The sequence below is a fragment of the Calliopsis andreniformis genome, unplaced genomic scaffold (assembly GCF_051401765.1).
Source record: "Calliopsis andreniformis isolate RMS-2024a unplaced genomic scaffold, iyCalAndr_principal scaffold0025, whole genome shotgun sequence".
Lineage (NCBI taxonomy): Eukaryota > Metazoa > Arthropoda > Insecta > Hymenoptera > Andrenidae > Calliopsis > Calliopsis andreniformis.
Window position 1 is genome coordinate 4,135,232 of NW_027480434.1, and position 72,089 is coordinate 4,207,320.

Genomic DNA, 72,089 nt, shown 5'->3' on the forward strand with positions numbered 1-72,089 from the left:
GCCCTAGAGTGAAGCCTAGGTTGCCTGGAACGTAGAAATGACCACAACTTTTACACTGGTAGCAATTATTCGTTTTATACGATGGAAAAGCTGTTGTATTTATATCGTATTTTATGCTTCTGTCGTTGACTTCTTAGGCCCTATCTATTCGATCTGGTGGAACAACGCCTTAGAGTGTAGCCTAGGTTGCCTGGAACGTAGAAATGACCATCACTTTCACACGGGTTGCAATTATTCCGGTTATAGGATGGAAAGACTGTTGTATTTTTGTTGTATTTTATACTTCAGGCGTTGACTTCTGAGGCCGTAGCTATTCGATGTGGTGGAAGAACGCCATAGAGTGAAGCCTAGGTTGCCCGGAACGTAGAAATGACCACAACTTTTAAACTGGCAGCAATTATTCGTTTTATACAATGGAAAAACTGTTCTATTTATTTTGTATTTTATGCTTCGGGCGTTGACTTCTAAGGCCCTAACTGTTTGATCTGGTGGAGCAACGCCCTGGAGTGAAACCTAGGTTGCCCGGAACGTAGAATTGGCCATCACTTTCAAACTGGTTGCAATTATTCCTGATAGATGATAGAAACACTGTTGTATTTTTTTTGCATTTTATGGTTCGGGCGTTGACTTCTAAGGCCCTAGCTATTCAGTCTGTTGGAGCAACGCCCTAGGGTGAAGCCTAGGTTGCTCGGAAAGTAGAAATGACCATAAGTTTCATACTAGTTGCAATTATTCGTTTTATACTATGGAAAATCTGTTGTATTTATATTATATTTTATGCTTCTGGCGTTGTCTTCGAAGGCACTAACTATTCGATCTGGTGGAGCAACGCCCTGGAGTGAAACCTAGGTTCCCCGGAACGTAGAATTGGACATCACTTTCAAACTGGTTGCAATTATTGCTGTTATATGATGGAAAAACTGTTGTATTTATATTGTATTTTATGCATCTGGCGCTGACTTCTAAGGCCCTAACTATTCAATCTGTTAGAGCAACGCCCTAGAGTGAAGCCTAGGTTGCCCGCAAGGTAGAAATGACCATAACTTTCACACTGGTTGCAATTATTCGTTTTATACGATGGAAACGCTGTTGTATTTATATTGTATTTTATGCGTCTGGCGTTGACTTCTAAGGCACTATCTATTCGATCTGGTGGAGCAACGCCCTAGACAGAAGCCTAGGTTGCCCGGAACGTAGAATTGACCATCACTTTCAAACTGGTTGCAATTATTCCTGTTATATGATGGAAACACTGTTGTATTTTTTTTGCATTTTATGGTTCGGGCGTTCAGTTCTAAGGTCCTAACTATTCAATCTGGTGGAGCAACGCCCTAGAGTGAAGCCTAGGTTACACGGAATGTGGAAATGACCATAACTTTCACACTGGTTGCAATTATTCGTTTTATACGACGGAAACGCTGTTGTATTTATATTGTATTTTATGCGTCTGGCGTTGACTTCTAAGGCCCTAACTATTCAATCCGTTGGAGCAACGCCCTAGGGTGATGCCTAGGTTGCTCGGAAAGTAGAAATGACCATAAGTTTCATACTGGTTGGAATTATTCGTTTTATACGATGGAAAAGCTGTTGTATTTATATTGTATTTTATGCCTCTGGCGTTGACTTCTAAGGCCGTAGCAATTAGATGAGGTGGAGCAACGCCCTAGAGAGACGCCTAGGGTGCTCGGAGCGTAGAAATGACCATTACTTTCACACTGGTTGCAATTATTCGTTATATACGATGGAAAAGCTGTTGTATTTATATCGTATTTTATGCTTCTGGCGTTGACTTCTTAGGCCGTAACTATTCGGTCTGGTGGAGCAACGCCCTGGAGTGAAACCTAGGTTCCCCGGTACGTAGAATTGGACATCACTTTCAAACTGGTTGCAATTATTGCTGTTATATGATGGAAAAACTGTTGTATTTATATTGTATTTTATGCATCTGGCACTGACTTCTAAGGCCCTAACTATTCAATCTGTTGGAGCAACGCCCTAGGGTGAAGCCTAGGTTGCTCGGAAAGTAGAAATGACCATCAGTTTCATACTGGTTACAATTATTCGTTTTATACGATGGAAAGGCTGTTGTATTTATATCGTATTTTATGCTTCTGGCGTTGACTTCTACGGCACTAACTATTCAATCTGTTGGAGCAACGCCCTAGGGTGAAGCCTAGGTTGCTCGGAAAGTAGAAATGACCATCAGTTTCATACTGGTTACAATTATTCGTTTTATACGATGGAAAAGCTGTTGTATTTATATCGTATTTTATGCTTCTGGCGTTGACTTCTACGGCACTAACTATTCGATCTGGTGGAGCAACGCCCTAGAGTGAAGCCTAGGTTGCCCGGAAGGTAGAATTGGCCATCACTTTCACACTGGTTGCAATTATTCGTTTTATACGATGGAATAGCTGTTGTATTTATATCGTATTTTATGCTTCTGGCGTTCACTTCTTAGGCCCTAACTATTCGATCTGGTGTAACAACGGCCTAGGGTGAAGCCCACGTTGCACGGAACGTAGAAATGACCATTACTTTCACACTGGTTACAATTATTCGTTTTATGCGATGGAAAAACTGTTGTATTTATATTGTATTTTATGCTTCTGGCGTTGACTTCTAAGGCCCTAGCTGTTCGATCTAGTGGAGCAACGCCCTAGAGTGAAGCCTAGGTTGCGCGGAAGGGAGAAATGACCATCACGTTCAAACTGGTTGCAATTATTCGTTTTATACTATGGCAAAACTGTTGTATTTATATTGTATTTTATGCTTCTGGCGTTGACTTCTAAGGCCCTAGCTGTTCGATCTAGTGGAGCAACGCCCTAGAGTGATGCCTAGGTTGCACGGAAGGGAGAATTGACCATCACGTTCAAACTGGTTGCAATTAATCCTTTTATACGATGGAAAAGCTGATGTATCTATATTGTATTTTATGCTTCTGGCGTTTACTTCTAAGGACCTAACTATTCGATCTGGTGGAGCAACGCCCTAGAGTGAAGCCTAGGTTACACGGAATGTGGAAATGACCATAACTTTCACACTGGTTGCAATTATTCGTTTTATACGATGGAAACGCTGTTGTATTTATATTGTATTTTATGCGTCTGGCGTTGACTTCTAAGACACTATCTATTCGATCTGGTGGAGCAACGCCCTAGAGAGAAGCCTAGGTTGCCCGGAACGTAGAATTGACCATCACTTTCAAACTGGTTGCAATTATTCCTGTTATATGATGGAAACACTGTTGTATTTTTTTTGCATTTTATGGTTCGGGCGTTCACTTCTAAGGTCCTAACTATTCAATCTGGTGGAGCAACGCCCTAGAGTGAAGCCTAGGTTACACGGAATGTGGAAATGACCATAACTTTCACACTGGTTGCAATTATTCGTTTTATACGATGGAAACGCTGTTGTATTTATATTGTATTTTATGCGTCTGGCGTTGACTTCGAAGGCACTATCTATTCGATCTGGTGGAGCAACGCCCTAGAGAGAAGCCTAGGTTGCCCGGAACGTAGAATTGACCATCACTTTCAAACTGGTTGCAATTATTCCTGTTATATGATGGAAACCCTGTTGTATTTTTTTTGCATTTTATGGTTCGGGCGTTGACTTCTAAGGCCCTAGCAATTCGGTCTAGTGGAGCAACGCCCTAGAGTGAAGCCTAGATTGCCCGGAAAGGAGAAATGACCATCACTTTCCAACTGGTTGCAATTAATCCTGTTATACGATGGAAAAACTGTTGTATTTTTATTGCATTTTATGCTTCTGGCGTTCACTTCTTAGGCCCTAACTATTCGATCTGGTGGAACAACGGCCTAGGGTGAAGCCTAGCTTGCCCGGAACGTAGAAATGACCATTACTTTCACACTGGTTACAATTATTCGTTTTATACGATGGAATAGCTGTTGTATTTATATCATATTTTATGCTTCTGGCGTTCACTTCTTAGGCCGTAACTATTCGGTCTGGTGGAGCAACGCCCTGGAGTGAAACCTAGGTTGCCCGGAACGTAGAATTGGCCATCACTTTCAAACTGGTTGCAATTATTCTTGTTATATGATGGAAACACTGTTGTATTTTTTTTGCATTTTATGGATCGGGCGTTGACTTCTAAGGCCCTAACTATTCAATCCGTTGGAGCAACGCCCTAGGGTGAAGCCTAGGTTGCTCGGAAAGTAGAAATGACCATAAGTTTCATACTGGTTGGAATTATTCGTTTTATACGATGGAAAAGCTGTTGTATTTATATTGTATTTTACGCCTCTGGCGTTGACTTCTAAGGCCGTAGCTATTAGATGTGGTGGATCAACGCCCTAGAGAGACGCCTAGAGTGCTCGGAACGTAGAAATGACCATTACCTTCACACTGGTTGCAATTATTCGTTATATACGATGGAAAAGCTGTTGTATTTATATCGTATTTTATGCTTCTGGCGTTGACTTCTTAGGCCGTAGCTATTCGGTCTGGTGGAGCAACGCCCTGGAGTGAAACCTAGGTTGCCCAGAACGTAGAATTGGCCATCACTTTCAAACTGGTTGAAATTATTGCTGCTATATGATGGAAACACTGTTGTATTTTTTTCGCATTTTATGGTTGGGGCGTTGACTTCTAAGGCCCTAACTATGCAATCCGTTGGAGCAACGCCCTAGGGTGATGCCCAGGTTGCTCGGAAAGTAGAAATGACCATAAGTTTCATACTGGTTACAATTATTCGTTTTATACGATGGAAAAGCTGTTGTATTTATATCGTATTTTATGCTTCTGGCGTTGACTTCTACGGCACTAACTATTCGATCTGGTGGAGCAACGCCCTGGAGTGAAACCTAGGTTGCCCGGAACGTAGAATTGGCCATCACTTTCAAACTGGTTGCAATTATTCCTGTTATATGATGGAAACACTGTTGTATTTTTTTTGCATTTTATGGTTCGGGCGTTCACTTCTAAGGTCCTAACTATTCAATCTGGTGGAGCAACGCCCTAGAGTGAAGCCTAGGTTACACGGAATGTGGAAATGACCATAACTTTCACACTGGTTGCAATTATTCGTTTTATACGATGGAAACGCTGTTGTATTTATATTGTATTTTATGCGTCTGGCGTTGACTTCTTAGGCCGTAACTATTAGATGTGGTGGAGCAACGCCCTAGAGAGACGCCTAGGGTGTACGGAACGTAGAAATGACCATTACTTTCACACTGGTTGCAATTATTCGTTATATACGATGGAAAAGCTGTTGTATTAATATCGTATTTTATGCTTCTGGCGTTGACTTCTTAGGCCGTAACTATTCGGTCGGGTGGAGCAACGCCCTGGAGTGTAACCTAGGTTGCCCGGAACGTAGAATTGGCCATCACTTTCAAACTGGTTGCAATTATTGCTGCTATATGATGGAAACACTGTTCTATTTTTTTTGCATTTTATGGATCTGGCGTTGACTTCTAAGGCGCTAACTATTCAATCTGTTGGAGCAACGCCCTAGGGTGAAGCCTAGTTTGCTCGGAAAGTAGAAATGACCATAAGTTTCATACTGGTTGCAATTATTCGCTTTATACGATGGAAAAACTGTTGTATCTATATTGTATTTTATGCTTCTGGCGTTGACTTCTAAGGCACTAACTATTCGACCTGGTGGAGCAACGCCCTAGAGTGAAGCCTAGGTTGCCCGGAAGGTAGAATTGGCCATCACTTTCACACTGGTTGCAATTATTCGTTTTATACGATGGAATAGCTGTTGTATTTATATCGTATTTTATGCTTCTGGCGTTCACTTCTTAGGCCCTAACTATTCGATCTGGTGGAACAACGGCCTAGGGTGAAGCCCACGTTGCACGGAACGTAGAAATGACCATTACTTTCACACTGGTTACAATTATTCGTTTTATGCGATGGAAAAACTGTTGTATTTATATTGTATTTTATGCTTGTGGCGTTGACTTCTAAGGCCCTAGCTGTTCGATCTAGTGGAGCAACGCCCTAGAGTGAAGCCTAGGTTGCCCGGAAGGGAGAAATGACCATCACGTTCAAACTGGTTGCAATTATTCGTTTTATACGATGGAAAAACTGTTGTATTTATATTGTATTTTATGCTTCTGGCGTTGACTTCTAAGGCCCTAGCTGTTCGATCTAGTGGAGCAACGCCCTAGAGTGATGCCTAGGTTGCACGGAAGGGAGAAATGACCATCACGTTCAAACTGGTTGCAATTAATCCTTTTACACGATGGAAAAGCTGTTGTATCTATATTGTATTTTATGCTTCTGGCGTTTACTTCTAAGGACCTAACTATTCGATCTGGTGGAGCAACGCCCTAGAGTGAAGCCTAGGTTACACGGAATGTGGAAATGACCATAACTTTCACACTGGTTGCAATTATTCGTTTTATACGATGGAAACGCTGTTGTATTTATATTGTATTTTATGCGTCTGGCGTTGACTTCTAAGGCACTATCTATTCGATCTGGTGGAGCAACGCCCTAGAGAGAAGCCTAGGTTGCCCGGAACGTAGACTTGACCATCACTTTCAAACTGGTTGCAATTATTCCTGTTATATGATGGAAACACTGTTGTATTTTTTTTGCATTTTATGGTTCGGGCGTTGACTTCTAAGGCCCTAACTATTCAATCCGTTGGAGCAACGCCCTAGGGTGAAGCCTAGGTTGCTCGGAAAGTAGAAATGACCATAAGTTTCATACTGGTTGGAATTATTCGTTTTATACGATGGAAAAGCTGTTGTATTTATATTGTATTTTATGCCTCTGGCGTTGACTTCTAAGGCCGTAGCTATTAGATATGGTGGAGCAACGCCCTAGAGAGATGCCTAGGGTGCTCGGAACGTTGAAATGACCATTACTTTCACACTGGTTGCAATTATTCGTTATATACGATGGAAAAGCTGTTGTATTTATATCGTATTTTATGCTTCTGGCGTTGACTTCTTAGGCCGTAACTTTTCGGTCTGGTGGAGCAACGCCCTGGAGCGAAACCTAGGTTGCCCAGAACGTAGAATTGGCCATCACTTTCAAACTGGTTGCAATTATTCCTGTTATATGATGGAAACACTGTTGTATTATTTTTGCATTTTATGGTTCGGGCGGTCACTTCTAAGGTCCTAACTATTCAATCTGTTGGAGCAACGCCCTAGGGTGAAGCCTAGCTTGCTCGGAAAGTAGAAATGACCATAAGTTTCATACTGGTTGCAATTATTCGTTTTATACGATGGAAACACTAATGTATTTTTATTGCATTTTATGCTTCGGGCGTTGGCTTCTAAGGCCCTAACTATTCAATCTGTTGGAGCAACGCCCTAGGGTGAAGCCTAGGTTGCTCGGAAAGTAGAAATGACCATCAGTTTCATACTGGTTGCAATTATTCGTTTTATACGATAGAAAAACTGTTGAATTTATATTGTATTTTATGCTTCTGGCGTTGACTTCTAAGGCCCTAGCAATTCGGTCTAGTGGAGCAACGCCCTAGAGTGAAGCCTAGGTTGCCCGGAAAGGAGAAATGACCATCACTTTCAAACTGGTTGCAATTAATCCTGTTATACGATGGAAAAACTGTTGTATTTTTATTGCATTTTATGCTTCTGGCGTTCACTTCTTAGGCCCTAACTATTCGATCTGGTGGAACAACGGCCTAGGGTGAAGCCTAGCTTGCCCGGAACGTAGAAATGACCATTACTTTCACACTGGTTACAAATATTCGTTTTATACGATGGAATAGCTGTTGCATTTATATCGTATTTTATGCTTCTGGCGTTGACTTCTTAAGCCGTAACTATTCGGTCTGGTGGAGCAACGCCCTGGAGTGAAACCTAGGTTGCCCGGAACGTAGAATTGGCCATCACTTTCAAACTGGTTGCAATTATTCCTGTTATATGATGGAAACACTGTTGTATTTTTTTTGCATTTTATGGTTCGGGCGTTGACTTCTAAGGCCCTAACTATTCAATCCGTTGGAGCAACGCCCTATGGTGAAGCCTAGGTTGCTCGGAAAGTAGAAATGACCATAAGTTTCATACTGGTTGGAATTATTCGTTTTATACGATGGAAAAGCTGTTGTATTTATATTGTATTTTATGCCTCTGGCGTTGACTTCTAAGGCCGTAGCTATTAGATATGGTGGAGCAACGCCCTAGAGAGATGCCTAGGGTGCTCGGAACGTTGAAATGACCATTACTTTCACACTGGTTGCAATTATTCGTTATATACGATGGAAAAGCTGTTGTATTTATATCGTATTTTATGCTTCTGGCGTTGACTTCTTAGGCCGTAACTTTTCGGTCTGGTGGAGCAACGCCCTGGAGCGAAACCTAGGTTGCCCGGAACGTAGAATTGGCCATCACTTTCAAACTGGTTGAAATTATTGCTGCTATATGATGGAAACACTGTTGTATTTTTTTTGCATTTTATGGGTGGGGCGTTGACTTCTAAGGCCCTAACTACTCAATCCGTTGGAGCAACGCCCTAGGGTGAGGCCTGGGTTGTTCGGAAAGTAGAAATGACCATAAGCTTCATACTGGTTGCAATTATTCGTTTTATACGATGGAAAAACTGTTGTATTTATATTGTATTTTATGCTTCTGGCGTTGACTTCTAAGGCACTAACTATTCGATCTGGTGGAGCAACGCCCTAGAGTGAAACCTAGGTTGCCCGGAACGTAGAATTGGCCATCACTTTCAAACTGGCTGCAATTATTGCTGTTATATGATGGAAACACTGTTGTATTTTTTTTGCATTTTATGGTTCGGGCGTTGACTTCTAACGCCCTAACTATTCAATCCGTTGGAGCAACGCCCTAGGGTGAAGCCTAGGTTGTTCGGAAAGTAGAAATGACCATAAGTTTCATACTGGTTGCAATTATTCGTTTTATACGATGGAAAAACTGTTGTATTTATGTTGTATTTTATGCTTGTGGCGTTCACTTCTAAGGTCCTAACTATTCAATCTGTCGGAGCAACGCCCTAGGGTGAAGCCTAGCTTGCTCGGAAAGTTGAAATGACCATAAGTTTCATACTGGTTGCAATTATTCGTTTTATACGATGGAAACACTGTTGTATTTTTATTGCATTTTATGCTTCGGGCGTTGGCTTCTAAGGCCCTAGCTATTCGATCTAGTGGAGCAATGCCCTAGAGTGAAGCCTAGGTTGCCCGGAAAGGAGAAATGACCATCACTTTCAAACTGGTTGCAATTAATCCTGTTATACATTGGAAAAACTGTTGTATTTTTATTGCATTTTATGTTCTGGCGTTCACTTCTTAGGCCCTAACTATTCGATCTGGTGGAGCAACGCCCTAGAGTGAAGCCCAGGTAGCCCGGAACGTAGAATTGGCCATCACTTTCAAAGTGGTCGCAATTATTCCTGTTATATGATGGAAACACTGTTGTATTTTAATAGCATTTTATGCTTCGGGCGTTGACTTCTAAGGCCCTAACTATTCAATCCGTTGGAGCAACGCCCTAGGGTGAAGCCGAGGTTGCTCGGAAGGTAGAAATGACCATAAGTTTCATACTGGTTGGAATTATTCGTTTTATACGATGGAAAAGCTGTTGTATTTATATTGTATTTTATGCCTCTGGCGTTGACTTCTAAGGCCGTAGCTATTAGATGTGGTGGAGCAACGCCCTAGGGAGACGCCTAGGGTGCTCGGAACGTAGAAATGACCATTACTTTCACACTGGTTGCAATTATTCGTTATATACGATGGAAAAGCTGTTGTATTTATATCGTATTTTATGCTTCTGGCGTTGACTTCTTAGGCCGTAACTATTCGGTCTGGTGGAACAACGCCCTGGAGTGAAACCTAGGTTGCCCGGAACGTAGAATTGGCCATCACTTTCAAACTGGTTGCAATTATTGCTGTTATATGATGAAACACTGTTGTATTTTTTTTGCATTTTATGGTTCGGGCGTTGACTTCTAACGCCCTAACTATTCAATCCGTTGGAGCAACGCCCTAGGGTGAAGCCTAGGTTGTTCGGAAAGTAGAAATGACCATAAGTTTCATACTGGTTGCAATTACTCGTTTTATACGATGGAAAAGCTGTTGTATTTATGTTGTATTTTATGCTTCTGGCGTTCACTTCTAAGGTCCTAACTATTCAGTCTGTCGGAGCAACGCCCTAGGGTGAAGCCTAGCTTGCTCGGAAAGTAGAAATGACCATAAGTTTCATACTGGTTGCAATTATTCGTTTTATACGATGGAAACGCTGTTGTATTTATATTGTATTTTATGCCTCTGGCGTTGACTTCTAAGGCACTATCTATTCGATCTGGTGGAGCAACGCCCTAGTGTGAGTCCTAGGTTGCTCGGAATGTAGAAATGACCATAACTTTCACACTGGTTGCTATTATTCGTTTTTTACGATGCAAACGCTGTTGTATTTATATCGTATTTTATGCTTCTGGCGTTTACTTCTAAGGACCTAACTATTCGATCTGGTGGAGCAACGCCCTAGAGTGGATCCTAGGTTGCTCGGAATGTAGAAATGACCATAACTTTCACACTGGTTGCAATTATTCGTTTTATACGATGGAAACGCTGTTGTATTTATATTGTACTTTATGCCTCTGGCGTTGACTTCTAAGGCCGTAGCTATTAGATGTGGTGGAGCAACGCACTAGAGTGACGCCTAGGGTGCTCGGAACGTAGAAATGACCATTACTTTCACACTGGTTGCAATTATTCGTTTTATACGATGGAAAAACTGTTGAATTTATATTGTATTTTATGCTGCTGGCGTTGACTTCTAAGGCACTAACTATTCGATCTGGTGGAGCAACGCCCTAGAGTGAAGCCGAGGTTGCCCGGAACGTAGAATTGGCCATCACTTTCAAACTGGTTACAATTATTCGTTTTATACGATGCAAACGCTGTTGTATTTATATCGTATTTTATGCTTCTGGCGTTTACTTCTAAGGACCTAACTATTCGATCTGGTGGAGCAACGCCCTAGAGTGGTTCCTAGGTTGCTCGGAGTGTAGAAATGACCATAACTTTCACACTGGTTGCAATTATTCGTTTTATACGATGGAAACGCTGTTGTATTTATATTGTACTTTATGCCTCTGGCGTTGACTTCTAAGGCCGTAGCTATTAGATGTGGTGGAGCAACGCCCTAGAGTCACGCCTAGTGTGCTCGGAACGTAGAAATGACCATTACTTTCAAACTGGTTGCAATTATTCCTGTTATATGATGGAAACACAGTTGTATTTTTATTGCATTTTATGCTACGGGCGTTGACATCTAAGGCCCTAACTACTCAATCTGTTGGAGCAACGCCCTAGGGTGAAGCCTAGGTTGCTCGGAAAGTAGAAATGACCATAAGTTTCATACTGGTTGCAATTATTCCTTTTATACGATGGAAAAACTGTTGTATTTATATTGTATTTTATGCTTCTGGCGTTGACTTCTAAGGCCCTAGCTGTTCGATTTAGTGGAGCAACGCCGTAGAGTGAAGCCTAGGTTGCCCGGAAGGTAGAATTGGCCATCACTTTCAAGCTGGTTGCAATTATTCGTTTTATACGATGGAAAAACTGTTGTATTTATAATGTATTTTATGCTCCTGGCGTTGACTTCTAAGGCACTAACTATGCGATCTGGTGGAGCAACGCCCTAGAGTGAAGCCTAGGTTGCCCGGAACGTAGAATTGGCTATCACTTTCAAACTGGTTGCAATTATTCCTGATATATGATGGAAACACTGTTGTATTTTTATTGCATTTTATGCTTCGGGCGTTGACTTCTAAGGCCCTAACTATTCAATCTGTTGGAGCAACGCCCTAGGGTGAAGGCTAGGTTGCTCGGAAAGTAGAAATGACCATAAGTTTCATACTGGTTGCAATTATTCGTTTTATACGATGGAAAAACTGTTGTATTTATGTTGTATTTTATGCTTCTGGCGTTGACATCTAAGGCACTATCTACTCGATCTGGTGGAGCAACGCCCTAGAGCGAAGCCTAGGTTGCCCGGAACGTAGAATTGGCCATCACTTCCAAACTGGTTGCAATTACTCCTGTTATATGATGGAAACACTGTTGTATTTTTTTTGCATTTTATGGTTCGGGCGTTGACTTCTAAGGCCCTAACTATTCAATCTGTTGGAGCAACGCCCTAGGGTGAAGCCTAGGTTGCTCGAAAAGTAGAAATGACCTTAAGTTTCATACTGGTTGTAATTATTCGTTTTATACGATGGAAAAACTGTTGTATTTATATTGTATTTTATGCTTCTGGTGTTGACTTCTAAGGCACTGACTATTCGATCTGGTGGAGCAACGCCCAAGAGTGAAGCCTAGGTTGCTCGGAAAGTAGAAATGACCATCAGTTTCATTCTGGTTGCAATTATTCGTTTTATACGATGGAAAAACTGTTGTATTTATATTGTGTTTTATGCTTCGGGCGTTGACTTCTAAGGCCCTAACTATTCAATCTGCTGGAGCAACGCTCTAGGGTGAAGCCTAGGTTGCTCGGAATGTAGAAATGACCATAAGCTTCAAACTGGTTGCAATTATTCGTTTTATACGATGGAAAAACTGTTGTACTTATATTGTATTTTATGCTTCTGGCGTTGACTTCTAAGGCCCTAGCTGTTCGATCTATTGGAGGAACGCCCTAGAGTGAAGCCTAGGTTGCCCGGAAAGGAGAAATGACCATCACGTTCAAACTGGCTGCAACTAATCCTTCGATACGATGGAAAAGCTGTTGTATTTATATCGTATTTTATGCTTCTGGCGTTTACTTCTAAGGACCTAACTATTCGATCTGGTGGTGCAACGCCCTAGAGTGAAGCCTAGGTTCCTCGGAATGTGGAAATGACCATAACTTTCACACTGGTTGCAATTATTCGTTTTATACGATGGAAACGCTGTTGTATTTATATTGTATTTTATGCCTCTGGCGCTGACTTCTAAGGCCGTAGCTATTAGATGTGGTGGAGCAACGCCCTGGAGTGAAGCCTAGCTTGCTCGGAAAGTAGAAATGACCATAAGTTTCATACTGGTTGCAATTATTCGTTTTATACGATGGAAAAGCTGTTGTATTTATATCGTATTTTATGCTTCTGGCGTTGACTTCTTGGGCCGTAACTATGCGGTCTGGTGGAGCAACGCCCTGGAGTGAAACCTAGGTTGCCCGGAACGTAGAATTGGCCATCACTTTCAAACTGGTTGCAATTATTCCTGTTATATGATGGAAACACTGTTGTATTTTTTTTGCAATTTATGGTTCGGGCGTTGACTTCTAAGGCCCTAACTTTTCAATCTGTCGGAGCAACGCCCTAGGGTGACGCCTAGGTTGCTCGGAAAGTAGAAATGTCCATAAGGTTCATACTGGTTGCAATTATTCGTTTTATACGATGGAAAAACTGTTGTATTTATATTGTATTTTATGCTTCTGGCGTTGACTTCTAAGGCACTAACTATTCGATCTGGTGGAGCAACGCCCTAGAGTGAAGCCTAGGTTGCCCGGAACATAGAATAGGCCATCACTTCCAAACTGGTTGCAATTATTCCTGTTATATGATGGATACACTGTTGTATTTTTATTGCATTTTATACTTCGGGCGTTGACTTCTAAGGCCCTAACATTTCAATCTGTTGGAGGAATGCCCTAGGGTGAAGCCTAGCATGCTCGTAAAGTAGAAATGACCATAAGTTTCATACTGGTTGCAATTATTCGTTTTATACGTTGGAAAAGCTGTTGTATTTATATCGTATTTTATGCTTCTGGCGTTGACTTCTAAGGCACTAACTATTCGATCTGGTGGAGCAACGCCCTAGAGTGAAGACTAGGTTGCCCGGAAAGGAGAAATGACCATCACGTTCAAACTGGTTGCAATTATTCGTTTTATACGATGTAAACGCTGTTTTATTTATATTGTATTTTATGCCTCTGGCGTTGACTTCTAAGGCCGTAGCTATTAGATGTGGTGGAGCAACGCCCTAGAGTGACGCCTAGGGTGCTCGGATCGTAGAAATGACCATTACTTTCACACTGGTTGCAATTATTCCTGTTATATGATGGAAACACTGTTGTATTTTTTTTTGCATTTTATGGTTCGGGCGTTGACTTCAAAGGCGCTAACTATTCAATCTGTTGGAGCAACGCCCTAGGGTGAAGCCTAGTTCGCTCGGAAAGTAGAAATGACCATAAGTTTCATACTGGTTGCAATTATTCGCTTTATACGATGGAAAAACTGTTGTATCTATATTGTATTTTATGCTTCTGGCGTTGACTTGTAAGGCACTAACTATTCGACCTGGTGGAGCAATGCACTAGAGTGAAGCCTAGGTTGCCCGGAAGGTAGAATTGGCCATCACTTTCAAACTGGTTGCAATTATTCGTTTTATACGATGGAAAAACTGTTGTATTTATAATGTATTTTATGCTTCTGGCGTTGACTTCTAAGGCACTAACTATGCGATCTGGTGGAGCAACGCCCTAGAGTGAAGCCTAGGTTGCCCGGAACGTAGAATTGGCTATCACTTTCAAACTGGTTGCAATTATTCCTGATATATGATGGAAACACTGTTGTATTTTTATTGCATTTTATGCTTCTGGCGTTGACTTCTAAGGCCCTAACTATTCAATCTGTTGGAGCAACGCCCTAGGGTGAAGGCTAGGTTGCTCGGAAAGTAGAAATGACCATAAGTTTCATACTGGTTGCAATTATTCGTTTTATACGATGGAAAAACTGTTGTATTTATGTTGTATTTTATGCTTCTGGCGTTGACATCTAAGGCACTATCTATTCGATCTGGTGGAGCAACGCCCTAGAGCGAAGCCTAGGTTGCCCGGAACGTAGAATTGGCCATCACTTCCAAACTGGTTGCAATTACTCCTGTTATATGATGGAAACACTGTTGTATTTTTTTTGCATTTTATGGTTCGGGCGTTGACTTCTAAGGCCCTAGCTATTCAATCTGTTGGAGCAACGCCCTAGGGTGAAGCCTAGGTTGCTCGAAAAGTAGAAATGACCATAAGTTTCATACTGGTTGTAATTATTCGTTTTATACGATGGAAAAACTGTTGTATTTATATTGTATTTTATGCTTCTGGCGTTGACTTCTAAGGCACTAACTATTCGATCTGGTGGAGCAACGCCCAAGAGTGAAGCCTAGGTTGCTCGGAAAGTAGAAATAACCATCAGTTTCATTCTGGTTGCAATTATTCGTTTTATACGATGGAAAAACTGTTGTATTTATATTGTATTTTATGCTTCGGGCGTTGACTTCTAAGGCCCTAACTATTCAATCTGCTGGAGCAACGCTCTAGGGTGAAGCCTAGGTTGCTCGGAATGTAGAAATGACCATAAGCTTCAAACTGGTTGCAATTATTCGTTTTATACGATGGAAAAACTGTTGTACTTATATTGTATTTTATGCTTCTGGCGTCGACTTCTAAGGCCCTAGCTGTTCGATCTATTGGAGGAACGCCCTAGAGTGAAGCCTAGGTTGCCCGGAAAGGAGAAATGACCATCACGTTCAAACTGGCTGCAATTAATCCTTCTATACGATGGAAAAGCTGTTGTATTTATATCGTATTTTATGCTTCTGGCGTTTACTTCTAAGGACCTAACTATTCGATCTGGTGGTGCAACGCCCTAGAGTGAAGCCTAGGTTCCTCGGAATGTGGAAATGACCATAACTTTCACACTGGTTGCAATTATTCGTTTTATACGATGGAAACGCTGTTGTATTTATATTGTATTTTATGCCTCTGGCGCTGACTTCTAAGGCCGTAGCTATTAGATGTGGTGGAGCAACGCCCTGGAGTGAAGCCTAGCTTGCTCGGAAAGTAGAAATGACCATAAGTTTCATACTGGTTGCAATTATTCGTTTTATACGATGGAAAAGCTGTTGTATTTATATCGTATTTTATGCTTCTGGCGTTGACTTCTTGGGCCGTAACTATGCGGTCTGGTGGAGCAACGCCCTGGAGTGAAACCTAGGTTGCCCGGAACGTAGAATTGGCCGTCACTTTGAAACTGGTTGCAATTATTCCTGTTATATGATGGAAACACTGTTGTATTTTTTTTACAATTTATGGTTCGGGCGTTGACTTCTAAGGCCCTAACTATTCAATCTGTCGGAGCAACGCCCTAGGGTGAAGCCGAGGTTGCCCGGAACGTAGAATTGGCCATCACTTTCAAACTGGTTACAATTATTCGTTTTATACGATGCAAACGCTGTTGTATTTATATCGTATTTTATGCTTCTGGCGTTTACTTCTAAGGACCTAACTATTCGATCTGGTGGAGCAACGCCCTAGAGTGGTTCCTAGGTTGCTCGGAGTGTAGAAATGACCATAACTTTCACACTGGTTGCAATTATTCGTTTTATACGATGGAAACGCTGTTGTATTTATATTGTACTTTATGCCTCTGGCGTTGACTTCTAAGGCCGTAGCTATTAGATGTGGTGGAGCAACGCCCTAGAGTCACGCCTAGTGTGCTCGGAACGTAGAAATGACCATTACTTTCAAACTGGTTGCAATTATTCCTGTTATATGATGGAAACACAGTTGTATTTTTATTGCATTTTATGCTACGGGCGTTGACATCTAAGGCCCTAACTACTCAATCTGTTGGAGCAACGCCCTAGGGTGAAGCCTAGGTTGCCCGGAAAGTAGAAATGACCATAAGTTTCATACTGGTTGCAATTATTCCTTTTATACGATGGAAAAACTGTTGTATTTATATTGTATTTTATGCTTCTGGCGTTGACTTCTAAGGCCCTAGCTGTTCGATTTAGTGGAGCAACGCCCTGGAGTGAAGCCTAGGTTGCCCGGAAGGTAGAATTGGCCATCACTTTCAAACTGGTTGCAATTATTCGTTTTATACGATGGAAAAACTGTTGTATTTATAATGTATTTTATGCTTCTGGCGTTGACTTCTAAGGCACTAACTATGCGATCTGGTGGAGCAACGCCCTAGAGTGAAGCCTAGGTTGCCCGGAACGTAGAATTGGCTATCACTTTCAAACTGGTTGCAATTATTCCTGATATATGATGGAAACACTGTTGTATTTTTATTGCATTTTATGCTTCTGGCGTTGACTTCTAAGGCCCTAACTATTCAATCTGTTGGAGCAACGCCCTAGGGTGAAGGCTAGGTTGCTCGGAAAGTAGAAATGACCATAAGTTTCATACTGGTTGCAATTATTCGTTTTATACGATGGAAAAACTGTTGTATTTATGTTGTATTTTATGCTTCTGGCGTTGACATCTAAGGCACTATCTATTCGATCTGGTGGAGCAACGCCCTAGAGCGAAGCCTAGGTTGCCCGGAACGTAGAATTGGCCATCACTTCCAAACTGGTTGCAATTACTCCTGTTATATGATGGAAACACTGTTGTATTTTTTTTGCATTTTATGGTTCGGGCGTTGACTTCTAAGGCCCTAGCTATTCAATCTGTTGGAGCAACGCCCTAGGGTGAAGCCTAGGTTGCTCGAAAAGTAGAAATGACCATAAGTTTCATACTGGTTGTAATTATTCGTTTTATACGATGGAAAAACTGTTGTATTTATATTGTATTTTATGCTTCTGGCGTTGACTTCTAAGGCACTAACTATTCGATCTGGTGGAGCAACGCCCAAGAGTGAAGCCTAGGTTGCTCGGAAAGTAGAAATAACCATCAGTTTCATTCTGGTTGCAATTATTCGTTTTATACGATGGAAAAACTGTTGTATTTATATTGTATTTTATGCTTCGGGCGTTGACTTCTAAGGCCCTAACTATTCAATCTGCTGGAGCAACGCTCTAGGGTGAAGCCTAGGTTGCTCGGAATGTAGAAATGACCATAAGCTTCAAACTGGTTGCAATTATTCGTTTTATACGATGGAAAAACTGTTGTACTTATATTGTATTTTATGCTTCTGGCGTCGACTTCTAAGGCCCTAGCTGTTCGATCTATTGGAGGAACGCCCTAGAGTGAAGCCTAGGTTGCCCGGAAAGGAGAAATGACCATCACGTTCAAACTGGCTGCAATTAATCCTTCTATACGATGGAAAAGCTGTTGTATTTATATCGTATTTTATGCTTCTGGCGTTTACTTCTAAGGACCTAACTATTCGATCTGGTGGTGCAACGCCCTAGAGTGAAGCCTAGGTTCCTCGGAATGTGGAAATGACCATAACTTTCACACTGGTTGCAATTATTCGTTTTATACGATGGAAACGCTGTTGTATTTATATTGTATTTTATGCCTCTGGCGCTGACTTCTAAGGCCGTAGCTATTAGATGTGGTGGAGCAACGCCCTGGAGTGAAGCCTAGCTTGCTCGGAAAGTAGAAATGACCATAAGTTTCATACTGGTTGCAATTATTCGTTTTATACGATGGAAAAGCTGTTGTATTTATATCGTATTTTATGCTTCTGGCGTTGACTTCTTGGGCCGTAACTATGCGGTCTGGTGGAGCAACGCCCTGGAGTGAAACCTAGGTTGCCCGGAACGTAGAATTGGCCGTCACTTTGAAACTGGTTGCAATTATTCCTGTTATATGATGGAAACACTGTTGTATTTTTTTTACAATTTATGGTTCGGGCGTTGACTTCTAAGGCCCTAACTATTCAATCTGTCGGAGCAACGCCCTAGGGTGAAGCCGAGGTTGCCCGGAACGTAGAATTGGCCATCACTTTCAAACTGGTTACAATTATTCGTTTTATACGATGCAAACGCTGTTGTATTTATATCGTATTTTATGCTTCTGGCGTTTACTTCTAAGGACCTAACTATTCGATCTGGTGGAGCAACGCCCTAGAGTGGTTCCTAGGTTGCTCGGAGTGTAGAAATGACCATAACTTTCACACTGGTTGCAATTATTCGTTTTATACTATGGAAACGCTGTTGTATTTATATTGTACTTTATGCCTCTGGCGTTGACTTCTAAGGCCGTAGCTATTAGATGTGGTGGAGCAACGCCCTAGAGTCACGCCTAGTGTGCTCGGAACGTAGAAATGACCATTACTTTCAAACTGGTTGCAATTATTCCTGTTATATGATGGAAACACAGTTGTATTTTTATTGCATTTTATGCTACGGGCGTTGACATCTAAGGCCCTAACTACTCAATCTGTTGGAGCAACGCCCTAGGGTGAAGCCTAGGTTGCTCGGAAAGTAGAAATGACCATAAGTTTCATACTGGTTGCAATTATTCCTTTTATACGATGGAAAAACTGTTGTATTTATATTGTATTTTATGCTTCTGGCGTTGACTTCTAAGGCCCTAGCTGTTCGATTTAGTGGAGCAACGCCGTAGAGTGAAGCCTAGGTTGCCCGGAAGGTAGAATTGGCCATCACTTTCAAGCTGGTTGCAATTATTCGTTTTATACGATGGAAAAACTGTTGTATTTATAATGTATTTTATGCTTCTGGCGTTGACTTCTAAGGCACTAACTATGCGATCTGGTGGAGCAACGCCCTAGAGTGAAGCCTAGGTTGCCCGGAACGTAGAATTGGCTATCACTTTCAAACTGGTTGCAATTATTCCTGATATATGATGGAAACACTGTTGTATTTTTATTGCATTTTATGCTTCGGGCGTTGACTTCTAAGGCCCTAACTATTCAATCTGTTGGAGCAACGCCCTAGGCTGAAGGCTAGCTTGCTCGGAAAGTAGAAATGACCATAAGTTTCATACTGGTTGCAATTATTCGTTTTATACGATGGAAAAACTGTTGTATTTATGTTGTATTTTATGCTTCTGGCGTTGACATCTAAGGCACTATCTACTCGATCTGGTGGAGCAACGCCCTAGAGCGAAGCCTAGGTTGCCCGGAACGTTGAATTGGCCATCACTTCCAAACTGGTTGCAATTAGTCCTGTTATATGATGGAAACACTGTTGTATTTTTTTTGCATTTTATGGTTCGGGCGTTGACTTCTAAGGCCCTAACTATTCAATCTGTTGGAGCAACGCCCTAGGGTGAAGCCTAGGTTGCTCGAAAAGTAGAAATGACCTTAAGTTTCATACTGGTTGTAATTATTCGTTTTATACGATGGAAAAACTGTTGTATTTATATTGTATTTTATGCTTCTGGTGTTGACTTCTAAGGCACTGACTATTCGATCTGGTGGAGCAACGCCCAAGAGTGAAGCCTAGGTTGCTCGGAAAGTAGAAATGACCATCAGTTTCATTCTGGTTGCAATTATTCGTTTTATACGATGGAAAAACTGTTGTATTTATATTGTGTTTTATGCTTCGGGCGTTGACTTCTAAGGCCCTAACTATTCAATCTGCTGGAGCAACGCTCTAGGGTGAAGCCTAGGTTGCTCGGAATGTAGAAATGACCATAAGCTTCAAACTGGTTGCAATTATTCGTTTTATACGATGGAAAAACTGTTGTACTTATATTGTATTTTATGCTTCTGGCGTTGACTTCTAAGGCCCTAGCTGTTCGATCTATTGGAGGAACGCCCTAGAGTGAAGCCTAGGTTGCCCGGAAAGGAGAAATGACCATCACGTTCAAACTGGCTGCAACTAATCCTTCGATACGATGGAAAAGCTGTTGTATTTATATCGTATTTTATGCTTCTGGCGTTTACTTCTAAGGACCTAACTATTCGATCTGGTGGTGCAACGCCCTAGAGTGAAGCCTAGGTTCCTCGGAATGTGGAAATGACCATAACTTTCACACTGGTTGCAATTATTCGTTTTATACGATGGAAACGCTGTTGTATTTATATTGTATTTTATGCCTCTGGCGCTGACTTCTAAGGCCGTAGCTATTAGATGTGGTGGAGCAACGCCCTGGAGTGAAGCCTAGCTTGCTCGGAAAGTAGAAATGACCATAAGTTTCATACTGGTTGCAATTATTCGTTTTATACGATGGAAAAGCTGTTGTATTTATATCGTATTTTATGCTTCTGGCGTTGACTTCTTGGGCCGTAACTATGCGGTCTGGTGGAGCAACGCCCTGGAGTGAAACCTAGGTTGCCCGGAACGTAGAATTGGCCATCACTTTCAAACTGGTTGCAATTATTCCTGTTATATGATGGAAACACTGTTGTATTTTTTTTGCAATTTATGGTTCGGGCGTTGACTTCTAAGGCCCTAACTTTTCAATCTGTCGGAGCAACGCCCTAGGGTGAAGCCTAGGTTGCTCGGAAAGTAGAAATGTCCATAAGGTTCATACTGGTTGCAATTATTCGTTTTATACGATGGAAAAACTGTTGTATTTATATTGTATTTTATGCTTCTGGCGTTGACTTCTAAGGCACTAACTATTCGATCTGGTGGAGCAACGCCCTAGAGTGAAGCCTAGGTTGCCCGGAACATAGAATAGGCCATCACTTCCAAACTGGTTGCAATTATTCCTGTTATATGATGGATACACTGTTGTATTTTTATTGCATTTTATACTTCGGGCGTTGACTTCTAAGGCCCTAACATTTCAATCTGTTGGAGGAATGCCCTAGGGTGAAGCCTAGCATGCTCGTAAAGTAGAAATGACCATAAGTTTCATACTGGTTGCAATTATTCGTTTTATACGTTGGAAAAGCTGTTGTATTTATATCGTATTTTATGCTTCTGGCGTTGACTTCTAAGGCACTAACTATTCGATCTGGTGGAGCAACGCCCTAGAGTGAAGACTAGGTTGCCCGGAAAGGAGAAATGACCATCACGTTCAAACTGGTTGCAATTATTCGTTTTATACGATGTAAACGCTGTTTTATTTATATTGTATTTTATGCCTCTGGCGTTGACTTCTAAGGCCGTAGCTATTAGATGTGGTGGAGCAACGCCCTAGAGTGACGCCTAGGGTGCTCGGATCGTAGAAATGACCATTACTTTCACACTGGTTGCAATTATTCCTGTTATATGATGGAAACACTGTTGTATTTTTTTTTGCATTTTATGGTTCGGGCGTTGACTTCAAAGGCGCTAACTATTCAATCTGTTGGAGCAACGCCCTAGGGTGAAGCCTAGTTCGCTCGGAAAGTAGAAATGACCATAAGTTTCATACTGGTTGCAATTATTCGCTTTATACGATGGAAAAACTGTTGTATCTATATTGTATTTTATGCTTCTGGCGTTGACTTCTAAGGCACTAACTATTCGACCTGGTGGAGCAATGCACTAGAGTGAAGCCTAGGTTGCCCGGAAGGTAGAATTGGCCATCACTTTCAAACTGGTTGCAATTATTCGTTTTATACGATGGAAAAACTGTTGTATTTATAATGTATTTTATGCTTCTGGCGTTGACTTCTAAGGCACTAACTATGCGATCTGGTGGAGCAACGCCCTAGAGTGAAGCCTAGGTTGCCCGGAACGTAGAATTGGCTATCACTTTCAAACTGGTTGCAATTATTCCTGATATATGATGGAAACACTGTTGTATTTTTATTGCATTTTATGCTTCTGGCGTTGACTTCTAAGGCCCTAACTATTCAATCTGTTGGAGCAACGCCCTAGGGTGAAGGCTAGGTTGCTCGGAAAGTAGAAATGACCATAAGTTTCATACTGGTTGCAATTATTCGTTTTATACGATGGAAAAACTGTTGTATTTATGTTGTATTTTATGCTTCTGGCGTTGACATCTAAGGCACTATCTATTCGATCTGGTGGAGCAACGCCCTAGAGCGAAGCCTAGGTTGCCTGGAACGTAGAATTGGCCATCACTTCCAAACTGGTTGCAATTACTCCTGTTATATGATGGAAACACTGTTGTATTTTTTTTGCATTTTATGGTTCGGGCGTTGACTTCTAAGGCCCTAGCTATTCAATCTGTTGGAGCAACGCCCTAGGGTGAAGCCTAGGTTGCTCGAAAAGTAGAAATGACCATAAGTTTCATACTGGTTGTAATTATTCGTTTTATACGATGGAAAAACTGTTGTATTTGTATTGTATTTTATGCTTCTGGCGTTGACTTCTAAGGCACTAACTATTCGATCTGGTGGAGCAACGCCCAAGAGTGAAGCCTAGGTTGCTCGGAAAGTAGAAATAACCATCAGTTTCATTCTGGTTGCAATTATTCGTTTTATACGATGGAAAAACTGTTGTATTTATATTGTATTTTATGCTTCGGGCGTTGACTTCTAAGGCCCTAACTATTCAATCTGCTGGAGCAACGCTCTAGGGTGAAGCCTAGGTTGCTCGGAATGTAGAAATGACCATAAGCTTCAAACTGGTTGCAATTATTCGTTTTATACGATGGAAAAACTGTTGTACTTATATTGTATTTTATGCTTCTGGCGTCGACTTCTAAGGCCCTAGCTGTTCGATCTATTGGAGGAACGCCCTAGAGTGAAGCCTAGGTTGCCCGGAAAGGAGAAATGACCATCACGTTCAAACTGGCTGCAATTAATCCTTCTATACGATGGAAAAGCTGTTGTATTTATATCGTATTTTATGCTTCTGGCGTTTACTTCTAAGGACCTAACTATTCGATCTGGTGGTGCAACGCCCTAGAGTGAAGCCTAGGTTCCTCGGAATGTGGAAATGACCATAACTTTCACACTGGTTGCAATTATTCGTTTTATACGATGGAAACGCTGTTGTATTTATATTGTATTTTATGCCTCTGGCGCTGACTTCTAAGGCCGTAGCTATTAGATGTGGTGGAGCAACGCCCTGGAGTGAAGCCTAGCTTGCTCGGAAAGTAGAAATGACCATAAGTTTCATACTGGTTGCAATTATTCGTTTTATACGATGGAAAAGCTGTTGTATTTATATCGTATTTTATGCTTCTGGCGTTGACTTCTTGGGCCGTAACTATGCGGTCTGGTGGAGCAACGCCCTGGAGTGAAACCTAGGTTGCCCGGAACGTAGAATTGGCCATCACTTTCAAACTGGTTGCAATTATTCCTGTTATATGATGGAAACACTGTTGTATTTTTTTTGCAATTTATGGTTCGGGCGTTGACTTCTAAGGCCCTAACTTTTCAATCTGTCGGAGCAACGCCCTAGGGTGAAGCCTAGGTTGCTCGGAAAGTAGAAATGTCCATAAGGTTCATACTGGTTGCAATTATTCGTTTTATACGATGGAAAAACTGTTGTATTTATATTGTATTTTATGCTTCTGGCGTTGACTTCTAAGGCACTAACTATTCGATCTGGTGGAGCAACGCCCTAGAGTGAAGCCTAGGTTGCCCGGAACATAGAATAGGCCATCACTTCCAAACTGGTTGCAATTATTCCTGTTATATGATGGATACACTGTTGTATTTTTATTGCATTTTATACTTCGGGCGTTGACTTCTAAGGCCCTAACATTTCAATCTGTTGGAGGAATGCCCTAGGGTGAAGCCTAGCATGCTCGTAAAGTAGAAATGACCATAAGTTTCATACTGGTTGCAATTATTCGTTTTATACGTTGGAAAAGCTGTTGTATTTATATCGTATTTTATGCTTCTGGCGTTGACTTCTAAGGCACTAACTATTCGATCTGGTGGAGCAACGCCCTAGAGTGAAGACTAGGTTGCCCGGAAAGGAGAAATGACCATCACGTTCAAACTGGTTGCAATTATTCGTTTTATACGATGTAAACGCTGTTTTATTTATATTGTATTTTATGCCTCTGGCGTTGACTTCTAAGGCCGTAGCTATTAGATGTGGTGGAGCAACGCCCTAGAGTGACGCCTAGGGTGCTCGGATCGTAGAAATGACCATTACTTTCACACTGGTTGCAATTATTCCTGTTATATGATGGAAACACTGTTGTATTTTTTTTTGCATTTTATGGTTCGGGCGTTGACTTCAAAGGCGCTAACTATTCAATCTGTTGGAGCAACGCCCTAGGGTGAAGCCTAGTTCGCTCGGAAAGTAGAAATGACCATAAGTTTCATACTGGTTGCAATTATTCGCTTTATACGATGGAAAAACTGTTGTATCTATATTGTATTTTATGCTTCTGGCGTTGACTTCTAAGGCACTAACTATTCGACCTGGTGGAGCAATGCCCTAGAGTGAAGCCTAGGTTGCCCGGAAGGTAGAATTGGCCATCACTTTCAAACTGGTTGCAATTATTCGTTTTATACGATGGAAAAACTGTTGTTTTTATAATGTATTTTATGCTTCTGGCGTTGACTTCTAAGGCACTAACTATGCGATCTGGTGGAGCAACGCCCTAGAGTGAAGCCTAGGTTGCCCGGAACGTAGAATTGGCTATCACTTTCAAACTGGTTGCAATTATTCCTGATATATGATGGAAACACTGTTGTATTTTTATTGCATTTTATGCTTCTGGCGTTGACTTCTAAGGCCCTAACTATTCAATCTGTTGGAGCAACGCCCTAGGGTGAAGGCTAGGTTGCTCGGAAAGTAGAAATGACCATAAGTTTCATACTGGTTGCAATTATTCGTTTTATACGATGGAAAAACTGTTGTATTTATGTTGTATTTTATGCTTCTGGCGTTGACATCTAAGGCACTATCTATTCGATCTGGTGGAGCAACGCCCTAGAGCGAAGCCGAGGTTGCCCGGAACGTAGAATTGGCCATCACTTCCAAACTGGTTGCAATTACTCCTGTTATATGATGGAAACACTGTTGTATTTTTTTTGCATTTTATGGTTCGGGCGTTGACTTCTAAGGCCCTAGCTATTCAATCTGTTGGAGCAACGCCCTAGGGTGAAGCCTAGGTTGCTCGAAAAGTAGAAATGACCATAAGTTTCATACTGGTTGTAATTATTCGTTTTATACGATGGAAAAACTGTTGTATTTATATTGTATTTTATGCTTCTGGCGTTGACTTCTAAGGCACTAACTATTCGATCTGGTGGAGCAACGCCCAAGAGTGAAGCCTAGGTTGCTCGGAAAGTAGAAATGACCATCAGTTTCATTCTGGTTGCAATTATTCGTTTTATACGATGGAAAAACTGTTGTATTTATATTGTATTTTATGCTTCGGGCGTTGACTTCTAAGGCCCTAACTATTCAATCTGCTGGAGCAACGCTCTAGGGTGAAGCCTAGGTTGCTCGGAATGTAGAAATGACCATAAGCTTCAAACTGGTTGCAATTATTCGTTTTATACGATGGAAAAACTGTTGTACTTATATTGTATTTTATGCTTCTGGCGTTGACTTCTAAGGCCCTAGCTGTTCGATCTATTGGAGGAACGCCCTAGAGTGAAGCCTAGGTTGCCCGGAAAGGAGAAATGACCATCACGTTCAAACTGGCTGCAATTAATCCTTCTATACGATGGAAAAGCTGTTGTATTTATATCGTATTTTATGCTTCTGGCGTTTACTTCTAAGGACCTAACTATTCGATCTGGTGGTGCAACGCCCTAGAGTGAAGCCTAGGTTCCTCGGAATGTGGAAATGACCATAACTTTCACACTGGTTGCAATTATTCGTTTTATACGATGGAAACGCTGTTGTATTTATATTGTATTTTATGCCTCTGGCGCTGACTTCTAAGGCCGTAGCTATTAGATGTGGTGGAGCAACGCCCTGGAGTGAAGCCTAGCTTGCTCGGAAAGTAGAAATGACCATAAGTTTCATACTGGTTGCAATTATTCGTTTTATACGATGGAAAAGCTGTTGTATTTATATCGTATTTTATGCTTCTGGCGTTGACTTCTTGGGCCGTAACTATGCAGTCTGGTGGAGCAACGCCCTGGAGTGAAACCTAGGTTGCCCGGAACGTAGAATTGGCCGTCACTTTGAAACTGGTTGCAATTATTCCTGTTATATGATGGAAACACTGTTGTATTTTTTTTACAATTTATGGTTCGGGCGTTGACTTCTAAGGCCCTAACTATTCAATCTGTCGGAGCAACGCCCTAGGGTGAAGCCTAGCTTGCTCGGAAAGTAGAAATGGCCATAAGTTTCATACTGGTTGCAATTATTCGTTTTATACGGTGGAAGAGCTGTTGTATTTATATCGTATTTTATGCTTCTGGCGTTGACTTCTTAGGCCGTAACTATTCGGTCTGGTGGAGCAACGTCCTAGAGTGAAGTCTATGTTGCCCGGAACGTAGAATTGGCCATCACTTTCAAACTGGTTGCAATTATTCCTGTTATATGATGGAAGCACTGTTGTATTTTTTTTGCATTTTATGGTTCGGGCGTTGACTTCTAAGGCCCTAACTATTCAATCTGTTGGAGCAACGCCCTAGGGTGAAGCCTAGGTTGCTCGGAAAGTAGAAATGACCATAAGTTTCATACTGGTTGCAATTATTCGTTTGATACGATGGAAAAACTGTTGTATTTATATTGTATTTTATGCTTCTGGCGTTGACTTCTAAGGCACTAACTATTCGATCTGGTGGAGCAACGCCCTAGAGTGAAGCCTAGGTTGCGCGGAACGTAGAATTGGCCATCACTTTCAAACTGGTTGCAATTATTCCTGATATATGATGGAAACTCTGTTGTATTTTTTTTGCATTTTATGGTTCGGGCGTTGACTTCTAAGACCCTAACTATTCAATCTGTTGGAGCAACGCCCTAGGGTGAAGCCTAGGTTGCTCGAAAAGTAGAAATGACCATAAGTTTTTATACTGGTTGTAATTATTCGTTTTATACGATGGAAAAACTGTTGTATTTATATTGTATTTTATGCTTCGGGCGTTGACTTCTAAGGCCCTAACTATTCAATCTGCTGAAGCAACGCTCTAGGGTGAAGCCTAGCTTGCTCGGAATGCAGAAATGACCATAAGTTTCAAACTGGTTGCAATTATTCGTTTTATACGATGGAAAAACTGTTGTACTTATATTGTATTTTATGCTTCTGGCGTTGACTTCTAAGGCCCTAGCTGTTCGATCTAGTGGAGGAACGCCCTAGAGTGAAGCCTAGGTTGCCCGGAAAGGAGAAATGACCATCACGTTCAAACTGGCTGCAATTAATCCTTCTATACGATGGAAAAGCTGTTGTATTTATATCGTATTTTATGCTTCTGGCGTTTACTTCTAAGGACCTAACTATTCGATCTGGTGGTGCAACGCCCTCGAGTGAAGCCTAGCTTGCTCGTGAAGTAGAAATGACCATAAGTTTCATACTGGTTGCAATTATTCGTTTTACACGATGGAAAAGCTGTTGTATTTATATCGTATTTTATGCTTCTGGCGTTGACTTCTTGGGCCGTAACTATGCGGTCTGGTGGAGCAACGCCCTGGAGTGAAACCTAGGTTGCCCGGAACGTAGAATTGGCCATCACTTTCAAACTGGTTGCAAATATTCCTGTTATATGATGGAAGCACTGTTGTATTTTTTTTGCATTTTATGGTTCGGGCGTTGACTTCTAATGCCCTAACTATTCAATCTGTTGGAGCAGCGCCCTAGGGTGAAGCCTAGGTTACTCGGGAAGTAGAAATGACCATAAGTTTCATACCGGTTGCAATTATTCGTTTTATACGATGGAAAAACTGTTGTATTTATTTTGTATTTTATGCTTCTGGCGTTGACTTCTAAGGCCCTAGCTGTTCGATCTAGTGGAGCAACGCCGTAGAGTGAAGCCTAGGTTGCCCGGAAGGTAGAATTGGCCATCACTTTCAAACTGGTTGCAATTATTCGTTTTATACGATGGAAAAACTGTTGTATTTATATTGTATTTTATGCTTCTGGCGTTGACTTCTAAGGCACTAACTATTCGATCTGGTGGAGCAACGCCCTAGAGTGAAGCCTAGGTTGCCCGGGACGTAGAATTGGCCATCACTTTCAAACTGGTTGCAATTATTCCTGTTATATGATGGAAACACTGTTGTATTTTTATTGCATGTTATGCTTCGGGCGTTGACTTCTAAGGCCCTAACTATTCAAACTGTCCGAGCAACGCCCTAGGGTGAAGCCTAGCTTGCTCGGAAAGTAGAAATGACCATAAGTTTCATACTGGTTGCAATTATTCGTTTTATACGGTGGAAAAGCTGTTGTATTTATATCGTATTTTATGCTTCTGTCGTTGACTTCTTAGGCCGTAACTATTCGGTCTGGTGGAGCAACGCCCTAGAGTGAAGTCTAGGTTGCCCGGAACGTAGAATTCGCCATCACTATCAAACTGGTTGCAATTATTCCTGTTATATGATGGAAGCACTGTTGTATTTTTTTTGCATTTTATGGTTCGGGCGTTGACTTCTAAGGCCCTAACTATTCAATCTGTTGGAGCAGCGCCCTAGGGTGAAGCCTAGGTTGCTCGGGAAGTAGAAATGACCATAAGTTTCATACCGGTTGCAATTATTCGTTTTATACGATGGAAAAACTGTTGTATTTATTTTGTATTTTATGCTTCTGGCGTTGACTTCTAAGGCCCTAGCTGTTCGATCTAGTGGAGCAACGCCGTAGAGTGAAGCCTAGGTTGCCCGGAAGGTAGAATTGGCCATCACTTACAAACTGGTTGCAATTATTCGTTTGATGCGATGGAAAAACTGTTGTATTTATATTGTATTTTATGCTTCTGGCGTTGACTTCTAAGGCACTAACTATTCGATCTGGTGGAGCAACGCCCTAGAGTGAAGCCTAGGTTGCCCGGAACGTAGAATTGGCCATCACTTTCAAACTGGTTGCAATTATTCCTGTTATATGATGGAAACACTGTTGTATTTTTATTGCATTTTATGCTTCGGGCGTTGACTTCTAAGGCCCTAACTATTCAAACTGTTCGAGCAACGCCCTAGGGTGAAGCCTAGCTTGCTCGGAAAGTAGAAATGGCCATAAGTTTCATACTGGTTGCAATTATTCGTTTTATACGGTGGAAGAGCTGTTGTATTTATATCGAATTTTATGCTTCTGGCGTTGACTTCTTAGGCCGTAACTATTCGGTCTGGTGGAGCAACGCCCTAGAGTGAAGTCTATGTTGCACGGAACGTAGAATTGGCCATAACTTTCAAACTGGTTGCAATTATTCCTGTTATATGATGGAAGCACTGTTGTATTTTTTTTGCATTTTATGGTTCGGGCGTTGACTTCTAAGGCCCTAACTATTCAATCTGTTGGAGCAACGCCCTAGGGTGAAGCCTAGGTTGCTCGGAAAGTAGAAATGACCATAAGTTTCATACTGGTTGCAATTATTCGTTTGATACGATGGAAAAACTGTTGTATTTATATTGTATTTTATGCTTCTGGCGTTGACTTCTAAGGCACTAACTATTCGATCTGGTGGAGCAACGCCCTAGAGGGAAGCCTAGGTTGCCCGGAACGTAGAATAGGCCATCACTTCCAAACTGGTTGCAATTATTCCTGTTATATGATGGATACACTGTTGTATTTTTATTGCATTTTATACTTCGGGCGTTGACTTCTAAGGCCCTAACATTTCAAACTGTTGGAGGAATGCCCTAGGGTGAAGCCTAGCATGCTCGTAAAGTAGAAATGAACATAAGTTTCATACTGGTTGCAATTATTCGTTTTATACGATGGAAAAGCTGTTGTATTTATATCGTATTTTATGCTTCTGGCGTTGACTTCTTAGGCCGTAACTATTCGGTCTGGTGGAGCAACTCGCTGGAGTGAAACCTAGGTTGCGCGGAACGTAGAATTGGCCATCACTTTCAAACTGGTTGCAATTATTCCTGATATATGATGGAAACTCTGTTGTATTTTTTTTGCATTTTATGGTTCTGGCGTTGACTTCTAAGACCCTAACTATTCAATTTGTTGGAGCAACGCCCTAGGGTGAAGCCTAGGTTGCCCGGAAAGTAGAAATGACGTTAACTTTCATACTGGTTGCAATTATTCGTTCTATACGATGCAACAACCGATGTATTTATATTGTATTTTATGCTTCGGGCATTGACTTCTAAGGCACTGACTATTCGGTCCGGTGGAGCAACGCGCTGGAGTGAAACCTAGGTTGCGCGGAACGTAGAATTGGCCATCACTTTCAAACTGGTTGCAATTATTCCTGATATATGATGGAAGCACTGTTGTATTTTTTTCGCATTTTATGGTTCGGGCGTTGACTCCTAAGGCCCTAACTATTCAATCTGTTGGAGCAACGCCCTAGGGTGAAGCCTAGGCTCCTCGGAATGTAGAAATGACCATAAGTGTCATACTGGTTGCAATTATTCGTTTTATACGATGGAAAAACTGTTGTATTTAGATCGTTTTTTATGCTTCTGGCGTTGACTTCTTGGGCCGTAATTATTCGGTCTGGTGGAGCAACGCCCTGGAGAGAAACCTAGGTTGCCCGGAACGTAGAATTGGCCATCAATTTCAATCTGGTTGCAATTATTCCTGTTATATGATGGAAACACTGTTGTATTTTTTTTGCATTTTATGGTTCGGGCGTTGACTTCTAAGACCCGAACTCTTCAATCTGTTGGTGCAACGCCCTAGGGTGAAACCTAGGTTGCTCGGAAAGTAGAAATGACCATAAGTTTCATACTGGTTGCAATTACACTGTTCAACACGGGTCTGATTTTGTAAGCGTGAATAAACATTTCTTATAGATTTCGACGTGCTGATTACGAATCTGCAAACCGTTTTTTCCCAGAACGTACAGTTTTTGAAAAAATCAATTTTGAAAAAAATGACAAATTTTCAACTTTGGGATTTTTTTCTGCTTTTACCGTAGAAGTTATTTAGTTCCTCTTTGCACGAAATGATTCTGTGGACTCTCCCGAATAAAATAATATAAATAGTTATTAGATTATAAACATCGAAATAGGTTTAAACAACAATTAAAGTGAAAAGGACACCCAAAACGCACGCATTTTTGCTGATATTTTTCACTTTATTTTAAAAAGTAAGGGTCTAGGAGAAAATTTGACTATACCACGCGATAGAGCAAACCCTTCTACTAAGGAAAGCATCAGGCGAATGTCCAAAATTATTTTTGTTTTCAAAATAGAAATAAAATAGTTTGGCGAAACGTGCGGCGGCGACAGTGGTACTCAATAACAGCGGAGCGCGCGGAGGACGTCTCGCCTACCGCCTGCCGTTCACAGCGGTCCCTATACGCATTAACGTCATTGAGTACCACTGTCGCCGCCGCGCGTTTCGCCAAACTATTTTATTTCTATTTTGAAAACAAAAATAATTTTGGACATTCGCCTGATGCTTTCCTTAGTAGAAAGGTTTGCTCTATCGCGTGGTATAGTCAAATTTTCTCTTAGACCCTTACTTTTTAAAATAAAGTGAAAAATATCAGCAAAAATAGGTGCGTTTTGGGTGTCCTTTTCACTTTAATTGTTATTTAAACCTATTTCGATGTTTATAATCTAATAACTATTTATATTATTTTATTCGGGAGAGTCCACAGAATCATTTCGTGCAAAGAGGAACTAAATAACTTCTACGGTAAAAGCAGAAAAAAATCCGAAAGTTGAAAATTTGTCATTTTTTTCAAAATTGATTTTTTCAAAAACTGTACGTTCTGGAAAGAAACGGTTTGCAGATTCGTAATCAGCGCGTCGAAATTTATAAGAAATGTTTATTCACGCTTACAAAATCGAAAAAAAGTCAAAATTTGTCGAACAGTGTTATTCGTTTTATACGATGGAAAAACTGTTGTATTTATATTGTATTTTATGCTTCTGGCGTTGACTTCTAAGGCCCTAGCTGTTCGATCTAGTGGAAGAACGCCCTATAGTGAAGCCTAGGTTGCACGGAACGTAGAATTGGCCATCACTTTCAAACTGGTTGCAATTATTCCTGTTATATGATGGATACACTGTTGTATTTTTATTGCATTTAATGCCTCGGGCGTTGACTTCTATGGCCCTAACTATTCAATCTGTTGGAGCAACGCCCTAGGGTGAAGCCTAGGTTGCTCGGAAGGTAGAAATGACCATAAGTTTCATTCTGGTTGCAATTATTCGTTTTATACGATGGAAAAGCTGTTGTATTTACATCGTATTTTATGATTCTGGCGTTGACTTCTTAGGCCGTAACTATTCGGTCTGGTGGAGCAACGCCCTGGAGTGAAACCTAGGTTGCCCGGAACGTAGAATTGGCCATCACTTTCAAACTGGTTGCAATTATTCCTGATATATGATGGAAACACTGTTGTATTTTTTTTGCATTTTATGGTTCGGGCGTTGACTTCTAAGACCCTAACTATTCAATCTGTTGGAGCAACGCCCTAGGGTGAAGCCTAGGTTGCTCGGAAAGTAGAAATGACCATAAGTTTAATACTGGTTGCAATTATTCGTTTTATAGGATGGAAACGCTGTTGTATTTATATTTTATTTTATGCCTCTGGCGTTGACTTCTAAGGCCGTAGCTATTAGATGTGGTGGAGCAACGCCCTAGAGTGACGCCTAGGGTGCTCGGAACGTAGAAATGACCATTACTTTCACACTGGTTGCAATTATTCGTTTTATACGATGGAAAAGCTGTTGTATTTATATCGTTTTTTATGCTTCTGGCGTTGACTTCTTAGGCCGTAACTATTCGGTCTGGTGGAGCAACGCCCTGTAGTGAAACCTACGTTGCCCGGAACGTAGAATTGGCCATCACTTTCAAACTGGTTGCAAGTATTCCTGATATATGATGGAAACACTGTTGTATTTTTTTTGCATTTTATGTTTCGGGCGTTGACTTCTAAGACCCTAACTATTCAATCTGTTGGAGCAATGCCCTAGGGTGAAGCCTAGGTTGCTCAGAAGGTAGAAATGACCATAACTTTCACACTGGTTGCAATTATTCGTTTTATAGGATGGAAACGCTGTTGTATTTATATTTTATTTTATGCCTCTGGCGTTGACTTCTAAGGCCGTAGCTATTAGATGTGGTGGAGCAACGCCCTAGAGTGATGCCTAGGGTGCTCGGAACGTAGAAATGACCATTACTTTCACACTGGTTGCAATTATTCGTTTTATACGATGGAAAAGCTGTTGTATTTATATCGTATTTTATGCTTCTGGCGTTTACTTCTAAGGACCTAACTATTCGATCTGGTGGAGCAACGCCCTAGCGTGAAGCCTAGGTTGCTCAGAATGTAGAAATGACCATAACTTTCACACTGGTTGCAATTATTCGTTTTATAGGATGGAAACGCTGTTGTATTTACATTGTATTTTATGCTTCTGGCGTTGACTTCTAAGGCACTAACTATTCGATATGGTGGAGCAACGCCCTAGAGTGAAGTCTAGGTTGCACGGAACGTAGAATTGGCCATCACTTTCAAACTGGTTGCAATTATTCCTGTTATATGATGGATACACTGTTGTATTTTTATTGCATTTAATGCTTCGGGCGTTGACTTCTAAGGCCCTAACTATTCAATCTGTTGGAGCAACGCCCTAGGGTGAAGCCTAGCTTGCTCGGAATGTAGATATGACCATAAGTTTCATACTTGTTGCAAATATTCGTTTTATACGATGGAAAAACTGTTGTATTTATATTGTATTTTATGCTTCTGCCGTTGACTTCTAAGGCACTATCTATTCGATCTGGTGGAGCAACGCCCTAGAATGAAGCCTAGGTTGCTCAGAATGTAGAAATGACCATAACTTTCACACTGGTTGCAATTATTCGTTTTATACGATGGAAACGCTGTTGTATTTATATTGTATTTTATGCCTCTGGCGTTGACTTCTAAGGCCCTAGCTTTTCGATATAGTGGAGCAACGCCCTAGAGTGAAGCCGAGGTTGCCCGGAAAGGAGAAATGACCATCACTTTCAAACTGGTTGCAATTAATCCTTTTATACGATGGAAAAGCTGTTGTATTTATATCGTATTTTATGCTTCTGGTGTTTACTTCTGAGGACCTAGCTATTCGATCTGGTGGAGCAACGCCCTAGAGTGAAGCCTAGGTTGCTCAGAATGTAGAAATGACCATAACTTTCACACTGGTTGCAATTATTCGTTTTATACGATGGAAACGCTGTTGTATTTATATTGTATTTTATGCCTCTGGCGTTGATTTCTAAGGCCGTAGCTATTAGATGTGGTGGAGCAACGCCCTAGAGTGACGCCTACGGTGCTCGGAACGTAGAAATGACCATTACTTTCACACTGGTTGCAATTATTCGTTTTATACGATGGAAAAGCTGTTGTATTTATATCGTTTTTTATGCTTCTGGCGTTGACTTCTTAGGCCGTAACTATTCGGTCTGGTGGAGCAACGCCCTGGAGTGAAACCTAGGTTGCCCGGAACGTAGAATTGGCCACTACTTTCAAACTGGTTGCAATTATTCCTGTTATATGATGGAAACACTGTTGTATTTTTTTTGCATTTTATGGTTCGGGCGTTGACTTCTAAGGCCCTAACTATTCAATCTGTTGGAGCACCGCCCTAGGGTGAGGCCTAGGTTGCTCGGAAAGTAGAAAGGATCATAAGTTTCATACTGGTTGCAATTATTCGTTTTATACGATGGAAAAGCTGTTGTATTTATATTGTATTTTATGCTTCTGGCGTTGACTTCTAAGGCACTATCTATTCGATATGGTGGAGCAATGCCATACAGTGAAACCTAGGTTGCCCGGAAAGGAGAAATGTCCATAACTTTCACACTGGTTGCAATTATTCGTTTTATACGAATGAATCGCTGTTGTATTTGTATTGTACTTTATGCCTCTGGCGTTGACTTCTAAGGCCGTAGCTATTAGATGCGGTGGAGCAACGCCCTAGGGTGAAGCCTAGGTTGCTCGGAAAGTAGAAATGACCATAAGTTTCATACTGGTTGCAGTTATTCGTTTTATACGATGGAAAAACTGTTGTATTTATATTGTATTTTATGCTTCTGGCGTTGACTTCTTAGGCCGTAACTATTCGGTCTGGTGGAGCAACGCCCTGTAGTGAAACCTAGGTTGCCCGGAACGTAGAATTGGCCATCACTTTCAAACTGGTTGCAATTATTCCTGATATATGATGGAAACACTGTTGTATTTTTTTTGCATTTTATGGTTCGGGCGTTGACTTCTAAGACCCTAACTATTCAATCTGTTGGAGCAACGATCTAGGGTGAAGCCTAGGTTCCTCGGAAAGTAGAAATGACCATAAGTTTCATACTGGTTGCAATTATTCGTTTTATACGATGGAAAAACTGTTGTATTTATATTGTATTTTATGCTTCTGGCGTTGACTTCTAAGGCACTATCTATTCGATCTTGTGGAGCAACGCCCTAGAGTGAAGCCTAGGTTGCCCGGAAGGTAGAATTGGCCATCACTTTCAAACTGGTTGCAATTATTCGTTTTGTACGATGGAGAAACTGTTGTATTTATATTGTATTTTATGCTTCTGGCGTTGACTTCTAAGGCACTAACTATTCGATCTGGTGGAGCAACGCCCTAGAGTGAAGCCTAGGCTGTCCGGAACGTAGAATTGGCCATCACTTTCAAACTGGTTGCAATTATTCCTGTTATATGATGGAAACACTGTTGTATTTTTATTGCATTTTATGCTTGGGGCGTTCACTTCTAAGGCCCTAACTATTCAATCTGTTGGAGCAACGCCCTAGGGTGAAGCCTAGGTGGCTCGGAAAGTAGAAATGACCATAAGTTTCATACTGGTTGCAATTATTCGTTTTATACGATGGAAAAGCTGTTGTATTTATATTGTATTTTATGCTTCTGGCGTTGACTTCTAAGGCCCTAGCTGTTCGATATAGTGGAGCAACGCCCTAGAGTGAAGCCGAGGTTGCGCGGAAAGGAGAAATGACCATCACTTTCAAACTGGTGGCAATTAATCCTTTTATACGATGGAAAAGCTGTTGTATTTATATCGTATTTTATGCTTCTGGCGTTTACTTCTGAGGACCTAACTATTCGATCTGGTGGAGCAACGCCCTAGAATGAAGCCTAGGTTGCTCAGAATGTAGAAATGACCATAACTTTCACACTGATTGCAATTATTCGTTTTATACGATGGAAACGCTGTTGTATTTATATTGTATTTTATGCCTCTGGCGTTGACTTCTAAGGCCCTAGCTTTTCGATATAGTGGAGCAACGCCCTAGAGTGAAGCCGAGGTTGCCCGGAAAGGAGAAATGACCATCACTTTCAAACTGGTTGCAATTAATCCTTTTATACGATGGAAAAGCTGTTGTATTTATATCGTATTTTATGCTTCTGGTGTTTACTTCTGAGGACCTAGCTATTCGATCTGGTGGAGCAACGCCCTAGAGTGAAGCCTAGGTTGCTCAGAATGTAGAAATGACCATAACTTTCACACTGGTTGCAATTATTCGTTTTATACGATGGAAACGCTGTTGTATTTATATTGTATTTTATGCCTCTGGCGTTGATTTCTAAGGCCGTAGCTATTAGATGTGGTGGAGCAACGCCCTATAGTGACGCCTAGGGTGCTCGGAACGTAGAAATGACCATTACTTTCACACTGGTTGCAATTATTCGTTTTATACGATGGAAAAGCTGTTGTATTTATATCGTTTTTTATGCTTCTGGCGTTGACTTCTTAGGCCGTAACTATTCGGTCTGGTGGAGCGACGCCCTGGAGTGAAACCTAGGTTTCCCGGAACGTAGAATTGGCCACCACTTTCAAACTGGTTGCAATTATTCCTGTTATATGATGGAAACACTGTTGTATTTTTTTTGCATTTTATGGTTCGGGCGTTGGCTTCTAAGGCCCTAACTATTCAATCTGTTGGAGCACCGCCCTAGGGTGAGGCCTAGGTTGCTCGGAAAGTAGAAAGGACCATAAGTTTCATACTGGTTGCAATTATTCGTTTTATACGATGGAAAAGCTGTTGTATTTATATTGTATTTTATGCTTATGGCGTTGACTTCTAAGGCACTATCTATTCGATCTGGTGGAGCAACGCCCTACAGTGAAACCTAGGTTGCCCGGAAAGGATAAATGACCATCACTTTCAAATTGGTTGCAATTAATCCTTTTATAGGATGGAAACGCTGTTGTATTTATATCGTATTTTATGCTTCTGGCGTTTACTTCTAAGGACCTAACTATACGATCTGGTGGAGCAACGCCCTAGAGTGAATCCTAGGTTGCTCGGAATGTAGAAATGACCATAACTTTCACACTGGTTGCAATTATTCGTTTTATACGAATGAATCGCTGTTGTATTTGTATTGTACTTTATGCCTCTGGTGTTGACTTCTAAGGCCGTAGCTATTAGATGTGGTGGAGCAACGCCCTAGGGTGAAGCCTAGGTTGCTCGGAAAGTAGAAATGACCATAAGTTTCATACTGGTTGCAGTTATTCGTTTTATACGAAGGAAAAACTGTTGTATTTATATTGTATTTTATGCTTCTGGCGTTGACTTCTTAGGCCGTAACTATTCGGTCTGGTGGAGCAACGCCCTGTAGTGAAACCTAGGTTGCCCGGAACGTAGAATTGGCCATCACTTTCAAACTGGTTGCAATTATTCCTGATATATGATGGAAACACTGTTGTATTTTTTTTGCATTTTATGGTGCGGGCGTTGACTTCTAAGGCCCTAACTATTCAATCTGTTGGAGCACCGCCCTAGGGTGAGGCCTAGGTTGCTCGGAAAGTAGAAATGTCCATAAGTTTCATACTGGTTGCAATTATTCGTTTTATACGATGGAAAAACTGTTGTATTTATATTGTATTTTATGCTTCTGGCGTTAACTTCTAAGGCCCTAGCTGTTCGATATAGTGGAGCAACGCCCTAGAGTGAAGCCGAGGTTGCCCGGAAAGGAGAAATGACCATCACTTTCAAACTGGTTGCAATTAATCCTTTTATACGATGGAAAAGCTGTTGTATTTATATCGTATTTTATGCCACTGGCGTTTACTTCTAAGGACCTAACTATTCGATCTGGTGGAGCAACGCCCTAGAGTGACGCCTAGGGTGCTCGGAACGTAGAAATGACCATTACTTTCACACTGGTTGCAATTATTCGTTTTATACGATGGAAAAGCTGTTGTATTTATATCGTTTTTTATGCTTCTGGCGTTGACTTCTTAGGCCGGAGCTATTCGGTCTGGTGGAGCAACGCCCTGGAGTGAAACCTAGGTTGCGCGGAACGTAGAATTGGCCATAACTTTCAAACTGGTTGCAATTATTCCTGTTATATGATGGATACACTGTTGTATTTTTATTGCATTTTATGCTTCGGGCGTTGACTTCTAAGGCCCTAACTATTCAATCTGTTGGACCAACGCCCTAGGGTGAAGCCTAGCTTGCTCGGAAAGTAGAAATGACCATAAGTTTCATACTGGTTGCAATTATTCGTTTTACACGATGGAAAAGCTGTTGTATTTATATCGTATTTTATGCTTCTGGCGTTGACTTCTTAGGCCGTAACCATTCGGTCTGGTGGAGCAACGCCCTGGAGTAAATCCTAGGTTGCCCGGAACATAGAATTGGCCATCACTTTCAAACTGGTTGCAATTATTCCTGATATATGATGGAAACACTGTTCTATTTTTTTTTTGAATTTATGCTTCGGGCGTTGACTTCTAAGGCCCTAACTATTCAATCTGTTGGAGCAACGCCCTAGGGTGAAGCCTAGCTTACTCGGAAAGTAGAAATGACCATAAGTTTCGTACTGTTTGCAATTTTTCGTTTTATACGATGGAAAAGCTGTTCTTTTTACATCGTATTTTATGCTTCTGGCGTTGACTTCTTAGGCCGTAACTATTCGGTCTGGTGGAGCAACGCCCTGGAGTGAAACCTAGGTTGCCCGGAACGTAGAATTGGCCATCACTTTCAAACTGGTTGCAATTATTCCTGATATATGGTGGTAACACTGTTGTATTTTTTTTGCATTTTATGGTTCGGGCGTTGACTTCTAAGACCCTAACTATTCAATCTGTTGGGCAAGGCGCTAGGGTGAAACCTAGGTTGCTCGGAAAGTAGAAATGACCATAAGTTTCTTACTGGTTGCAATTATTCGTTTTATACGATGGAAAGACTGTTGTATTTATATTGTATTTTATGCTTCTGGCGTTGACTTCTAAGGCACTAACTATTCGATCTGATGGAGCAACGCAATAGAGCGATTCCTATGTTGCACGGAACGTAGAATTGGCCATCAATTGCAAACTGGTTGCAATTATACCTGTTATATGATGGAAACACTGCTGTATTTTTTTTGCATTTTATGGTTCGGGCGTTGACTTCTAAGGCCCTAACTATTCTATCCGTTGGAGCAACGCCCTAGGGTGAAGCCTAGGTTGCTCGGAAAGTAGAAAGGACCATAAGTTTCATACTGGTTGCAATTATTCGTTTTATACGGTGGAAAAGCTGTTGTATTTATATCGTATTTTATGCTTCTGGCGTTGACTTCTTAGGCCGTAACTATTCGGTCTGGTAGAGCAACGCGCTGGAGTGAAACCTAGGTTGCCCGGAACGTAGAATTGGCCATCACTTTCAAACTGGTTGCAATTATTCCTGTTATATGATGGAAACACTGTTGTATTTTTTTTGCATTTTATGGTTCGGGCGTTGACTTCTAAGGCCCTAACTATTCAATCTGTTGGAGCAACGCCCTAGGGTGAAGCCTAGGTTGCTTGGAAAGTAGAAAGGACCATAAGTTTCATACTGGTTGCAATTATTCGTTTTATACGATGGAAAAGCTGTTGTATTTATATTGTATTTTATGCTTCTGTCGTTGACTTCTAAGGCACTAGCTATTCGATCTGGTGGAGCAACGCCCTAAAGTGAAGCCTAGGCTGCCCGGAAAGGAGAAATGACCATCACTTTCAAACTGGTTGCAATTAATCCTTTTATACGATGGAAAAGCTGTTGTATTTATATCGTATTTTATGCTTCTGGCGTTTACTTCTAAGGACCTAACTATTCGATCTGGTGGAGCAACGCCCTAGAGTGAAGCCTAGGTTGCCCGGAATGTAGAATTGGCAATCACTTTCAAACTGGTTGCAATTATTCCTGTTATATGGTGGAAACACTGTTGTATTTATATTGTATTTTATGCTTCTGGCGTTGACTTCTAAGGCACTATCTATTCGATCTGGTGAAGCAACGCCCTAGAGTGAAGCCTACGCTTCCCGGAACGTAAAATTGGCCATCACTTTCAAACTGGTTGCAATTATTCCTGTTATATGATGGAAACACTGTTGTATTTTTATTGCATTCTATGCTTCGGGCGTTGACTTCTAAGGCCCTGACTATTCAATCTGTTGGAGCAACGCCCTAGGGTGAAGCCTAGGTTGCTCGGAAAGAAGAAATGACCATAAGTTTCATACTGGTTGCAATTATACGTTTAATACGATGGAAAAACTGTTGTATTTATATTGTATTTTATGCTTCTGGCGTTGACTTCTAAGGCACTAACTATTCGATCTGGTGGAGCAACGCCCTAGACTGAAGCCTAGCATGCTCGGAAAGTAGAAATGACCATAAGTTTCATACTGGTTGCAATTATTCGTTTTATACGATGGAAAAGCTGTTGTATTTACATCGTATTTTATGATTCTGGCGTCGACTTCTTAGGCCGTAACTATTCGGTCTGGTGGAGCAACGCCCTGGAGTGAAACCTAGGTTGCCCGGAACGTAGAATTGGCCATCACTTTCAAACTGGTTGCAATTATTCCTGGTATATGATGGAAACACTGTTGTATTTTTTTTGCATTTTATGGTTCGGGCGTTGACTTCTAAGACCCTAACTATTCAATCTGTTGGAGCAACGCCCTAGGGTGAAGGTTAGGTTGCTCGGAATGTAGAAATGACCATAAGTTTAATACTGGTTGCAATTATTCGTATTATACGATGGAAAAACTGTTGTATTTATATTGTATTTTATGCTTCAGGCGTTGACTTCTAAGGCCCTAGCTGTTCGATCTGGTGGAGCAACACAATAGAGTGAAGCCTAGGTTGCCCGGAACGTAGAATTGGCCATCACTTTCAAACTGGTTGCAATTATTCCTGTTATATGATGGAAACACTGTTGTATTTTTTTTGCATTTTATGGTTCGGGCGTTGACTTCTAAGGCCCTAACTATTCAGTCTGTTGGAGCAACGCCATTGGGTGAAGCCTAGGTTGCTCGGAAAGTAGAAATGACCATAAGTTTCATACTGGTTGCAATTATTCGTTTTATACGATGGAAAAACTGTTGTATTTATATTGTATTTTATGCTTCTGACGTTGACTTCTAAGGCACTATCTATTCGATCTGGAGGAGCAACGCCCTAGAGCGAAGACTAGGTTGCCCGGAGCGTAGAATTGGCCATCACTTTCAAACTGGTTGCAATTATTCCTGTTATATGATGGAAGCACTGTTGTATTTTTTTTGCATTTTATGGTTCGGGCGTTGACTTCAAAGACCCTAACTATTCAATCTGTTGGGCAACGCCCTAGGGTGAAGCCTAGGTTGCTCGGAACGTAGAATTGGCCATCACTTTCAAACTGGTTGCAATTATTCCTGTTATATGATGGATACACTGTTGTATTTTTATTGCATTTAATGCTCCGGGCGTTGACTTCTAAGGCCCTAACTATTCAATCTGTTGGAGCAACGCCCTAGGGTGAAGCCTAGCTTGCTCGGAATGTAGATATGACCATAAGTTTCATACTGGTTGCAATTATTCGTTTTATACGATGGAAAAACTGTTGTATTTATATTGTATTTTATGCTTCTGCCGTTGACTTCTGAGGCACTATCTATTCGATCTGGTGGAGCAACGCCCTAGAGGGAAGCCTAGGTTGCCCGGAACGTAGAATTGGCCATCACTTTCAAACTGGTTGCAATTATTCCTGTTATATGATGGAAACACTGTTGTATTTTTTTTGCATTTTATGGTTCGGGCGTTGACTTCTAAGGTCCTAACTATTCAATCTGTTGGAGCAACGACCTAGGGTGAAGCCTGGGTTGCTCGGAAAGTAGAAATGTCCATAAGTTTCATACTGGTTGCAATTATTCGTTTTATACGATTTAAACGCTGTTGTATTTATAATGTATTTTATGCCTCTGGCGTTGACTTCTAAGGCCGTAGCTATTAGATGTGGTGGAGCAACGCCCTAGAGAGACGGCTACGGTGCTCGGAACGTAGAAATGCCCATTACTTTCACACTGGTTGCAATTATTCGTTTTGTACGATGGAAAAGCTGTTGTATTTATATCGTTTTTTATGCTTCTGGCGTTGACTTCTTAGGCCGTAACTATTCGGTGTGGTGGAGCAACGCCCTCGAGTGAAACCTAGGTTGCCCGGAACGTAGAATTGGCCATCACTTTCAAACTGGATGCAATTATTCCTGTTATATGATGGATACACTGTTGTATTTTTATTGCCTTTTATGGTTCGGGCGTTGACTTCTAAGGCCCTAACTATTCAACCTGTTGGAGCAACGCCCTAGGGTGAAGCCTAGGTTGCCCGGAAAGTAGAAATGACCATAAGTTTCATACTGGTTGCAATTATACGTTTTATACGATGGAAAAACTGTTGTATTTATATTGTATTTTATGCTTCTGGCGTTGACTTCTAAGGCACTAACTACTCGATCTGGTGTAGCAACGCCCAAGAGTGTAGCCTAGGTTGCCCGGAACGTAGAATTTGCCCTCACTTTCAAACTGGATGCAATTATTCCTGTTATATGATGGAAACACTGTTGTATTTTTTTTGCATTTTATGGTTCGGGCGTTGAGTTCTAAGGCCCTAACTATTCAGTCTGTTGGAGCAACGGCCTAGGGTGCAGCCTGGGTTGCTCGGAAAGTAGAAATGTCCATAGGTTTCATACTGGTTGCAATTATTCGTTTTATACGATGGAAGCGCTGTTGTATTTATATTGTATTTTGTGCCTCTGGCGTTGACTTCTAAGGCCGTAGCTATTAGATGTGGTGGAGCAGCGCCCTAGAGTGACGACTAGGGTGCTCGGAACGTAGAAATGACCATTACCTTCACACTGGTTGCAATTATTCGTTTTATACGATGGAAAAGCTGTTGTATTTATATTGTATTTTATACATCTGGCGTTGACTTCTAAGGTACTAACTATTCGATCTAGTGGAGCAACGCCCTAGAGTGAAGCCTATGTTGCCCGGAACGTAGAAATGACCATCACTTTCAAACTGGTTGCAATTATTCCTGTTATATGATGGAAAAACTGTTGTATTTTTATTGCATTTTATGCTTCGGGCATTGACTTCTAAGGCCCTAACTATTCAATCTGTTGGAGCAACGCACTAGGGTGAAGCCTAGGTTGCTCGGGAAGTAGAAATGACCATAGGTTTCATACTGGTTGCAATTATTCGTTTTATACGATGGAAAAACTGTTGTATTCATATTGTATTTTATGCTTCTGGCGTTGACTTCTAAGGCCCTAGCTGTTCGATCTAGTGGCGCAACGCACTAGAGTGAAGCCGAGGTTGCCCGGAAAGTAGAAATGACGTTAACTTTCATACTGGAGGCAATTATTCGTTTTATGCGATGGAAAAACTGTTGTATTTATATTGTATCTTATACTTCTGGCGTTGACTTCTAAGGTACTAACTATTCGATCTAGTGGAGCAACGCCCCAGAGTGAAGCCTATGTTGCCCGTAACGTAGAAATGACCATCACTTTCAAACTGGTTGCAATTATTCCTGTTATATGATGGAAAATCTTTTGTATTTTTATAGCATTTTATGTTTCGGGCATTGACTTCTAAGGCCCAAACTATTCAATCTGTTGGAGCAACGCCCTAGGGTGAAGCCTAGGTTGCCCGGAAAGTAGAAATGACCATAACTTTCATACTGGTTGCAATTATTCGTTTTATACGATGGAAAAGCTGTTGTATTTATATTGTATTTTATGCTTCTGGCGTTGACTTCTAAGGCACTAACTATTCGATCTGGTGGAGCAACGCAATAGAGTGATGCCTAGGTTGCCCGGAACGTAGAATTGGCCATCAATTTCAAACTGGTTGCAATTATACCTGTTATATGATGGAAACACTGCTGCATTTTTTTTGCATTTTATGGTTCGAGCGTTGACTTTTAAGGCCCTAACTATTCAATCCGTTGGAGCAACGCCCTAGGGTGAAGCCTAGGTTGCTCGGAAAGTAGAAATGACGTTAACTTTCATACTGGAGGCAATTATTCGTTTTATGCGATGGAAAAACTGTTGTATTTATATTGTAACTTATACATCTGGCGTTGACTTCTAAGGTACTAACTATTCGATCTAGAGGAGCAACGCCCTAGAGTGAAGCCTATGTTGCCCGTAACGTAGAAATGACCATCACTTTCAAACTGGTTGCAATTATTCCTGTTATATGATGGAAAATCTGTTGTATTTTTATAGCATTTTATGTTTCGGGCATTGACTTCTAAGGCCCAAACTATTCAATCTGTTGGAGCAACGCCCTAGGGTGAAGCCTAGGTTGCCCGGAAAGTAGAAATGACCATAACTTTCATACTGGTTGCAATTATTCGTTTTATACGATGGAAACGCTGTTGTATTTATATTGTATTTTACGCCTCTGGCGTTGACTTCTAAGGCCGTAGCTATTAGATGTGGTGGAGCAACGCCCTAGAGTGACGACTAGGGTGCTCGGAACGTAGAAATGACCATTATCTTCACACTGGTTGCAATTATTCGTTTTATACGATGGAAAAGCTGTTGTATTTATATTGTATTTTATACATCTGGCGTTGACTTCTAAGGTACTAACTATTCGATCTAGTGGAGCAACGCCCTAGAGTGAAGCCTATGTTGCCCGGAACGTAGAAATGACCATCACTTTCAAACTGGTTGCAATTATTCCTGTTATATGATGGAAAAACTGTTGTATTTTTATTGCATTTTATGCTTCGGGCATTGACTTCTAAGGCCCTAACTATTCAATCTGTTGGAGCAACGCACTAGGGTGAAGCCTAGGTTGCTCGGGAAGTAGAAATGACCATAGGTTTCATACTGGTTGCAATTATTCGTTTTATACTATGGAAAAACTGTTGTATTCATATTGTATTTTATGCTTCTGGCGTTGACTTCTAAGGTACTAACTATTCGATCTAGTGGAGCAACGCGCTAGAATGAAGCCTGGGTTGGCCGGAATGTAGAAATGTCCATAACTTTCACACTGGTTGCAATTATTCCTGTCATACGATGGAAAAACTGTTGTATTTTAATTGTATTTTATGCTTTTAGCGATGAATTATAAGTCCCTAGCTTTTCAATCTGGTGGAGCAACGCCCTAGAGTGACGCCTAGGTTGCTCGGAACGTAGAAATGACCATTACTTTCACACTGGTTGCAATTATTCGTTTTATACGATGGAAAAGATGTTATATTTATATTGTATTTTATGCTTCTGGCGTTGACTTCTTAGGCCCTAACTATTCGATCTGGTGGAGCAATGCCTCAGAGATAAGTCTAGGATGCCCGAAACGCCGAAATGATCATTACTATCACGCTTGTTGCAATTATTCCTGTTATACGATGAAAAGACTGTTGTATTTTTATTGTATTTTATGCTTCAGTCGTAGACTTCTAAGGCCGTAGCTATTCGATATGTTGGAGCACCGCCCTAGAGTGAAGCCTAGGTTGCTCGGAACGTAGAAATGACCACTACTTTCACACTGGTTGCAATTATTCGTTTTGTACGATGGAAAAGCTGTTATATTTATATTGTATTTTATGCTTCTGGCGTTGACTTCTTAGGCCCTAGCTATTGGATCTGTTGGACCAACGCCCTATGGTGAAGCCTCGGGTACCCGGAACGTAGAAATGACCATCACTTTCACACTGGTTACAATTATTCCCGTTATGCGATGGAAAAGCTGTTGTATTTTTATTGTATTTTATGCTCCTTGCGTTGACTTCTTAGGCCCTAACTACTCGATCTGGTGGAACAACGCCCTAGAGTGAAGCCTAGGTTGCCCGGATCGTAGAAATGGCCATTACTTTCACAGTGGTTGCAATTATTCGTTTTATACGATGCAAAAACTGTTGTATTTTTATTGTATTTTAAGCTTTTAGCGTTGACTTCTTAGGCCCTAGCCATTGGATCTGGTGGACCAACGCCCTAGAGTGAAGCCTAGGTTGCCCGGAATGTTGAAATGGCCATTACTTTCACAGTGGTTGCAATTATTCGTTTTATACGATGGAAAGACTGTTGTACATATATCGTATTTTATGCTTCCGGCGTTGACATCTTAGGCCCTAACTATTCGATTTGGTGGAACAACGAGCTAGAGTGAAGCCTAGGTAGCCCGGTACGTAGAAATGACCAACTCTTTCACACTGGTTGCAATTATTCCTGTTATAAGATGTAAAAACTGTTGTATTTTTATTGTATTTTATGCTTCGGGAGTTGACTTCTAAGGCCCTAACCATACGATCTGGTGGACTAACGCCCTAGAGTGAAGCCTAGGTTGCCCGGATCGTAGAAATGGCCATCACTTTCACACTGGTTGCTATTATTCGTTTTATACGACGTAAAAATGGTTATATTTATATTGTATTTTATGCTTCTGGCGTTGACTCCTAAGGTCCTATGTATTTGATCTGGTGGAGCATTACCTCAGAGTTATGTCAAGGATACCCGGAACGTATAAATGGCCATTACTTTCACAGTGGTTGCAATTATTCGTTTTATACGATGGAAAAGCTGTTGTATTTAATTTGTATTTTATGCTTCTGCCGTTGACCTCTTAGGCCCTAACTATTCGATCTGGTCGAGCAACGCCCTAGAGTGAAGCCTAGATTGCCCGGAACGTAGAGATGACAATTACCCTCACGCTTGTTGCAATTATTCCTGTTATGCGATGGAAAAAGTGTCGCACTTTTATTGTATTTTATGCGTCTTGCGTTGCTTTCTAAGGCAGTAGCTGTTCGATGTAGTGGAGCAACGCCCTAGAGTGAAGCCTATGTTGCCCGGAACGTAGAAATGAAGAATTACTTTCACACTGGATGCAATTATTCCTGTTATACGATGTAAAAACAGTTGTATTTTTGTTGTATTTTATGCTTCTAGCGTTGACTTCTTAGGCCCTAGCTATTGGATCTGGTGGACCAACGCCCTATGGTGAAGCCTAGGTTGACTGGAACGTAGAAATGACCATCACTTTCACACGGGTTGCAATTATTCCCGTTATAGGATGGAAAGACTGTTGTATTTTTATTGTATTTTATACTTCAGGCGTTAACTTCTGAGGCCGTAGCTATTCGATGTGGTGGAAGAACGCCATGGAGTGAAGCCTAGGTTGCCCGGATCGTAGAAATGACCATAAGTTTCATACTGGTTGCAATTATTCGTTTTATACGTTGGAAAAGCTGTCGTATTTATATTGTATTATGTGCTTCTGGCGTTGACTTCTAAGGCACTAACTATGCGATCTTGCGGAACAGCGCCCTGGGGTGAAACCTAGGTTGCCCGGAACGTAGAATTGGCCGTCACTTTCAAACTGGTTGCAATTAGTCCAGTTATACGATGGAAAAACTGTTGTATTTTTATTGCATTTTATGCTTCTGGCGTTCACTTCTTAAGCCCTAACTATTCGATCTGGTGGAACAACGGCTTAGGGTGAAGCCTAGGTTGCCCGGAACGTAGAAATGACCATAACTTTTACACTGGTAGCAATTATTCGTTTTATACAATGGAAAAACTGTTCTATTTATTTGGTATTTAATGCTTCGAGCGTTGGCTTCTAAGGCCCTAACTGTTTGATCTGGTAGAGCAACGCCCTGTGGTGCAGCCTAGGTTGCCCGGAACGTAGAATTGGCCATTACTTTCAAACTGGTTGCAATTATTCCTGTTGTATGATGCAAACACTGATGTATTTTTTTTCCATTTTATGGTTCGGGCGTTGGCTTCTAATGCCCTAACTATTCAATCTGTTGGAGCAACGCCCTAGGGTTAGCCTAGGTTGCTCGGAAAGTAGAAATGACCATAAGTTTCATACTGGATGCAATTATTCGTTTTATACGATGGAAAATCTGTTGTATTTATATTGTATTTTATGCTTCTGGCGTTGACTCCTAAGGCCCTAGCTATTCGATCTAGTAGAGCAACGCCCTAGAGTGTAGCCTAGGTTGCCCGGAAAGGAGAAATGACCATCACTTTCAAACTGGTTGCAATTAATCCAGTTATACGATGGAAAAACTGTTGTATTTTTATTGCATTTTATGCTTCTGGCGTTCACTTCTTAGGCCCTAACTATTCGATCTGGTGGAACAACGGCTTAGGGTGAAGCCTAGGTTGCCCGGAACGTAGAAATGACCATAACTTTTACACTGGAAACAATTATTCGTTTTATACAATGGAAAAACTGTTCTATTTATTTGGTATTTAATGCTTCGAGCGTTGGCTTCTAAGGCCCTAACTGTTTGATCTGGTGGAGCAACGCCCTAGAGTGAAGCCTAGGTTGCCCGGAATGTAAAAATGACCAGAACTTTCACACTGGCTGCTATTATTCGTTTTATACGATGGAAAAACTGGTATATTTATATTGTATTTTATGCTTCTGTCGTTGACTTCTTAGGCCCTAACTATTCGATCTGGTGGAACAACGCCCTAGAGTGAAGCCTAGGTTGCCGGGAACGTAGAAATGACCATTACTTTCACACGGGTTGCAATTATTCCTGTTATAGGATGGAAAGACTGTTGTATTTTTATAGTATTTTATACTTCAGGCGTTGACTTCTGAGGCCGTAGCTATTCGATGTGGTGGAAGAACGCCATAGAGTGAAGCCTAGGTTGCCCGGAACGTAGAAATGGCCATCACTTTCAAACTGGTTGCAATTATTCCTGTTATATGATGGAAACACTGTTCTATTTATATTGTATTTTATGCCTCTGGCGTTGACTTCTAAGGCCGTAGCTATTAGATGTGGTGGAGCAACGCCCTAGAGAGACGCCTAGGGTGCTCGGAACGTAGAAATGACCATTACTTTCACACTGGTTGCAATTATTCCCGTTATAGGATGGAAAGGCTGTTGTATTTTTATTGTATTTTATACTTCAGGCGTTAACTTCTGAGGCCGTAGTTATTCGATGTGGTGGAAGAACGCCATGGAGTGAAGCCTAGGTTGCCCGGAACGTAGAAATGACCATAAGTTTCATACTGGTTGCAATTATTCGTTTTATACGTTCGAAAAACTGTTGTATTTATATTGTATTATATGCTTCTGGCGTTGACTTCTAAGGCACTAACTATGCGATCTTGCGGAACAACGCCCTGGGGTGAAACCTAGGTTGCCCGGAACGTAGAATTGGCCATCACTTTCAAACTGGTTGCAATTATTCCTGTTGTATGATGGAAACACTGTTGTATTTTTTTTGCATTTTATGGCTCGGCGTTGGCTTCTAAGGCCCTAACTGTTTGATCTGGTGGAGCAACGCCCTAGAGTGAAGCCGAGGTTGCCCGGAACGAAGAAATGACCATAACTTTCACACTGGCTGCTATTATTCGTCTTATACGATGGAAAAACTGATATATTTATATTGTACTTTATGATTCTGGCGTTGACTTCTAAGGCCCTAGCTGTTCGGTCTAGTAGAGCAACGCCCTAGAGTGTAGCCTAGGTTGCCCGGAAAGGAGAAATGACCATCACTTTCAAACTGGTTGCAATTAATCCAGTTATACGATGGAAAAACTGTTGTATTTTTATTGCATTTTATGCTTCTGGCGTTCACTTCTTAGGCCCTAATTATTCGATCTGGTGGAACAACGGCTTAAGGTGAAGCCTAGGTTGCCCGGAACGTAGAAATGACCATAACTTTTACACTGGTAGCAATTATTCGTTTTATACAATGGAAAAACTGTTCTATTTATTTGGTATTTAATGCTTCGAGCGTTGGCTTCTAAGGCCCTAACTGTTTGATCTGGTGGAGCAACGCCCTAGAGTGGAGCCTAGGTTGCCCGGAACGTAGAAATGACCAGTACTTTCACACTGTTTGCAGTTATTCCTGTTATACAATGTAAAAACTGTTGCATCTTTATTGTATTTTATGCTTCTGGCGTTGACTTCTAAGGCCCTAACTATTCGATCAGGTGGAGCAACGCCCTAGAGTGAAGCCTAGGTTGCTCGGAATGTAGAAATGACCATAACTTTCACACTGGTTGCAATTATTCATTTTATACGATGGAAAAACTGTTGTACTTATATTGTATTTTATTCTTATGGCGTTGAATTCTAAGTCCCTAGCTATTCGATCTGGTGGAGCAACGCCCTAGAGTGAAACCAAGGTTACCCGGAACGTAGAAATGCCCAGTACTTGCATACTGTTTGCAGTTATTCCTGTTATACGATGGAAAAACTGTTGTATTTTTATTGCATTTTATGCTTCTGGCATTGACTTCTAAGCTCCTAACTATTCAATCTGTTGGAGCGGCGCCCTAGGGTGAAGCCTAGGTTGCCCGGAAAGTAGAAATGACCATAACTTTCACACTGGTTGCAATTATTCGTTTTGTACGATGGAAAAACTGTTGTATTTTTATTGTATTTTAAGCTTTTAGCGTTGACTTCTTAGGCCCTAGCCATTGGATCTGGTGGACCAACGCCCTAGAGTGAAGCCTCGGGTACCCGGAACGTAGAAATGACCATCACTTTCACACTGGTTACAATTATTCCCGTTATACGATGGAAAAGCTGTTGTATTTTTATTGTATTTTATGCTCCTGGCGTTGACTTCTTAGGCCCTAACTACTCGATCTGGTGGAACAACGCCCTAGAGTGAAGCCTACGTTGCCCGGATCGTAGAAATGGCCATTACTTTCACAGTGGTTGCAATTATTCGTTTTATACGATGAAAAAACTGTTGTATTTTTATTGTATTTTAAGCTTTTAGCGTTGACTTCTTCGGCCCTAGCCATTGGATCTGGTGGACCAACGCCCTAGAGTGAAGCCTAGGTTGCCCGGAATCTTGAAATGGCCATTACTTTCACAGTGGTTGCAATTATTCGTTTTATACGATGGAAAGACTGTTGTACATATATCGTATTTTATGCTTCCGGCGTTGACATCTTAGGCCCTAACTATCCGATTTGGTGGAACAACGAGCTAGAGTGAAGCCTAGGTAGCCCGGTACGTAGAAATGACCAACTCTTTCACACTGGTTGCAATTATTCCTGTTATAAGATGTAAAAACTGTTGTATTTTTATTGTATTTTATGCTTCGGGAGTTGACTTCTAAGGCCCTAACCATACGATCTGGTGGACTAACGCCCTAGAGTGAAGCCTAGGTTGCCCGGATCGTAGAAATGGCCATCACTTTCACACTGGTTGCTATTATTCGTTTTATACGACGTAAAAATGGTTATATTTATATTGTATTTTATGCTTCTGGCGTTGACTCCTAAGGTCCTATGTATTTGATCTGGTGGAGCATTACCTCAGAGTTATGTCAAGGATACCCGGAACGTATAAATGGCCATTACTTTCACAGTGGTTGCAATTATTCGTTTTATACGATGGAAAAGCTGTTGTATTTAATTTGTATTTTATGCTTCTGCCGTTGACCTCTTAGGCCCTAACTATTCGATCTGGTCGAGCAACGCCCCAGAGTGAAGCCTAGATTGCCCGGAACGTAGAAATGAAGAATTACTTTCACACTGGATGCAATTATTCCTGTTATACGATGTAAAAACAATTGTATTTTTATTGTTTTTTATGCTTCTAGCGTTGACTTCTTAGGCCCTAGCTATTGGATCTGGTGGACCAACGCCTTATGGTGAAGCCTAGGTTGACTGGAACGTAGAAATGACCATCACTTTCACACGGGTTGCAATTATTCCCGTTATAGGATGGACAGACTGTTGTATTTTTATTGTATTTTATACTTCAGGCGTTAACTTCTGAGGCCGTAGCTATTCGATGTGGTGGAAGAACGCCATGGAGTGAAGCCTAGGTTGCCCGGATCGTAGAAATGACCATAAGTTTCGTACTGGTTGCAATTATTCGTTTTATACGTTGGAAAAACTGTCGTATTTATATTGTATTATGTGCTTCTGGCGTTGGCTTCTAAGGCACTAACTATGCGATCTTGCGGAACAACGACCTGGGGTGAAACCTAGGTTGCCCGGAACGTAGAATTGGCCGTCACTTTCAAACTGGTTGCAATTAATCCAGTTATACGATGGAAAAACTGTTGTATTTTTATTGCATTTTATGCTTCTGGCGTTCACTTCTTAAGCCCTAACTATTCGATCTGGTGGAACAACGGCTTAGGGTGAAGCCTAGGCTGCCCGGAACGTAGAAATGACCATAACTTTTACACTGGTAGCAATTATTCGTTTTATACAATGGAAAAAGTGTTCTATTTATTTGGTATTTAATGCTTCGAGCGTTGGCTTCTAAGGACCTAACTGTTTGATCTGGTGGAGCAACGCCCTGTGGTGCAGCCTAGGTTGCCCGGAACGTAGAATTGGCCATTATTTTCAAACTGGTTGCAATTATTCCTGTTGTATGATGCAAACACTGATGTATTTTTTTTGCATTTTATGGTTCGGGCGTTTGCTTCTAATGCCCTAACTATTCAATCTGTTGGAGCAACGCCCTAGGGTTAGCCTAGGTTGCTCGGAAAGTAGAAATGACCATAAGTTTCATCCTGGATGCAATTATTCGTTTTATACGATGGAAAATCTGTTGTATTTATATTGTATTTTATGCTTCTGGCGTTGACTCCTAAGGCCCTAGCTATTCGATCTAGTAGAGCAACGCCCTAGAGTGTAGCCTAGGTTGCCCGGAAAGGAGAAATGACCATCACTTTCAAACTGGTTGCAATTAATCCAGTTATACGATGGAAAAACTGTTGTATTTTTATTGCATTTTATGCTTCTGGCGTTCACTTCTTAGGCCCTAACTATTCGATCTGGTGGAACAACGGCTTAGGGTGAAGCCTAGGTTGCCCGGAACGTAGAAATGACCATAACTTTTACACTGGAAACAATTATTCGTTTTATACAATGGAAAAACTGTTGTATTTATTTGGTATTTAATGCTTCGAGCGTTGGCTTCTAAGGCCCTAACTGTTTGATCTGGTGGAGCAACGCCCTAGAGTGAAGCCTAGGTTGCCCGGAATGTAGAAATGACCATAACTTTCACACTGGTTGCAATTCTTCGTTTTATACGATGGAATAGCTGTTGTATTTATATTGTATTTTATGCCCCTGGCGTCGACTTCTTGCGCCCTAACTATTCGATCTGGTGGAACAACGCCCTAGAGTGAAGCCTAGGTTGCCTGGATCGTAGAAATGACCATCACTTTCACACTGGTTGCTATTATTCGTTTTATACGACGTAAAGATGGTTATATTTATATTGTATTTTATGCTTCTGGCGTTGACTCCTAAGGTCCTATGTATTCGATCTGGTGGAGCATTACCTCAGAGTTATGTCAAGGATACCCGGAACGTATAAATGGCCATTACTTTCACAGTGGTTGCAATTATTCGTTTTATACGATGGAAAAACTGTTGTACATATATCGTATTTTATGCTTCTGGCGTTGACTTCTTAGGCCCGAACTATTCGATTTGGTGGAACAACGCCCTAGAGTGAAGCCTAGGTAGCCCGGAACGTAGAAATGACCATAGCTTTCATACTGGTTGCAATTATTCGTTTTATACGATGGAAAAGCTGTTACATTTATATCGTATTTTATGCTTCTGGCGTTGACTTCTTAGGGCGTAACTATTCGGTCTGGTGGAGCAGCGCCCTGGAGTGAAACCTATATTGCCCGGAACGTATAATTGGCCATCACTTTCAAACTGGTTGCAATTATTCCTGATAGATGATGGAAACACTGTTGTATTTTTTTTGCATTTTATGGTTCGGGCGTTGACTTCTAAGGCCCTAACTATTCAATCTGTTGGAGCAACGACCTAGGGTGAAGCCTAGGTAGCTCGGAAAGTAGAAATGACCATAAGTTTCATACTGGTTGCAATTATTCGTTTTATACTATGGAAAAACTGTTGTATTTATATTGTATTTTATGCTTCTGGCGTTGTCTTCTAAGGCACTAACTATTCGATCTGGTGGAGCAACGCCCTAGAGTGGAGCCTAGGTTGCCCGGAACTTAGAAATGACCAGTACTTTCACACTGTTTGCAGTTATTCCTGTTATACAATGTAAAAACTGTTGCATCTTTATTGTATTTTATGCTTCTGGCGTTGACTTCTAAGGCCCTAACTATTCGATCAGGTGGAACAACGCCCTAGAGTGAAGCCTAGGTTGCTCGGAATGTAGAAATGACCATAACTTTCACACTGGTTGCAATTATTCATTTTATACGATGGAAAAACTGTTGTACTTATATTGTATTTTATTCTTATGGCGTTGAATTCTAAGTCCCTAGCTATTCGATCTGGTGGAGCAACGCCCTAGAGTGAAACCAAGGTTACCCGGAACGTAGAAATGCCCAGTACTTGCATACTGTTTGCAGTTATTCCTGTTATACGATGGAAAAACTGTTGTATTTTTATTGCATTTTATGCTTCGGGCATTGACTTCTAAGCTCCTAACTATTCAATCTGTTGGAGCGGCGCCCTAGGCTGAAGCCTAGGTTGCCCGGAAAGTAGAAATGACCATAACTTTCACACTGGTTGCAATTATTCGTTTTGTACGATGGAAAAACTGTTGTATTTTTATTGTATTTTAAGCTTTTAGCGTTGACTTCTTAGGCCCTAGCCATTGGATCTGGTGGACCAACGCCCTAGAGTGAAGCCTCGGGTACCCGGAACGTAGAAATGACCATCACTTTCACACTGGTTACAATTATTCCCGTTATACGATGGAAAAGCTGTTGTATTTTTATTGTATTTTATGCTCCTGGCGTTGACTTCTTAGGCCCTAACTACTCGATCTGGTGGAACAACGCCCTAGAGTGAAGCCTAGGTTGCCCGGATCGTAGAAATGGCCATTACTTTCACAGTGGTTGCAATTATTCGTTTTATACGATGAAAAAACTGTTGTATTTTTATTGTATTTTAAGCTTTTAGCGTTGACTTCTTCGGCCCTAGCCATTGGATCTGGTGGACCAACGCCCTAGAGTGAAGCCTAGGTTGCCCGGGATCTTGAAATGGCCATTACTTTCACAGTGGTTGCAATTATTCGTTTTATACGATGGAAAGACTGTTGTACATATATCGTATTTTATGCTTCCGGCGTTGACATCTTAGGCCCTAACTATTCGATTTGGTGGAACAACGAGCTAGAGTGAAGCCTAGGTAGCCCGGTACGTAGAAATGACCAACTCTTTCACACTGGTTGCAATTATTCCTGTTATAAGATGTAAAAACTGTTGTATTTTTATTGTATTTTATGCTTCGGGAGTTGACTTCTAAGGCCCTAACCATACGATCTGGTGGACTAACGCCCTAGAGTGAAGCCTAGGTTGCCCGGATCGTAGAAATGGCCATCACTTTCACACTGGTTGCTATTATTCGTTTTATACGACGTAAAAATGGTTATATTTATATTGTATTTTATGCTTCTGGCGTTGACTCCTAAGGTCCTATGTATTTGATCTGGTGGAGCATTACCTCAGAGTTATGTCAAGGATACCCGGAACGTATAAATGGCCATTACTTTCACAGTGGTTGCAATTATTCGTTTTATACGATGGAAAAGCTGTTGTATTTAATTTGTATTTTATGCTTCTGCCGTTGACCTCTTAGGCCCTAACTATTCGATCTGGTCGAGCAACGCCCTAGAGTGAAGCCTAGATTGCCCGGAACGTAGAGATGACAATTACCCTCACGCTTGTTGCAATTATTCCTGTTATGCGATGGAAAAAGTGTTGCACTTTTATTGTATTTTATGCGTCTTGCGTTGCTTTCTAAGGCAGTAGCTGTTCGATGTAGTGGAGCAACGCCCTAGAGTGAAGCCTATGTTGCCCGGAACGTAGAAATGAAGAATTACTTTCACACTGGATGCAATTATTCCTGTTATACGATGTAAAAACAGTTGTATTTTTATTGTTTTTTATGCTTCTAGCGTTGACTTCTTAGGCCCTAGCTATTGGATCTGGTGGACCAACGCCTTATGGTGAAGCCTAGGTTGACTGGAACGTAGAAATGACCATCACTTTCACACGGGTTGCAATTATTCCCGTTATAGGATGGACAGACTGTTGTATTTTTATTGTATTTTATAGTTCAGGCGTTAACTTCTGAGGCCGTAGCTATTCGATGTGGTGGAAGAACGCCATGGAGTGAAGCCTATGTTGCCCGGATCGTAGAAATGACCATAAGTTTCGTACTGGTTGCAATTATTCGTTTTATACGTTGGAAAAACTGTCGTATTTATATTGTATTATGTGCTTCTGGCGTTGGCTTCTAAGGCACTAACTATGCGATCTTGCGGAACAACGACCTGGGGTGAAACCTAGGTTGCCCGGAACGTAGAATTGGCCGTCACTTTCAAACTGGTTGCAATTAATCCAGTTATACGATGGAAAAACTGTTGTATTTTTATTGCATTTTATGCTTCTGGCGTTCACTTCTTAAGCCCTAACTATTCGATCTGGTGGAACAACGGCTTAGGGTGAAGCCTAGGCTGCCCGGAACGTAGAAATGACCATAACTTTTACACTGGTAGCAATTATTCGTTTTATACAATGGAAAAACTGTTCTATTTATTTGGTATTTAATGCTTTGAGCGTTGGCTTCTAAGGACCTAACTGTTTGATCTGGTGGAGCAACGCCCTGTGGTGCAGCCTAGGTTGCCCGGAACGTAGAATTGGCCATTACTTTCAAACTGGTTGCAATTATTCCTGTTGTATGATGCAAACACTGATGTATTTTTTTTGTATTTTATGGTTCGGGCGTTGGCTTCTAATGCCCTAACTATTCAATCTGTTGGAGCGACGCCCTAGGGTTAGCCTAGGTTGCTCGGAAAGTAGAAATGACCATAAGTTTCATCCTGGATGCAATTATTCGTTTTATACGATGGAAAATCTGTTGTATTTATATTGTATTTTATGCTTCTGGCGTTGACTCCTAAGGCCCTAGCTATTCGATCTGTTGGAGCGACGCCCTAGGGTGAAGCCTAGGTTGCCCGGAAAGTAGAAATGACCATAACTTTCACACTGGTTGCAATTATTCGTTTTGTACGATGGAAAAGCTGCTGCACCTTTATTGTATTTTATTCATCTGGTGTTGACTTCTAAGGCCGTAGCTACTAGATGCGGTGGAGCAACGCCCCAGGGTGACGCCTAGGGTGCTCGGAACGTAGAAATGACCATAACCTTCACACTGGTTGCAATTACTCGTTTTATACGATGGAAAAGCTGTTGTATTTATATTGTATTTTATGCTTCTGGAGTTGACTTCTAAGGCCCTAGCTACTCGATCTAGTGGAGCAACGCCCTAGAGTGAAGCCTAGTTCTCCCGGAACGTAGAAATGACCATCACTTTCACACGGGTCGCAATTATTCCGGTTATAGGATGGAAAGACTGTTGTATTTTTATTATATTTTATGCTTCAGGCGTTGACTTCTGAGGCCGTAGCTATTCGATGTGGTGGACGAACGCCATAGAGTGTAGCCTAGGTTGCCCGGAACGTAGAAATGACCATAACTTTTACACTGGTAGCAATTATTCGTTTTATACAATGGAAAAACTGTTCTATTTATTTTGTATTTTATGGTTCGGGCGCTGACTTCTAAGGCCCTAACTGTTTGATCTGGTGGAGCAAAGCCCTAGAGTGAATCCTAGGTTGCCCGGAGCGTAGAATTGGCCATCACTTTCAAACTGGTTGCAATTATTACTGTTATATGATGGAAACACTGTTGTATTTTTATTGCATTTTATGCTTCGGGCGTTGACTTCTAAGGCCCTAACAATTCAATCTGTTGGAGCAACGCCTTAGGGTGAAGCCTAGGTTGCTCGGAAAGTAGAAATGACCATAAGTTTCATACTGGTTGCAATTATTCGTTTTATACGATGGAAAAGCTGTTGTATTTAATTTGTATTTTATGCTTCTGCCGTTGACCTCTTAGGCCCTAACTATTCGATCTGGTCGAGCAACGCCCTAGAGTGAAGCCTAGATTGCCCGGAACGTAGAGATGACAATTACCCTCACGCTTGTTGCAATTATTCCTGTTATGCGATGGAAAAAGTGTTGCACTTTTATTGTATTTTATGCGTCTTGCGTTGCTTTCTAAGGCAGTAGCTGTTCGATGTAGTGGAGCAACGCCCTAGAGTGAAGCCTATGTTGCCCGGAACGTAGAAATGAAGAATTACTTTCACACTGGATGCAATTATTCCTGTTATACGATGTAAAAACAGTTGTATTTTTATTGTTTTTTATGCTTCTAGCGTTGACTTCTTAGGCCCTAGCTATTGGATCTGGTGGACCAACGCCTTATGGTGAAGCCTAGGTTGACTGGAACGTAGAAATGACCATCACTTTCACACGGGTTGCAATTATTCCCGTTATAGGATGGACAGACTGTTGTATTTTTATTGTATTTTATACTTCAGGCGTTAACTTCTGAGGCCGTAGCTATTCGATGTGGTGGAAGAACGCCATGGAGTGAAGCCTAGGTTGCCCGGATCGTAGAAATGACCATAAGTTTCGTACTGGTTGCAATTATTCGTTTTATACGTTGGAAAAACTGTCGTATTTATATTGTATTATGTGCTTCTGGCGTTGGCTTCTAAGGCACTAACTATGCGATCTTGCGGAACAACGACCTGGGGTGAAACCTAGGTTGCCCGGAACGTAGAATTGGCCGTCACTTTCAAACTGGTTGCAATTAATCCAGTTATACGATGGAAAAACTGTTGTATTTTTATTGCATTTTATGCTTCTGGCGTTCACTTCTTAAGCCCTAACTATTCGATCTGGTGGAACAACGGCTTAGGGTGAAGCCTAGGCTGCCCGGAACGTAGAAATGACCATAACTTTTACACTGGTAGCAATTATTCGTTTTATACAATGGAAAAACTGTTCTATTTATTTGGTATTTAATGCTTCGAGCGTTGGCTTCTAAGGACCTAACTGTTTGATCTGGTGGAGCAACGCCCTGTGGTGCAGCCTAGGTTGCCCGGAACGTAGGATTGGCCATTACTTTCAAACTGGTTGCAATTATTCCTGTTGTATGATGCAAACACTGATGTATTTTTTTTGCATTTTATGGTTCGGGCGTTGGCTTCTAATGCCCTAACTATTCAATCTGTTGGAGCAACGCCCTAGGGTTAGCCTAGGTTGCTCGGAAAGTAGAAATGACCATAAGTTTCATCCTGGATGCAATTATTCGTTTTATACGATGGAAAATCTGTTGTATTTATATTGTATTTTATGCTTCTGGCGTTGACTCCTAAGGCCCTAGCTATTCGATCTAGTAGAGCAACGCCCTAGAGTGAAGCCTAGATTGCCCGGAACGTAGAGATGACAATTACCCTCACGCTTGTTGCAATTATTCCTGTTATGCGATGGAAAAAGTGTTGCACTTTTATTGTATTTTATGCGTCTTGCGTTGCTTTCTAAGGCAGTAGCTGTTCGATGTAGTGGAGCAACGCCCTAGAGTGAAGCCTATGTTGCCCGGAACGTAGAAATGAAGAATTACTTTCACACTGGATGCAATTATTCCTGTTATACGATGTAAAAACAGTTGTATTTTTATTGTTTTTTATGCTTCTAGCGTTGACTTCTTAGGCCCTAGCTATTGGATCTGGTGGACCAACGCCTTATGGTGAAGCCTAGGTTGACTGGAACGTAGAAATGACCATCACTTTCACACGGGTTGCAATTATTCCCGTTATAGGATGGACAGACTGTTGTATTTTTATTGTATTTTATACTTCAGGCGTTAACTTCTGAGGCCGTAGCTATTCGATGTGGTGGAAGAACGCCATGGAGTGAAGCCTAGGTTGCCCGGATCGTAGAAATGACCATAAGTTTCGTACTGGTTGCAATTATTCGTTTTATACGTTGGAAAAACTGTCGTATTTATATTGTATTATGTGCTTCTGGCGTTGGCTTCTAAGGCACTAACTATGCGATCTTGCGGAACAACGACCTGGGGTGAAACCTAGGTTGCCCGGAACGTAGAATTGGCCGTCACTTTCAAACTGGTTGCAATTAATCCAGTTATACGATGGAAAAACTGTTGTATTTTTATTGCATTTTATGCTTCTGGCGTTCACTTCTTAAGCCCTAACTATTCGATCTGGTGGAACAACGGCTTAGGGTGAAGCCTAGGCTGCCCGGAACGTAGAAATGACCATAACTTTTACACTGGTAGCAATTATTCGTTTTATACAATGGAAAAACTGTTCTATTTATTTGGTATTTAATGCTTCGAGCGTTGGCTTCTAAGGACCTAACTGTTTGATCTGGTGGAGCAACGCCCTGTGGTGCAGCCTAGGTTGCCCGGAACGTAGGATTGGCCATTACTTTCAAACTGGTTGCAATTATTCCTGTTGTATGATGCAAACACTGATGTATTTTTTTTGCATTTTATGGTTCGGGCGTTGGCTTCTAATGCCCTAACTATTCAATCTGTTGGAGCAACGCCCTAGGGTTAGCCTAGGTTGCTCGGAAAGTAGAAATGACCATAAGTTTCATCCTGGATGCAATTATTCGTTTTATACGATGGAAAATCTGTTGTATTTATATTGTATTTTATGCTTCTGGCGTTGACTCCTAAGGCCCTAGCTATTCGATCTAGTAGAGCAACGCCCTAGAGTGTAGCCTAGGTTGCCCGGAAAGGAGAAATGACCATCACTTTCAAACTGGTTGCAATTAATCCAGTTATACGATGGAAAAACTGTTGTATTTTTATTGCATTTTATGCTTCTGGCGTTCACTTCTTAGGCCCTAACTATTCGATCTGGTGGAACAACGGCTTAGGGTGAAGCCTAGGTTGCCCGGAACGTAGAAATGACCATAACTTTTACACTGGAAACAATTATTCGTTTTATACAATGGAAAAACTGTTGTATTTATTTGGTATTTAATGCTTCGAGCGTTGGCTTCTAAGGCCCTAACTGTTTGATCTGGTGGAGCAACGCCCTAGAGTGAAGCCTAGGTTGCCCGGAATGTAGAAATGACCATAACTTGCACACTGGCTGCTATTATTCGTTTTATACGATGGAAAAACTGGTATAATTATATTGTATTTTATGCTTCTGTCGTTGACTTCTTAGGCCCTAACTATTCGATCTGGTGGAACAACGCCCTAGAGTGAAGCCTAGGTTGCCGGGAACGTAGAAATGACCATTCCTTTCACACGGGTTGCAATTATTCCTGTTATAGGATGGAAAGACTGTTGTATTTTTATAGTATTTTATACTTCAGGCGTTGACTTCTGAGGCCGTAGCTATTCGATGTAGTGGAAGAACGCCATAGAGTGAAGCCTAGGTTGCCCGGAACGTAGAAATGGCCATCACTTTCAAACTGGTTGCAATTATTCCTGTTATATGATGGAAACACTGTTCTATTTATATTGTATTTTATGCCTCTGGCGTTGACTTCTAAGGCCGTAGCTATTAGATGTGGTGGAGCAACGCCCTAGAGAGACGCCTAGGGTGCTCGGAACGTAGAAATGACCATTACTTTCACACTGGTTGCAATTACTCCCGTTATAGGATGGAAAGACTGTTGTATTTTTGTTGTATTTTATACTTCAGGCGTTAACTTCTGAGGCCGTAGTTATTCGATGTGGTGGAAGAACGCCATGGAGTGAAGCCTAGGTTGCCCGGAACGTAGAAATGACCATATGTTTCATAATGGTTGCAATTATTCGTTTTATACGTTCGAAAAACTGTTGTATTTATATTGTATTATATGCTTCTGGCGTTGACTTCTAAGGCACTAACTATGCGATCTTGCGGAACAACGCCCTGGGGTGAAACCTAGGTTGCCCGGAACGTAGAATTGGCCATCACTTTCAAACTGGTTGCAATTATTCCTGTTGTATGATGGAAACACTGTTGTATTTTTTTTGCATTTTATGGCTCGGCGTTGGCTTCTAAGGCCCTAACTGTTTGATCTGGTGGAGCAACGCCCTAGAGTGAAGCCGAGGTTGCCCGGAACGAAGAAATGACCATAACTTTCACACTGGCTGCTATTATTCGTCTTATACGATGGAAAAACTGATATATTTATATTGTACTTTATGATTCTGGCGTTGACTTCTAAGGCCCTAGCTGTTCGATCTAGTAGAGCAACGCCCTAGAGTGTAGCCTAGGTTGCCCGGAAAGGAGAAATGACCATCACTTTCAAACTGGTTGCAATTAATCCAGTTATACGATGGAAAAACTGTTGTATTTTTATTGCATTTTATGCTTCTGGCGTTCACTTCTTAGGCCCTAATTATTCGATCTGGTGGAACAACGGCTTAAGGAGAAGCCTAGGTTGCCCGGAACGTAGAAATGACCATAACTTTTACACTGGTAGCAATTATTCGTTTTATACAATGGAAAAACTGTTCTATTTATTTGGTATTTAATGCTTCGAGCGTTGGCTTCTAAGGCCCTAACTGTTTGATCTGGTGGAGCAACGCCCTAGAGTGAAGCCTAGGTTGCCCGGAATGTAGAAATGACCATCTCTTTCACACTGGTTGCAATTATTCCTGTTATACGATGTAAAAACTGTTGTATTTTTATTGTATTTTATGCTTCGGGAGTTGACTTCTAAGGCCCTAACCATACGATCTGGTGGACTAACGCCCTAGGGAGAAGCCTAGGTTGCCCGGAACGTAGAAATGACAATAACTTTCATACTGGTTGCAATTCTTCGTTTTATACGATGGAATAGCTGTTGTATTTATATTGTATTTTATGCCCCTGGCGTCGACTTCTTGCGCCCTAACTATTCGATCTGGTGGAACAACGCCCTAGAGTGAAGCCTAGGTTGCCTGGATCGTAGAAATGACCATCACTTTCACACTGGTTGCTATTATTCGTTTTATACGACGTAAAGATGGTTATATTTATATTGTATTTTATGCTTCTGGCGTTGACTCCTAAGGTCCTATGTATTCGACCTGGTGGAGCATTACCTCAGAGTTATGTCAAGGATACCCGGAACGTATAAATGGCCATTACTTTCACAGTGGTTGCAATTATTCGTTTTATACGATGGAAAAACTGTTGTACATATATCGTATTTTATGCTTCTGGCGTTGACTTCTTAGGCCCGAACTATTCGATTTGGTGGAACAACGCCCTAGAGTGAAGCCTAGGTAGCCCGGAACGTAGAAATGACCATAGCTTTCATACTGGTTGCAATTATTCGTTTTATACGATGGAAAAGCTGTTACATTTATATCGTATTTTATGCTTCTGGCGTTGACTTCTTAGGGCGTAACTATTCGGTCTGGTGGAGCAGCGCCCTGGAGTGAAACCTATATTGCCCGGAACGTATAATTGGCCATCACTTTCAAACTGGTTGCAATTATTCCTGATAGATGATGGAAACACTGTTGTATTTTTTTTGCATTTTATGGTTCGGGCGTTGACTTCTAAGGCCCTAACTATTCAATCTGTTGGAGCAACGACCTAGGGTGAAGCCTAGGTAGCTCGGAAAGTAGAAATGACCATAAGTTTCATACTGGTTGCAATTATTCGTTTTATACTATGGAAAAACTGTTGTATTTATATTGTATTTTATGCTTCTGGCGTTGTCTTCTAAGGCACTAACTATTCGATCTGGTGGAGCAACGCCCTAGAGTGGAGCCTAGGTTGCCCGGAACTTAGAAATGACCAGTACTTTCACACTGTTTGCAGTTATTCCTGTTATACAATGTAAAAACTGTTGCATCTTTATTGTATTTTATGCTTCTGGCGTTGACTTCTAAGGCCCTAACTATTCGATCAGGTGGAACAACGCCCTAGAGTGAAGCCTAGGTTGCTCGGAATGTAGAAATGACCATAACTTTCACACTTGTTGCAATTATTCATTTTATACGATGGAAAAACTGTTGTACTTATATTGTAGTTTATTCTTATGGCGTTGAATTCTAAGTCCCTAGCTATTCGATCTGGTGGAGCAACGCCCTAGAGTGAAACCAAGGTTACCCGGAACGTAGAAATGCCCAGTACTTGCATACTGTTTGCAGTTATTCCTGTTATACGATGGAAAAACTGTTGTATTTTTATTGCATTTTATGCTTCGGGCATTGACTTCTAAGCTCCTAACTATTCAATCTGTTGGAGCGACGCCCTAGGGTGAAGCCTAGGTTGCCCGGAAAGTAGAAATGACCATAACTTTCACACTGGTTGCAATTATTCGTTTTGTACGATGGAAAAGCTGCTGCACCTTTATTGTATTTTATTCATCTGGTGTTGACTTCTAAGGCCGTAGCTACTAGATGCGGTGGAGCAACGCCCCAGGGTGACGCCTAGGGTGCTCGGAACGTAGAAATGACCATAACCTTCACACTGGTTGCAATTGCTCGTTTTATACGATGGAAAAGCTGTTGTATTTATATTGTATTTTATGCTTCTGGAGTTGACTTCTAAGGCCCTAGCTACTCGATCTAGTGGAGCAACGCCCTAGAGTGAAGCCTAGTTCTCCCGGAACGTAGAAATGACCATCACTTTCACACGGGTCGCAATTATTCCGGTTATAGGATGGAAAGACTGTTGTATAGTTATTGTATTTTATACTTCAGGCGTTGACTTCTGAGGCCGTAGCTATTCGATGTGGTGGAAGAACGCCATAGAGTGAAGCCTAGGTTGCCCGGAACGTAGAAATGACCATAACTTTTACACTGGTAGCAATTATTCGTTTTATACAATGGAAAAACTGTTCTATTTATTTTGTATTTTATGCTGCGGGCATTGACATCTAAGGCCCTAACTATTCAATCTGTTGGAGCAACGCCCTAGGGTGAAGCCTAGGTTGCCCGGAAAGTAGAAATGACCATAAGTTTCATACTGCTTGCAATTATTCGTTTTAGACGATGGAAAAACTGTTGTATTTATATTGTATTTTATGCTTCTGGCGTTGACTTCTAAGGCCCTAGCTATTCGATCTAGTGGAGCAACGCCCTAGAGTGATGCCTAGGTTGCCCGGAAAGGAGAAATGACCATAACTTTTACACTGGTAGCAATTAATCGTTTTATACAATGGAAAAACTGTTCTATTTATTTTGTATTTAATGCTTCGGACGTTGGCTTCTAAGGCCCTAACTGTTTGATCTGGTGGAGCAACGCCCTAGAGAGACGCCTAGGGTGCTCGGAACGTAGAAATGACCATTACTTTCACACTTGTTGCAATTATTCGTTTTATACGATGGAAAAGCTGTTGCATTTATATCGTATTTTATGCTTCTGGCGTTGACTTCTTAGGCCGTAACTATTCGGTCTGGTGGAGCAACGCCCTGGAGTGAAACCTAGGTTGCCCGGAACGTAGAATTGGCCATCACTTTCAAACTGGTTGCAATTATTCCTGTTATACGATGGAAAAACTGTTGTATTTTTATTGCATTTTATGCTTCTGGCGTTCACTTCTTAGGCCCTAAATATTCGATCTGGTGGAACAACGGCTTAGGGTGAAGCCTAGGTTGCCCGGAACGTAGAAATGACCATAACTCTTACACTGGTAGCAATTATTCGTTTTATACAATGTAAAAACTGTTCTATTTATTTGGTATTTAATGCTTCGGGCGTTGGCTTCTAAGGCCCTAACAATTCAATCTGTTGGAGCAACGCCCTAGCGTGAAGCCTAGGTTGCTCGGAAAGTAGAAATGACCATAAGTTTAATACTGGTTGCAATTATTCGTTTTATACGATGGAAAAAGTGTTGTATTTGTATTGTACTTTATGCTTCTGGCGTTGACGTCTAAGGCCCTAGCTATTCGATCTAGTAGAGCAACGCCCTAGAGTGTAGCCTAGGTTGCCCGGAAAGGAGAAATGACCATCACTTTCAAACTGGTTGCAATTAATCCAGTTATACGATGGAAAAACTGTTGTATTTTTATTGCATTTTATGCTTCTGGCGTTCACTTCTTAGGCCCTAACTATTCGATCTGGTGGAACAACGGCTTAGGGTGAAGCCTAGGTTGCCCGGAACGTAGAATTGGCCATCACATTCAAACTGGTTGCAATTATTCCTGATAGATAATGGAAACACTGTTGTATTTTTTTTTGCATTTTATGGTTCGGGCGTTGACTTCTAAGGCCCTAACTATTCAATCTGTTTTAGCAACGCCATAGGATGAAGCCTAGGTAGCTCGGAAAGTAGAAATGACCATAAGTTTCATACTGGTTGCAATTATTCGTTTTATACGATGGAATAACTGTTGTATATATATTGTATTTTATGCTTCTGGCGTTGTCTTCTAAGGCACTAACTATTCGATCTGGTGGAGCAACGCCCTAGAGTGCAGCCTAGGTTGCACGGAACGTAGAATTGGCCATCACTTTCAAACTGGTTGCAATTATTCCTGTTATATGATGGAAACACTGTTGTATTTTTTTTGCATTTTATGGATCGGGCGTTGACTTCTAAGACCCTAACTATTCAATCTGTTGGAGCAGCGCCCTAGGGTGAAGCCCAGGTTGCTCGGAAAGTAGAAATGTCCATAAGATTCCTACTGGTTGCAATTATTCGTTTTATACGATGAAAAAACTGTTGTATTTATATTGTATTTTATGCTTCTGGCGTTGACTTCTAAGGCACTAACTATTCGATCTGGTGGAGCAACGCCCTAGAGTGAATCCTATGTTGCCCGGAACGAAGAATTGGCCATCACTTTCAAACTGGTTGCAATTATTCCTGTTATATGATGGAAACACTGTTGTATTTTTTTTGCATTTTATGGTTCGGGCGTTGGCTTCTAAGGCCCTAACAATTCAATCTGTTGGAGCAACACCCTAGGGTAAAGCCTAGGTTGCTCGGAAAGTAGAAATGACCATAAGTTTCATACTGGTTGCAATTATTCGTTTTATACGATGGAAAAAGTGTTGTATTTATATTGTATTTTATGCTTCTGGCGTTGTCTTCTAAGGCACTAACTATTCGATCTGGTGGAGCTACGCCCTAGAGTGAAGCCTAGGTTGCCCGGAACGTAGAATTGGCCATCACCTTCAAACTGGTTGCAATTATTCCTGTTATATGATGGAAACACTGTTGTATTTTTATTATATTTTATGCTTCAGGCGTTGACTTCTGAGGCCGTAGCTATTCGATGTGGTGGACGAACGCCATAGAGTGTAGCCTAGGTTGCCCGGAACGTAGAAATGACCATAACTTTTACACTGGTAGCAATTATTCGTTTTATACAATGGAAAAACTGTTCTATTTATTTTGTATTTTATGGTTCGGGCGCTGACTTCTAAGGCCCTAACTGTTTGATCTGGTGGAGCAAAGCCCTAGAGTGAATCCTAGGTTGCCCGGAGCGTAGAATTGGCCATCACTTTCAAACTGGTTGCAATTATTACTGTTATATGATGGAAACACTGTTGTATTTTTATTGCATTTTATGCTTCGGGCGTTGACTTCTAAGGCCCTAACAATTCAATCTGTTGGAGCAACGCCTTAGGGTGAAGCCTAGGTTGCTCGGAAAGTAGAAATGACCATAAGTTTCATACTGGTTGCAATTATTCGTTTTATACGATGGAAAAAGTGTTGTATTTGTATTGTACTTTATGCTTCTGGCGTTGACTTCTAAGGCCCTAGCTATTCGATCTAGTAGAGCAACGCCCTAGAGTGTAGCCTAGGTTGCCCGGAAAGGAGAAATGACCATCACTTTCAAACTGGTTGCAATTAATCCAGTTATACGATGGAAAAACTGTTGTATTTGTATTGTACTTTATGCTTCTGGCGTTGTCTTCTAAGGCACTAACTATTCGATCTGGTGGAGCAACGCCCTAGAGCGAAGACTAGGTTGCCCGGAACGTAGAATTGGCCATCACTTTCAAACTGGTTGCAATTATTCCAGTTATATGATGGAAACACTGTTGTATTTTTATTGTATTTTATACTTCAGGCGTTGACTTCTAAGGCCGTAGCTATTCGATGTGGTGGACGAACGCCATAGAGTGTAGCCTAGGTTGCCCGGAACGTAGAAATGACAATAACTTTTACACTGGTAGCAATTATTCGTTTTATACAATGGAAAAACTGTTCTATTTATTTTGTATTTTATGGTTCGGGCGTTGACTTCTAAGGCCCTAACTGTTTGATCTGGTGGAGCAAAGCCCTAGAGTGAATCCTAGGTTGCCCGGTGCGTAGAATTGGCCATCACTTTCAAACTGGTTGCAATTATTCCTGTTATATGATGGAAACACTGTTGTATTTTTATTGCATTTTATGCTTCGGGCGTTGACTTCTAAGGCCCTAACAATTCAATCTGTTGGAGCAACGCCCTAGCGTGAAGCCTAGGTTGCTCGGAAAGTAGAAATGACCATAAGTTTCATACTGGTTGCAATTATTCGTTTTATACGATGGAAAAAGTGTTGTATTTGTATTGTACTTTATGCTTCTGGCGTTGACTTCTAAGGCCCTAGCTATTCGATCTAGTAGAGCAACGCCCTAGAGTGTAGCCTAGGTTGCCCGGAAAGGAGAAATGACCATCACTTTCAAACTGGTTGCAATTAATCCAGTTATACGATGGAAAAACTGTTGTATTTTTATTGCATTTTATGCTTCTGGCGTTCACTTCTTAGGCCCTAACTATTCGATCTGGTGGAACAACGGCTTAGGGTGAAGCCTAGGTTGCCCGGAACGTAGAGTTGGCCACCACTTTCAAACTGGTTGCAATTATTCCTGATAGATGGTGGAAACACTGTTGTATTTTTTTTGCATTTTATGGTTCGGGCGTTGACTTCTAAGGCCCTAACTATTCAATCTGTTGGAGCAACGCCCTAGGGTGAAGCCTAGGTAGCTCGGAAAGTAGAAATGACCATAAGTTTCATACTGGTTGCAATTATTCGTTTTATACGATGGAAAAACAGTTGTATATATATTGTATTTTATGCTTCTGGCGTTGTCTTCTAAGGCACTAACAATTCGATCTGGTGGAGCAACGCCCTAGAGTGCAGCCTAGGTTGCCCGGAACGTAGAATTGGCCATCACTTTCAAACTGGTTGCAATTATTCCTGTTATATGATGGAAACACTGTTGTATTTTTTTTGCATTTTATGGTTCGGGCGTTGACTTCTAAGACCCTAACTCTTCAATCTGTTGGAGCAACGCCCTAGGGTGAAGCCTAGGTTGCTCGGAAAGTAGAAATGTCCATAAGATTCATACTGGTTGCAATTATTCGTTTTATACGATGAAAAAACTGTTGTATTTATATTGTATTTTATGCTTCTGGCGTTGACTTCTAATGCACTAACTATTCGATCTGGTGGAGCAACGCCCTAGAGTGAATCCTATGTTGCCCGGAACGTAGAATTGGCTATCACTTTCAAACTGGTTGCAATTATTCCTGTTATATGATGGAAACACTGTTGTATTTTTTTTGCATTTTATGGTTCGGGCGTTGGCTTCTAAGGCCCTAACAATTCAATCTGTTGGAGCAACACCCTAGGGTGAAGCCTAGGTTGCTCGGAAAGTAGAAATGACCATAAGTTTCATACTGGTTGCAATTATTCGTTTTATACGATGGAAAAAGTGTTGTATTTATATTGTATTTTATGCTTCTGGCGTTGTCTTCTAAGGCACTAACTATTCGATCTGGTGGAGCAACGCCCTAGAGTGAAGGCTAGGTTGCCCGGAACGTAGAATTGGCCATGACTTTCAAACTGGTTGCAATTATTCCTGTTATATGATGGAAACACTGTTGTATTTTTATTGTATTTTATACTTCAGGCGTTGACTTCTGAGGCCGTAGCTATTCGATGTGGTGGACGAACGCCATAGAGTGTAGCCTAGGTTGCCCGGAACGTAGAAATGACCATAACTTTTACACTGGTAGCAATTATTCGTTTTATACAATGGAAAAACTGTTCTATTTATTTTGTATTTTATGGTTCGGGCGTTGACTTCTAAGGCCCTAACTGTTTGATCTGGTGGAGCAAAGCCCTAGAGGGAATCCTAGGTTGCCCGGTGCGTAGAATTGGCCATCACTTTCAAACTGGTTGCAATTATTCCTGTTACATGATGGAAACTCTGTTGTATTTTTATTGCATTTTATGCTTCGGGCGTTGACTTCTAAGGCCCTAACAATTCAATCTGTTGGAGCAACGCCCTAGGGTGAAGCCTAGGTTGCTCGGAAAGTAGAAATGACCATAAGTTTCATACTGGTTGCAATTATTCGTTTTATACGATGGAAAAAGTGTTGTATTTGTATTGTACTTTATGCTTCTGGCGTTGACTTCTAAGGCCCTAGCTATTCGATCTAGTAGAGCAACGCCCTAGAGTGTAGCCTAGGTTGCCCGGAAAGGAGAAATGACCATCACTTTCAAACTGGTTGCAATTAATCCAGTTATACGATGGAAAAACTGTTGTATTTTTATTGCATTTTATGCTTCTGGCGTTCACTTCTTAGGCCCTAACTATTCGATCTGGTGGAACAACGGCTTAGGGTGAAGCCTAGGTTGCCCGGAACGTAGAATTGGCCATCACTTTCAAACTGGTTGCTATTATTCCTGTTATATGATGGAAACACTGTTGTATTTTTATTGCATTTTATGGTTCGGGCGTTGTCTTCTAAGGCCCTAACTATTCAATCTGTTGGAGCAACGCCCTAGGGTGAAGCCTAGGTTGCTCGGAAAGTAGAAATGACCAAAAGTTTCATACTGGTTGCAATTATTCGTTTTATACGATGGAATATCTGTTGTATTTATATTGTATTTTATGCTTCTGGCGTTGACTTTTAAGGCACTAACTATTCGATCTGGTGGAGCAACGCGCTAGAGTGAATCCTAGGTTGCCCGGAACGTAGAATTGGCAATCACTTTCAAACTGGTTGCAATTAATCCAGTTATACGATGGAAAAGCTGTTGTATTTTTATTTCATTTTATGCTTCTGGCGTTCACTTCTTAGGCTCTAACTATTCGATCTGGTGGAACAACGGCTTAGGGTGAAGCCTCGGTTGCCCGGAACGTAGAAATGGCCATAACTTTTACACTGGTAGCAATTATTCGTTTTATACAGTGGAAAAACTGTTCTATTTATTTGGTATTTAATGCTTCGGGCGTTGGCTTGTAAGGCCCTAACCGTCTGATCTGGTGGAGCAACGCCATAGAGTGAAGCCTAGGCTGCCCGGAACGAAGAAATGACCATAACTTTCACACTGGCCGCTATTATTCGTTTTATACGATGGAAAAACTGATATATTTATATTGTATTTTATGCTTCGGTCGTTGGCTTCTAAGGCCCTAACTGTTTGATCTGATGGAGCAACGCCCTAGAGTGAAGCCTAGGTTGCCCGGAACGAAGAATTGACCATAACTTTCACACTGGCTGCTATTATTCGTTTTATACGATGGAAAAACTGATATATTTATATTGTATTTTATGCTTC